This window comes from Acanthopagrus latus, chromosome 6 (assembly GCF_904848185.1).
Source record: "Acanthopagrus latus isolate v.2019 chromosome 6, fAcaLat1.1, whole genome shotgun sequence".
NCBI classification, from domain to species: Eukaryota; Metazoa; Chordata; class Actinopteri; order Spariformes; family Sparidae; genus Acanthopagrus; species Acanthopagrus latus.
Genome location: NC_051044.1, coordinates 16965591 through 17029221, shown reverse-complemented (window position 1 = coordinate 17029221; position 63631 = coordinate 16965591). Strand labels below are relative to the sequence as shown.

Below are 63631 nucleotides of genomic sequence, written 5' to 3'. Positions count from 1 at the left end.
TTGTCTCTATTTATGTCCAGTCTGTCTCCCAGGAGGAGCTGTAATGGATAATGTCCTGTATTACTGCTCAGCATAAAACCTGTAGGAACCATTATACAGAAAATATGAATGTGAAACATCCTGTGTGCTCTCAAGCCTTCCAAAACAAATTAAACTCAATCGGTCTCAGTTTGACGAATGAAACAGATTTTTATTATCACACGTTAAACTTTGACACATTTGTACTGATTTTCTGTGTATTTCTATTCTATCAAGCACAAACACTAAAATTCCACCACAAACAAATACGGAAACATGATCCAAATTTAGACAGAGCAACAAACACATCAGATGTGTACATTATTCATGCGGTACATATTGTTCCTGTACACAAATCCAGAAAGCGTCGCTTACCATCGCCGCACCAGCCCAAGCTGTGTTACACCCTGAGCCAGCATCCACATTACATCAATCTGTGAAGTCAGTGGGGTTCTTTAGGACGTGTGGAATTTTCTATTATCACTGATAATAGACAGGAATAAAAATGCTGAGGCATGTATGTAGGGCGCTCCCACGCGTAGGATTACACCTCCTTCTGCTGTGCGACAGCAGGAGGAGACGGTGGTCGTCCAGTTATTAAATTGTCATGAGTTATGGACAGAAAAGCTGACAGTTCATTAACTTCAAGCACCACTTTATTTCTCCTTTAAAAGGGGAACTTTGTAGTTTTGGAGGAGAAATTCGAACTCAGATTATTATTTCAGTATTTACATTATTAATGATGTAATAATACACACTCAGAAATATATTTTTTTTGACACAGCTGAATAAACAAGCTGTTCTCAGAAAAAAAATAAGGTCCCCAGAACACTGTTTGAAGTTAGAAAGGTGGCAGACTCCGCCACATATGAGCAAACTAAGAGAGTTTGTTAAGTTATTTTATTTTGGCATGAAAAAAATAAGTCAGTAAAGATCTTTCTCTTTGTGTACTTTTAATTACCATTTTTTCTTCTTAGTTTGTTTGAGATTCGCAAAACTACAAACTTCTTGCCGATGAAAGGCTGTTTTCTCTGCTAGGACTATCACAGAATTATAAATTAATTTCACCTGTTCAAAACAAAATGTATCCAAGACAAACATGATCATCTGCAACTTTTAATCTGTATCCCTCTTTTGTCTCACCAGGTCTGACCCTGTTTGTTGTTGCACCAACAATTCTTAGTCAAATAAATAAATAAATAAGCAGTGTGCTTTGCTGCAGGGGTATTTCAAAAGGATTATGTTGCCCAAAAAAATGGGGACAGGAGCTTTGCCCTCAACCCTGCGAGCTGGACTGGCCCCTCTTTGAGAGACCATCTGGTGAAGTTCCTCTATAGGCCATCACATGACCCCGCGCAGGCCCAGCAAGGCAATCTGCCACCCAGTATTAAAATGGGTTTAAAAGTGTGTACAAAGACAGTATGAGGGGGGATATTTGTTCCTGCCTTAAATCTCGTTCCAATATCCAGGTCAGTTGTTTGTGGATCAACCAAAGCAGTCATGCAGCGGTGAAGCACCTCAACAAAACTGTGCTTACATAAAAAAAAAAAAAAAAAAAAGGTGTCAGACTCATTCAAGGGAATTATGAGTGATAATACCAGTCAAAAACCAACTGGAAGCATCAATCAGTGGTGTTGTAGGCCGTCTCAAAGTCACCAAATCTCACATGAAACCTTGAATATGCTGCAACAGATAGGCGATTCATCTGTTAACAACCATCCGAAACAGAGTGACATGCAGGCTTTTTTTTTGTTGTTTTTTTTGTTAATGAGCTGTCAAAGGGGAAATCTGCAAAGGATTAGTGAGGGGAGAAAACAGCTTTTAATGAGTTTCTATTTTTACGTGTCACATTAAGGTGAACAGCGTGGCCTGACCCACTGCACCCGCTGCTTTCATGTGAGACAGATGCTCAGTAACAGATCGGTGTGTCCATTTCTGTCATCATGCAACCAATAGACAAACCAGATGTTCACCTGTCCAGCCTTTGGACGAAACGTGTGGATCACCCACTGTAGTGTATCACGGCGCCCAGCTGTTTTTTATCCACCTCTGTGTTTCTCATGATATCTTGATGCTAATGTAATGACAAGGTGCTTCGTTTTATCACAACCATCCTGGCGTGTCCCCGCAGTCGGAAGCGCTGCAGTGTGACCCACTTACTCCACCGTCTGAACACCTGCACAACACGAGCACATCCCCTCGCACCGATGCATTCTGGGAAAGCAGGAGGTGCTTACAATCCTGTGAGGATGCGTCTTTGGATAAAGCACGAACCAGAAATAGTTGGATTTCTTTTGTGAAATAACAAAAGCTCTAATGCGGGTGTTTGTGTGAGGCTGATGTGGCAGCAGCGTGAGAACAAGCCTGTCTGACAAACACACCTCGAACCAGCGTCGATGAACTTTAACCCCCTCAGCTAAAAGAGCAGTTGAATTAGTGCATTGAACACAGAGGGCCTGACAGACATTACTTGCTTTAACTCATCCCTTCACATCTGCCAAAAGTGCTGACATTCACTGGCTTACAGCAGGAATTATTTGGATATAATTATGTTTGCTGAAGTGCGTGTACTGAGAATAATGGACTAGATAAGCGATACCAGAGAGCCCATCGCAGGCTGAGGCTTTTTTTAGGTGCTGAGAGTGACCCAGACAGCGCAAAACACAAGGGGAGAAACAGGAGGGGAGGGAGGCGGAGGTGGGGGGAGTAAAAAGGATGGGGAGGGGAGAATATAAATGAGACTGGAGTGAAGGAAAAGTACTGGGCGGATGTGGCGGTGCAGATGCAGAATGCATGAGAGCACGTGAGTGGAGAGGGGCGTAAGGGGGGGAGCAGACAAAAGAAAGCGGGTGCTGCAAAGCGGCGGTGGGGGAAGATGAGAAGTTAGAGGCGACTGAAGGTGAACAGCAGGGAGGGCTGGAAACGTGCTGAGAGAGAGAGGGTGCTGACGTCAGACAGCGAGGACCACGGGATTGTGCCACAAGGAAAAGGGTTTTTAAAAAATGTGAAGATAAGAGATAAACTTCACAGAGAGAAAAACGAGTGAAGGAGCATCCACACTGCTGGAGAAATGCTGAAAGGCAGTACATTCAACCCTGATGGGAAACACTGTCGGGGAAGCTTCGCTGCTGTTTAGCTGAGATTTACGCTGAGTTAATTAGTCGTCAGGGTTGAGAAGTAATTGACTAACTGGAGATTACAAAAATAAGTAACTATGATCAGTCCAGATTACATTTAAAAAACATGTAATCAGATTAAAGTTAAGTTAATTTACAGCATCCTCATATTGTAGAATTCATGCAGTACATTCATAGCTTGCGCCAGACATTTTTTTTTTGTAAGGCAGATGATATATTTGTTCTTGACAACCCTCAGCCTGCATTCGCTCAGCGCATCTGTTGCCCGCCTCCTCAAAAAAATAACGTCGCGCGTCCATAAGCTGCAATACGAACATGAGCAGTAGGGGCAGTGCAGGGCCAGTATGGGGATGTGACAGGATCAGCAGCAGGGACAACAAGCTAAGTTGTGCCATCTAGTGGTGCCTTCCAGTAACATTCATAGCTTACAGGCGAGTATGTGAACAGCTACGTTCACGACGCAGCCGGTTGTCTATGCAAGCGTGTGGTTCAACATTGTATCTTCCGCCTGAGGGTTATTTTACTTGACAAAATGCTGAATGTGCAAAATACTTTTCATTTACATTGAAAGTGTTTTGAGGTGTTAATGGAGAAACTCAAACATTTTGGCCCCCTCCAAATTTTAAGCTCCAATTTCTTCAATATTCTACTTTGAAGAAATCCAAAATTGTCGATATTAAATGACGTTTTCGTAACTAATAACAAAAAACACCTTTTGATTTGTAGTCAATAACACCGTCTGCATTTGATCACAATGGGAGGGAAGTGGAAGTATGTGCAATAGCATGTTGGAAGAGGAAGGGGCCCGCTCCAAACTGTTCCCACAAGGTTGGGAGCATGGAATTGTCCAAAATGTTTTGGTATCCTGAAGCATTCAATGTTCCTTTCACTGGAACTAAGGGGCCAAGCCCAGCTCCTGAAAAACAACCCCATACCATAATTCCTCCTCCACCAAATTTCACAGTTGGCACAATGCAATCTGAAATGTACCGTTCTCCTGGCAACCTCCAAACCCAGACTCGTCCATCAGATTGCCAGATGGAAAAGCGTGATTCATCACTCCAGAGAACGCGTCTCCACTGCTCTAGAGGCCAGTGACGGCGTGCTTTACACCATTGCATCCGACGCCTTGCATTGCACTTGGTGATGTGTGGCTTGGCTGCAGCTGCTCGGCCATGGAAACCCATTCCATGAAGCTCTCTGCGTACTGTACTTGGGCTAATCTGAAGGTCACATGAAGTTTGTAGCTCTCTAGCAATTGACTGTGCAGAAAGTCGGCGACCTAATGGGAGGGAAGTGGAAGTATGTGCAATAGAGGCAGCTATGGGTGAGAGGACATGTGGTAAGTGAAGGCAGAACAAAGCTGCAGACCCTCCAGCCCAGATGGGACTGTTCGGTCATTTGCTAACCAGAGAGGGCAGCAGCGCCGCTGTGCCAGCAGTCCCACGGGCCTGCAAGGCTGCTGACGCAGGCTTAATAAATCCTCGAAACATTATGTGAGTGTTTCACTGAGCGACACACCGCTGTCCACTTAGCAGATGTCCTGAAGCATCTGCTACTAGTTTTTGTGGAAGTATTAGTTTACAGTCATCTGATTGTCATGCTCTGTGATTGCAATCCTCGTTTATAAACTGGTTTTATCAGATTTTATTGTTCGGTCGAGCTTGTTTCAGATATGCCTTCCGTTTTCCTCTCTGATATTTCTTGTCAGACAATTTCTCTCGAGAGACGAGGTGATAAAAGGTTGTGAAATCAAATGTGGGGTGAGAAAACACTACAGATCTTTAATCCACAAACAAGGACAAAAGTCTAAAGGGATGTGACACAGTGGATGAGGAGCTATCAGCATAGCACAACTCATGACTAAAAGATTGAAATAAATATTGATCTCCAACCTGTCACCTATAGGTTGCCACAGAAACTTCAGACCCAGCAGGTCACACACTCATTTCACATTGTTCACAAACAATTTATTGAGAGCGGGATGCAGAAAGGAGAGTGCAGAGACAAGGCAAAGTCTGTCATATGATCCTGAGGTTGCCACAGCAACTGCTCCCGGTAGTCAGCTCAAAGAAGGTGCGTCAAAAGCGTCACCGAGCGAGGACCAGATGTAGAAATAGGAAAGACAGATCGGACTCTGAGCTCATCTCGGATGCTACACTCAGGTGTGCGAATAATCTCAAAGAATATGAGATGTGAGCAGTGATTCAAACGCCCCGTAGAGGTCATATGTTATGTAGTCAGTTCAAAGTGTGTTAGTCAAACTGGATTTAGTTCTTAAGGAGAGTAAAAAGTCACGCAATTCCACATATTTGCCCCCCTTTCTTATGTATCATCACTTAGACCAAACTCCACAATGATGATAATGATGCAGATGACAAAGAAACATCAAGAAGCAAGTGAGGAAACGCGTCTGATTAAGACGACCGAGGAGGCAGACGTGGGGGACAAAATAAATCCATACAGTCAGGATGAAAAATGGGCCTCTTCCTCCTCTATCTCGGTGGCATGAAAAAAATATTCTGGCGGCTGGTGCATGATTTATGGTCCCTGGGGTGACTGTGTCTGCTGCAGCCATGTCGCGTGTCCAGCGTCTAATAGAGAAACGACCACCCGGTGAAAGTCCAAAGGTTTTCAGGTTGATGAGGGAGATAAAGCAGCTAGTCAGAGATTAATGAAGAGAAGTTATTGATGAAGAGAATAGACTTCTGTCACTTAGTGGCTAAATAGCATTGTGGGTAATGTAGGCACCAGGTTTTAAGAAGGAAGAAGAACGTTGTGGAATAAAAAAGCTGATATCACTGCTGTATAGATTATGATCAATTGTTTTTAAACTGTCCATAATGAGTCCAACAGTGCAATGCCAGTGGACTACATTACCCACAATGCAGCGAGAGAATTCTGTGACATCACACTATGTCACCATCTCACACATTTGCAAAAATCATGCACAGTGCCTAGTTTGTCTTGTAAGAACTGATGTAGCACAGCTGCTCTGTTGTTGTAAACGGTGCTGACTCAGGCATGTGCGAGCCGACCAATCAGAGCAGACTAGGTATTAAAGAGGCAGGAGCTAAAACAGAGCATTTCTGACAGAGGGGGGGTCACAGTGCTGCAGAACTGGTCAGTATGAGAAAATAAATGGCATTAAAGTATGTAAACATATTCTAGTAGTAACCAAAAACAATATGATGAACCTGAAAATGAGCAGAGTATGTTTCCTTTAAGTCAACGATCTGAGTAGGAGAATGATTAAACACAGAATAACAAGAATAATAACACATTTTCTCTTCTTCAAGTACAAAATGTCCTTCTTTTACCCCCTTCTCTGTATAATTCATTCATTGTCCATGCATTTATGATGAATTTAACTAATTTATTGATGCTCATTCATTGTCCTGCAGCGGGAAAAGGACACAGCTCATCTGTTTCTCCGTGTGGACCCTTAATACTGTGCTCTGACCTCACGTCACTATTACTTATGACCTTTACTGTGTTTTTTGTTTGTTTTGTTTTGTTTTTCTTCTCTTCTATCCTGACAGGGGAGGGTTGAATGGCTTCAATTTTTTATCAATCGGGATGGGGTGTGACGAAAGCTGCGTCACACACTCACTTCCTCAGGTAGGAGTGGATAACCTTGACAAACACGCGCACAGTTTTTGACCCCCTTTCAGCATCCCCACCTTCCCGCGCTGCGATGATGGCCGGAAGTGTCCGACAACAAGTGAGCGGCAGGTGATCGTTTGTCATTGCTGGTAACGAGCGGCTCTCTGTGCGTCACGGTGCGTCCCGGACTCTCCACCCTGCATGTCAATTGTAGGCAGAGCGGCATGTGATGCTCTCTCCGTCCTCCAGTGTCCTGCGAGCGCTCACTCTCAACCACAAGTGCTGGCCAGCGGATGTATTCATGCCTCTCTGCAGATTTCCTCTGACATCTGTGCTCAGAACACAGCCTGGATATTGTTGATCGCTGCACGAGGTTCACGGTAAGAAAGATCTTTTTTTTTTCATTATTATTATTCTAACATCCCTTTAAGAATAAAGGATGTTTATTCCTGCGGAAAGTTCACAGACAGCTGCTAAAGAGTTCCACTTGCTTTTCTTCACGCAGGGCGACGCTTGTTTCGAGTCCTGTCAAGTTGTTTACGATCGTGTAGAATGTGCATCGTGACCGAGGTGGGCTCGGGTAAACACCAGGGGTCAGGGAATAATCGTGTGTGACCTTGGTGGGGGGGGGGTTAAATAAAAGTCGTCGCATCACTCGCGACGAGCGGTGAAGATGAGAACTCTGCTCTCAGCATCAGCACCAGATGTGTCACATGAAGTGCTCCGTGTGGAGGTGCTGATGAGTGAGCGGCATCCAGGAGCGTCACAGCTGCCGTGTGCAGCTGGATGCTGGAGTTTAAAGAGTCTTCATCAAGAAACAACCTGATAATTGATTTGCTGATGCTTTACATCAACAGTGTTTAAAGTTTGGAGATCTGATGTTGCCAGTAGATTTGAAAATTGTGCCAATTCCAGTAAGACAGCTGATTAACCACTAACTGCAGCGTGTGATCAGACTTCGATCAGTAATCGATTAATGAACAAGCCTGGACGTTTAAACAAGACTGATCAGAGAAGATGATACCTGCAGGGTCGGCTCCGGTTCACCCTGCTACATGATGTGATGTGTGACTGGACGCGGGTTGAAACCTTGGCGCTTTCTACCCAAAAATGTAACTTTAGACATGGATAGACATAGACACAGATGATGGCGATTCTGTGGTGTGTTCTCAGTGAGAAGTGGTCAGGCTTTAATCTGCGTTGACCATGTTGTTGCTGGAAAGGCACCAGAGTGAAGAATTAGTTCCTCACAGGGATTCTGATTCAGAAGCATGCTCGGGATAATAAAGCGTGCTGTAGTGGTGTGAGAAAGATCCTCAGTGGTATTTACGGTCACTCAGGTGATCGTGATGTTGCTTTGAATGGTGTGTCTTTGCGAGGGCTGAGACAATAAGTCTACGTTCAGTGATTTTAAAGCCAAAACATTTGGAAAAACTAAACATGTCTTTATTCCAGGATGTCATTTGTGTCATATGTGAAAGGATGTCTTTTGGTATTTGGACTGTTGGTTCTAGAAAACGAGCAATCCAACATTGCGACTGACATTTTTAAACCTTTTTTTTTTTTTTTTTACATTTTAGTAATTGTCAATTTCAGCTGTACCACAGTCAGGCTATAAATCAATATGGTATAGTGATACAATCTCAGATTTTGGATATTTGGATCGAGGGTCAAAGGACAGAGGATGTCGATCACTGTACAGATTGTAAAGCCCACTCTTTCAATGTGATTTCGGGTTATATAAGTCATCCCTAATAAAATGGTGCTGTATTGACATTACCAGTGTGGTAATATCGCGATATTTATGATAATTGTGAATTTAAAAAAATAAATATTGATACTGTTGTTGATAACACTTCCATGGCAATATCAATGAAGATGTTCCTCATCTTTTGTTTATGAGTTCATTGCCAGTAATCGACTGTAATTGGTTTTTTGTGTGCTTTACAGTTACAGTTACAGATTCTCTCCATGCTTGTATTTTGTTGGTAATTCATTCGCCAAAAACAGACAAAAGACACAGTAAACAAAGTTAAAGATAGATTTGATTGCTAGCGCTTTCTGCCCAAATTTCCAGAGATAACACGATAATATCTTTGTCATGAATTCATTTGGCCAAGATAATCGTGGAGTGAAAATCTGATATTGTGAAAGTTCTTGATTGTTAACACCAGGGTACATCGTCAACAAATAGCATGATGTTTGATTTTGTTGCCCAATCCGAGCATTTTCTAAGTGGTGAGGAGGAGATTTCAAAATATTGTGATATATATTGTGTATCGCTATACAGCCTAAAAGTATCACGAGATACTACACGACATGTCCGAGAACATGGAGAACATGGAGTTGTTGTCCTTATACAGAAAATGAGTCTATAGAGCCCCTTCTGCTGTGGATGTGCCCAACTCATCGTGGTTTTAGCAGAAGTGACACACGCTATGTGGCTTGGAGATAGTGGTAGTAATGATGCAAGCAGAATGAGAAAAAATATACAAAGACGAGGCAGAAGGCACAGGTTAAACAGTCATGGGTAAAGCAGCTCTCCCAGTGCTGACAGAGTAGATCATCTTTCGAGGCCGTGCCCAGCGCAGGAGAAAGATCACATCGCAGGCTTCTTCCTGCCGTGTAAAACGTGCCTTCACTGTGGCATGAAATCCCTCCACGCTGTCAGACCGTTCGCCGGCCGGGGTCATGTCAGCTGTGTGTTTTTGGATTATTGGTTGGCTGAGTTGATGTGTTTACAGAGTGCCCCGTGTTTGGCTGGGTGAGGCGGCCCCTGATTGATATTACGTGTCTCGCATACTGTCGGATGGGATTGAATGACAAGACAGAAAAGCAGCGGCGGGGGGCTTTACTGTTAATGCACACAGGATTATGAAGACTTGTGAATGGCTGTGGATTATTACATCATAGGCTCATCTTGATATGCACAGAGGAGGAGATCTGTTGTGGCGGTGAAAAATATGTAAGTGAGGGAAGCAAATGCACAGTCTGAGCACCGGGTAAGGACTCTCCCAGTGTTTGCGGCTCTCTCGTGTCTGGAGTTTGAGTTTGAGTTTTCGTCTGATGTAAGCAGTGACGATGAAGGCTCGTGTGCATCACTGCTGTTGCATCATACGGGAGGTGCAGCATCATCCTCCTCCTTCATCCTGTAACAGGATGATGGGGACTTAATCTGTCACCACTGACACAGACAAACAAAAATCTTCATACACAGTCTTTTTTTTTTCTGTTCTGTCTTTTCCTCCCCGCATGTGAAACAGCGTTCAAACAACCCACCGGCTTCACAGCTTTTACATTTCGCCGCACGTCACACTTTTATAACAGAGAACGATTCACTCAATAAGTAATGAGTCTGCACGGGGGCTCGCGAAGTGGATCAGGAGGAACACATGACGGCACTTCATCCAGAGCATCATGTTCACTTCCTCCATTACGTTTTGGGTCGAACCAACCACTCCCTGAGAGAGAGGGGTGAGGATGGATGTTGCTGCGAAGCTTCCGAGGATTACGGGGGATTTACAGAGAGAGGGGGAAAAAAAAAAAGCTTTGCTAAAGTTAAGCTTTGCGGAACAGGGAAATTAAATAGAACAATTTGCAGGATTGGGAATTTTTTTGATGCAAAAAAAAATGTTGCGTGAGAGACAGAGAGAAGTGGTGGAGGGTTTTTGTTGTTGTTGTTTTTGTTGTGTTCAGTTACAGTGTAAAGATTTCCCTGTTGAGTTTTTTGTTGAAAGTGAAGCTTGAGTTAATACAGAGGTGTGATAAATGGTCTCCTGTCTGTATGTTGACACCTTTCAAGGCTCTGGGGAGACATAACCATGTGTTACAATCCTTATTACAGGCCTAACCAAGCACTAAATGGAGGAATAATTGTGTCAGCACCTGTGTGAAGTCTTATTTAAGGCTCACAGCCTGTAAAAGGAAGCTTAAAACGACTGTACATTATATGATCCCTGTGAAACCTTCTTTTATTTATGGAATGTTGTCTCCAATAATATTTAGACGATGTCCTTGAAACGCACATTCACTGTGTGACCTCTCTGTTCCTCTGATGCAGGACTGAGCCCCTGACCTGAAATCACTCTCCGGCACCTCCCTCACTGCCACATCCATCCATCTCTTCTCACACTCTCTGCCTGTATCACTCCTGTTCGCACCAGTCTCCGTCCCCCTATCTCTTTCTCTCTCCAACCCCCGCCCCCCCTTCCCCACCCCGATGCCTAAGAACAGCAAGGTGACGCAGCGCGAGCAGAGCCATGAGCACGTCACGGAGTCGGTGGCCGACCTGCTCGCACACGAGGAACCGCTCGACTACAAGAGCAGCTCCCTGAACGTCGGAGGGGCCGCCGCGAAGAAAGTCCCGCAGCTGGAGGTGCCCGAAAATGACGGGCGCCCCGCCTGGAACAGCAAACTGCAGTACATCCTGGCCCAGGTGGGCTTCTCTGTGGGCCTGGGGAACGTGTGGCGCTTCCCTTACCTGTGCCAGAAGAATGGAGGAGGTGAGTCAGTGGCACAAAGGGACGGATCACATTACCGTCACTGTGCTCCACAAACGACATCCAACACAGAGTTCCTTCAGATGTTTTGGAAATCACTGACTTCATCTTAATTTAAAGTCCACAGCATTAGAATATTACCCTGACCCCTGTGATGGTTGATAAAAAAAAAGACAATATGGCAGATTTAATGACACTGAGGGACACTGGTGGGGGCTGATAGCTCAAGTTTCCACCAATTTTCTTTACAGATAAACACAGATAACATCGGAATATTTTAAAGATTGTATGATCACATAAAAGATCTCCACATAGTAGGCTGAAGTTTGTGTAATGGATGTGATTTTCCACATATAAAATCACGTCAATACAGAAAACAACATTTTTCAGCTCTTCCTGATCGTCAGAAAACAGCAAAGAGTAGACTAACAAGAGGTTTAATTACTTCATCCTTTGACTGCCACATCTTGTCCAGACTGAAATGTGTCAACAAAGCTGGATTGTCATGAGATTCGGTGCAGGATTTCACATCCTCCTCAGAATGATTTTCAGAACTTTCATCCCTTGGCTTTTTATCTGGTGCTATAATCAGTTTGAGCTTCTAATTTATCTAAAACCTGCTAAACTAATGACATTCCCATCAGCCTCAGCTGTACTTGTATTTACCGCAAATTACCTCCACCAACAAGGTTTTCTTGTCACCCGTGTTTATTTGTTGGTTGGTTTGTCAGCAGGATTTCACAAAAACTACAGAACAGATTTCCATAAAACTTGGATGGAGGATGGGTCTCGGCCCAGAATGGACCCCATCAACTTTTGGTCTCATCTGGATAAATGAATTTTCTAGTAATTGTTTCTCACTTTCTTTAACATTGTGAGATTGGGTGTTTTTCCACACTTTTCACGAATTTCTAAGGGAGTAATGCATGAATCTTGTTCAGATTCATCTATATCCAGCGTATTTAAATAAGTTTTATTTGATATTGGAAAAACTGACACTGTGATACTTTAGTCATTCTAGAATAACAGGGATAAATATGAGGGCGAACATTTGATTAAAGAAACAAAGTAGGCCTGGCTTTGTTTGATCAAGTGATCAAGAGTGATTGGGTTTGGTGTCGGAGATCATTCAATCGGACTAAATGATGTTATGTCAGACAGATGTGTCTTTTACATTAGTCATGGCAGAGGAGACCTGTACGAGTTTTGCTTTTGTATCAAGAAGCACAAAAGTTACAGAGTGATGTGCTTGACTTCACTCAGTTTTGGCCTTTATCAACTTTCAAGTTACACGATATTGTTTCTGTTTTCCAAATTCATTATTCAAGTCAAGACAATTTATTTATATCTCCCAAAGTGACAAATCACATTGCTTCAGGGTCTAACAGTTGTCCAGTTCATGACATCCATTGTCCTTAGATCCATGGTTCGAGTGAAAAGAAAAAGAAAAGATTAAACTTTAAAGGGGGAAAATGGGAGAAGCCTCAGGAAGAGCCACAGAAGAGGGATGTGCAATAGATGTTGCATGTAAAATCCAAGAAAATACAGATTACAGTGACAAAATATCTGATATAGAAATAACATAAAACCTAAAATAAATGTACAGAATGCGCAGAATGTAGATGGATTTAAAAGATCTCATACTTGTCTCATGGAAAAGTTGTGTTTTTACATATGGTAAGAATGAAAAAAAAACAACACATCACATGAAGATGATTCTCGTCCTATTTCTCAGCCCTGTTGAACGCCAGTGATTTGCTGTTGAAATCTTTCCGTCACCAGATTGCTCATGTATGAAGTCAACATCTGTTCAGCTCCTTGTTTGGCTACCAGTCTTTCACTTTTAGCAGCTTAAGAACCTCCAACCATCACAAACTACATGTGATTGCCTTTCAGGGCAGGAGTGCCAAAAGAGCAGCTGTAATGTGCAGAAAACAGCCAAGTCTAAATATAGCTGCACTATTGATTACTACTGCCGGCAGCGCGGGCCGGGCTGAACTGATACCCTGGTACACAGGGAGCTCGATAAAAAATCCTGACTGTAACTGTATAGCGATGAGCTTTTATTTCGGTGCATGTAATCGGAGGCATACACAGTGTAAACCCGTGTCCACTGTAGGGGAGAGACACCTCGACATCACGGGCTGATTGACGTGCTTCTGCTAACGTCGAATCGACTCCTTAAACGTTTGTGTGTTTGCTGCTTTACCGCCCGTGTCTGATTTACGGCCTATAGGCAGGATTTACTGCCTTTACAGACAATTTACTGACACTAGACTCCCAGACCGGTCAGGCTATGTGACCTGGCGAGTGGCCATTTCTCACACCGTAATTTTCTGTCAGGCAGCCAATTACAGACACATTAAAGGCCCGTGTTGTTTGGGATTTATCGCTGTGTGGGCTCCTCTCACCTCCCCGTCACTTCGTCCCTCATTTCTCTCTCTCCATTATCTGTTGTATTTTCACTATATCAAGCTCCGGTTTAAATAACCTGTGATTTAGAGGTTGATCTGACGACCCTGGCAAAGCCCCAACACACCTCACTACATTTTAACCTCACTATCCTCTCTATTTCAGCGGTCTCGATTTAGCCTTTCGCCTCCATCTCTTCTCTCCACCTCATTACTCCTCCCTCTATCAAACGCGTGTGTGCCACTGTATGTAATTCCTGCTTTTGAAGTATTAATAGTAGGCTAGTGCATGTTTTCCTGCTATAAGTCCCGGATGATGACTCACCCTTTGCACATGAAACACAGTTGCGTCCTTATTACGCGTCCCTGGATTAAAGCGGCGCAGGGACAAATTTAGACTTCCATCAAAATTAGAATGAAATTTCCAATAATATTCCTGGTGGAGGCAAGGGCGATTTATAAGAGAGGAGCTGGTGCAGGAGGATAAATATCTCTTATCTTATATTGCAAGTTAAAGCAACATTATGTAACTTTTTGACCTTAAAATAACAGCTTCAAAACATGTTGATGGCACAGTGTCTTGTAACAGGGTGAACGGTGTCTCTGCCTCAGCTATCGCCCCTCCCACACACCGTGCTGATTCGCTAGCACACCGCCAATCAGAATGGTCATACAGCTAGTACACAACCAATCAGAGTATCCAGTGGCTCAGATAGCCAACAGCCAACGCTCTCAGACTTCGCAAGTTGAATCGGAGCAGACGCTTTCCACGCAGTCCCAAAAGCTTCCAGCGCAGCTGAACACACTGAACAGATTTGTTCCCAAACTCGTCCCAGTCTCCCCAAAGGCTTCAAATGGCCAACGGTTGGCCCGGAGTGTTTCAGGCTTTACAGACCTGGGTTTTTATTTATAACAGTGGTGATGTAGATACTGTGGGGGGAGCCAAATCACATAGAAAGCCAATTTCTACATAATGTTGCTTTAAACTTATGAGAAATTGCTGATTTGCTGATGCAGTACTAGTTCTGATTGGTTACACGTCACAAGTAATAATCTGAAAACACTGAACAATCAGAATCTGCAAAGTCACTAGTAGCTAAAGTTATCGGATAAATGTTGGCACTGAAAAAAGCTGAGCAGGTAATCCCTAGTTGGTTCAGACTCAGTGAAAATCCACAGTTTTGTTGAATGTAACTGTTTGTTCCATTTGTTCGCCTGTCACTGTAAGTTCAAGGAAAACACGAGATGATGGGTCAGAGAGTGAGGAAGGAAGTTGGTGAACTAAACAGAAGATGAATAAAGCTGTCAAACATTACCATCTGTTAACATTACTCTGATAGTCCCAATGGTGGTTGTCCCTCGATGCTGCGCTATTAATGTCTTTGTTTTTATTAAGAGACCACTTGCGGCAGAAATGACATACTGTGGCTTTAATTACATACCGTGCAATTCAACCAAGCATGGGGAGTAACGAAGTACATGCAGCAGGATTGTGCAATCAGGATACAAACAAAGGAACTGTATTCTGGTACAGAAAGATGTACTCCTACAACATAGGACTCAACTTTGAAAATAAAGAATGATACACTCGTCTGTAATCACACATGTGCGCACATGACAACAGTCTCACAACAACAACAACAAGTAAATCTGACTTCACAAGTTAAATAAGAGACTATTGTTGATATCTATTATTCTTCATCAGCACATGTCAAAAAGTACAGAAAAGTAATCAAGTGATATTAGTTCAATGTTGTGATACTTGGATTGCGTTACTGACTACATTTATTAACAGGTAAATAAAACCATGGATGTAACCTAATGCACCCATCATTTTAAAGCACAACATGCTGGATTTGAAGGAGGCCTGCAAAAACTGACAGCCTCCCTGTTTTCCAGGCGCCTATCTGGTTCCCTACTTCATCCTTCTCCTCATCATCGGCATCCCGCTTTTCTTCTTGGAGCTTGCAGTGGGTCAGAAGATCCGACGTGGGAGCATCGGGGTCTGGAACTACGTCTGTCCCAGCCTGGGCGGGATAGGAGTGTCCAGTCTGATGGTAAGGGGGGAAAGCACAGATTTTGATCTTATTCAAATGATTGACTGTGAATCAATCAATCTATCTATCTATCTATCTATCTATCTATCTATCTATCTATCTATCTATCTATCTATCTATCTATCTATCTGTCTATCTATCTATCTATCTATCTATCTTCCTTATGTATGTTTATGGAAACATGAAATCAACATGGCAGTGGGCAGGATAAAGTTACAGTAACATCTGGAGTCACCACAACAGCCTTCTCTCTGCCTTGGCGTCGCTTGGGTTTATGGGAGGTATCGACGTGTTTCAGAGTGAAAGGTAGCCTTTCTTTCCAGTTGCAGGGCTGGCGCAGAGGCAGCTATAAATATCTCGTGGAAGATCAGTGTTGAAAAGAGAGCGCTTTAATTATTCATGCTTTCCTCAACCTTATTTAGCTTGTGAGTGTCCTGGCTGGCACGACTGCTCAGAAGACTGACAGCAACGTGGGACATGCAGAAAGCACGCTGCCTCATTTGCATAGTTTCCTCACTCTGTGCAGATCTCATTATACAATGTAGAGGAGGTATATAGCGCATGACACCTTATAGTTAGGATGTCTTTACTGTTATGTATGCTGGTTGTTTACGTCACCTAGAAGAGGGAATTCTGTGAAATGTCTACAAACAAACAATAGTTAACCATCTGTCTGTCTGTCTGTCTGTCTGTCTGTCTGTCTGTCTGTCTATCTAGGTATGTGGCTTTGTGGGTCTCTACTATAATGTGATCATCGGCTGGAGCATTTTCTACTTCTTCCAGTCCTTTCAGTATCCTCTGCCATGGAGCGAATGCCCGATCAGGAGGAATGGGACACTTGCCAGTGAGTGACATTTAATGTTAACCAACAGACAAAGAAAGTTATTTATATACGTATGTAGCATCTTTCGAATACAGAGGCGATTTACAGACATTGCTTTACATGGAGCAGATAAATATTTCAGAACAACATTCAAAGACACAGCGAAGAGAAAAATTAATCAAAGTAAAATTAGACACACACAAAGTACACAAAGTAAAACTGAGGCTGGCAGGAATGGCATCCAATGTTTCCCATAAAATTAAAACTGTGAACCTCATGGTGGCACTCTAGAAACACCGAACACCAAAGTGAGCAGGATCCAGACCTCTGGAGCCATATCAAAATACTCAGATCCTCTGTGTTGTGCGGCCCACAAAGAGTTCACACTTGAGACTTCTGCCAGTTAATAATCTAATTGTGGGGCTCTTCAACTTTCCAAATTGGTCACATACCCTCTCAAACAGAGAATGAGGTTGTGGTTTGTTGTCATATTTAGTTATTACCATCGCAACAACCCTGACGTTCTGGAAAGATCAATATAACTAGCAGTGATTAGCAATAGCATCAATATTAGCAACTCATACAACTTAACCCTAACCGTGTTAAACTTTCCCCTCTGGTCCGACTGCCAACACCTGTCTGCAGTGATCGCACCCACCATCGCTCTCTCTCTCTCTTTCTCTATATAAACCAAATAAGCGATGACGCAAGATTCCACTATAGTCACACGTCATTGATCCAGTTTAGCAAAAGCTGAAATTTTGTATCTTTGAGCAAAAATCTTTAATTATTCTTAAAAAATATATATTTAGTGAACAGTGTGACTCATTTGTCATTGTAAGGAAAGGACAGAATAATATGAAACATAAAAATGTCAAATTAAGCTGTACTTAAATGGTTTCTATTACTGACCAGTTTGTGTATGTTTTTGTTTATTACCCACTTACTGAATCAAATGTTGTCACAGCAGATGATGCTATCATTTAATATCAAGAGTGCATACATCCATTCGTGTCCTTGTTATAGTCAGTCCCTGTCTATGGTCCCCAGAGTTATTCCTCATTGGGCCACCAGGCTACAAGCTCTAGGATTGAACTCGCCTCGCGTGAAGCCCTGCAGCTTCCTCCTTTATCGACACACCTGCAGTAAGCAGATCAAACAGACTGTGTTAACTCGCTTACAACTTTCTGTCACGACATAATCCAGATTAAAACCCTCTGGAGTTTGATTAGGAGCGATAATAACATAACCCCCAGGGGCAGCCAAGAAACACTCAGCATGTGTATGACTCAGCCCTGCCGAGGCTGCTGGCAAACAGACGGGGAGCAGAGATTCAGACTGAAGGACGCTGACGCTGAAGGACAGCAGTAACAGAAGCACTGTGAGTGTGTGTGTGTGTGTGTGTTTGTGTGTGTGTGTGTGTGTGTGTGTGTGTGTGTGTGTGTGTGTGTGCTTCTTATACATCGGCACCCAGAGTGACACATAATGCATCACAAAGGAACCTGACAGTAAATCATAAGTGATGAATTAAGATTGTCAAACATCTATGAAGAGCTGCACACAGTATATATGTCATCTCTCAAAGGTAACTAAGAGGATGTCCTGCGTGTGCACTGTAAAAATCTCAGCTGTTCGGAATTGGAGGTTCACGCTCGGCATACTAAGCACACAGATGACCTTGTTGAGCTCCCCGTACATCTGAGAGGTGTAAACCAGATGGGAATTGAGATGTAGACCCTGAGCAAACATCCTCAATCTCATTATATTCCTGGCCTCTCTGCGACACCTCAGCCTCACTGCTGCATCTTCACACCCATTTTCTCTGCCTCCCTCTCCCCCCCTTCAGTTGTGGAGCCAGAGTGCGACAAAAGCTCCGCCACGACATATTTCTGGTACCGCCAGACTCTGAACACGACCAGCACCATTGCAGAGAGCGGTGGGCTCAACATCAAGATGACTCTCTCTCTGCTGGTGGCCTGGATCATCGTCTGCCTCGCCGTCATCAGAGGAATCGCCTCCTCTGGGAAGGTAACGGAGAGGATGGACGGCGCGACGAGAGAAAAATATGACGTGTTTCCGTTTCCTGACTGTATGTTTTGTGTCACAGGTGATGTACTTCAGCTCTCTTTTCCCCTACGCGGTGCTGTTCTGTTTCCTGGTCAGGGGTTTAATGCTGAAGGGATCAGTGGACGGTATCGCTCACATGTTCACCCCCAAGGTGAGACTGGCAGAGCTGCTTCTTCCCCTTCGTTGACCATGTCTGGCAAAAAAAATACTGACTATCCCTCTCTGCCTGTCACAGCTGGAGAAGATGCTGGAGCCCCAGGTGTGGAGGGAGGCAGCCACCCAGGTCTTCTTCGCCCTGGGTCTGGGGTTCGGAGGGGTCATAGCGTTCTCCAGCTACAACAAGATCGACAACAACTGTCACTTTGACGCCGTGCTCGTCTCTATCATCAACTTCCTCACTTCTATTCTGGCCACGCTGGTGGTCTTCGCTGTGCTGGGCTTCAAGGCCAACCTCATGAATGAGAAGTGTGTCGTAGAGTAAGTTTGCGTCTGCAAAAACAAACCCTCTGCTGGCCACCATGGTTACAGTCCTCATGTCATAAACTTCATGATTTTGTCCTTTTACTCCGGAAGGAATGCAGAGAAGATCCTGGGATACCTCAACTCCAACGTCCTGAGTCACGACCTGATACCTCCACATGTGAACTTCACCCATCTCACCACCGCAGACTACGCTGAGATGTACGGCGTCATCAAGACAGTGAAGGAGGGCAGCTTCGCCCAGCTGGGTCTGGAGCCCTGCGTCCTGGAGGACGAGCTCAACAAGGTGAGTCTACGTCACAGTCCTCCTCCGACACAGATCCTTAGGATGCTCCCACCTGATGACGCACCTCCTCTGCCGTCTCTCTGCAGGCAGTCCAGGGCACAGGCTTGGCCTTCATCGCCTTCACGGAAGCCATGACCCATTTCCCGGCATCTCCGTTCTGGTCAGTCATGTTCTTCTTCATGCTCATCAACCTCGGGCTGGGCAGCATGATCGGCACCATGACAGGCATCACCACACCCGTCCTCGACACCTACAAGGTCCAGAAGGAGCTTTTCACAGGTGAACCTCCACAATGACACCCTATTATGCTAATAGTTGAAACTCCTTATTCAGCACAGCATCAAAGCACCACAGGGAGCGGGCTGCATTAGGAGCTGTATTATTGCTCAGAGTGTACTGAATGCAAAAACACTTGCAGGAAACTAAACAACTTACCAACAATAAAGTAATTTTATTTTCCAGTTTCTCATCTATCAGAGCAGAATCTTGTCCATTCCTCATCTTTAACTCTGAATGAGCACTAATTCCTCATCGTCTCTGGGTTTTGTTTCAGTGTGTTGCTGCATCGTGGCCTTCTTCTGCGGACTGTTGTTTGTTCAGCGCTCAGGGAACTACTTTGTCACCATGTTTGATGACTACTCTGCCGGACTGCCTCTCACCGTTGTGGTCATCCTGGAAAATCTGTCTGTCGCTTGGATTTACGGCACGAAAAGGTACGACCGTGAGTCAGAACGGGAGCATTAAAGTGTGAAATGATATAAAGATACGCGGTCCTAACTGTAATGTTGTTGCTCTGGCTTCCTCAGGTTCATGCAGGATCTGGAGGACATGTTGGGTTTCCGACCATTCAAGATTTATTTCTACCTGTGGAAGTATGTCTCCCCTCTGTTTCTCATTGTGCTCATCTCAGCCACTGTCGTAGAGATGGCCATCAGCCCGCCAGGATACAACGCCTGGGTGGAAGAGCTGGTCAGTCTGTGTGTGTGTGTGTGTGTGTGTGTGTGTGTGTGTGTGTGTGTGTGTGTGTGTGTTTTCAGCTGTCTTCATTTCAGGTTGAGGTTTTGCTTTTTTCTTTTTGCAATTTTTTAGATTTGGCTGTTGACAGCTCTTTTTTGTCACTTGATCGTTAAGACTCCCAGAGACAAATGTGTCAGGAGTTTTGTTTAGTTACATTGTCTTGCTCAATATACATCACAAACATCAAGAAAGACGTCACCTGATCCCAGAAAAAGTTAAGTTTTTAAACATCATATGCATTTTTAGCCTACTTGAGGCGAAAAAATGTTTTGAAACTCTCCAGTTAGAAAATCCTTTTTCTTTCGATTTTCTTTTTAAATGACACACGGTCACTAAACCCTGTGTGTGTCTGCAGGCTCAGGAACGCTTCCAGAGTTACCCTCCCTGGGCTCTGGCCATGTGCTTCGCTCTGATCATAGTGGCCATGCTTCCTCTGCCCCTCGTCTACATCGCCCGTCGCTTCAACCTGATATCAGACGGCTCAAACAAGCTGTCTGTCTCCTACCGTAAAACCATGATGAAGGATATGTCTAATCTGGAGGAGCAGGACGAGGCCAGATCCATCCTTGGCGCCAAGCCCGGCGAGGCGCCATCATCGGGGCCAGCGCGCAAAGCCTACCTAGCTCCGGGAACGAACAAACCTCTGGACCCCAACTCCCTGTCTCCAAACAGCTGCTACGGTACGGGCTACCAGAACGCTGCCATCAGCCCGACAACACCGACCACACCTACCACGCCGACCACACCTGTCACACCAGAGTCTGACTCTTGACTGCAGTCCAAACACCTCTCTGACACCCAGTCCTGTAGCACCGTTTACCTTTCTGCCATAAAGTCTCCACCGGGGGTCACTGCAGCGCAGAGTCTCCCTAACGCCACCCGACTTACACCACAAAACTGTACGTAGCCGCCCTCGCTTCACAAAATAACACCAAGGAACCATCTGCAGCAGGAATAACAAGCTCAACACTGAAATCAGGGTGAGATTGACAGACTGCACATCTGTAACCTGTTCTGTGTTTACCATCACAGGTTTTTAGATGCAGCTCTGCGTGCTTTTCTTCGCCTTAGCATAACGATCCTCAGCAGACACACATCCTTCCCACCGCACACACACACAGCTGAATGCACATCCCTGTCTGCTGCACAGTGCAGGGGAGCTGAAAGTATGAATGTAGAGGAGCCAGCAGGGTCCTGCTGATTGAACAGGTTTTCACTCAGTACAATGGCACAGTGAGCCGAGATGAATGTGAGTTTAATCAAGTTGTGATTTAAAGCCTGTCAGTGTTTGCGTCACTGCCTTCCATTACTGGTACTGTGCGTCAGAGCCACACAGTCTAACACAAAACACGATTTTTACGGGAGACATATTATGTTTTTCGGTTTTTTTCCTTTGCTTCAGTGATTTTCCAAAGTTCTTGTGCACGTTGAAAAACCTTGAAAGTAAAAAAGTCCACACTAACTGACTGAAGCTCCTCTATCCCACAGAAAACACTGCTCCTGGAACACCTTGTCAGTAATCCAGCCCTTTAATTCTGTGACTTTGTGACATCACATTACGTCACCATGTCACATGTTTGCATAATTTGGGCCTAGTGGCTAGTTTTCAGCTGCTTTGTTGTTGTTAGTGGAGGGTCAGCTGCGTGTCAGCTGACCAATCAGAGCAGACTCAGTCAGATCAGGAGGGGGGGCCTTAAAGAGACAGGAGCTAAAACAGAGCATTTCAGAAAGAAGGGGAATACAGAGCTGCAGTACGGTACCGTATGAGAAAATTGATGTGGTCTTTCAGCATTAAAGTATGTAAACCTTTTTCAGTAGTAAGCACAAATAAAAGTATGAACCTTAAAATAAGCATAATATGTCTCCTTTAACTATTAGATCTTGAGCAGTGATTTCAGTGAGTAGACAGAGTATGTCTGACACACACTTCTAACGCCCTGAACAAGAAAACACAAAGCTCTGTGTGTTGTAAGCTATGCTCAAGGCTGCTATAAACATGTCCATTCACTGTATGTTTCATCCTCTTCCGTCCCCCCCATTCACTGCAGTGTTTTGTGTGTAGTCAGTATTGTTCTCCCTCATTCTGTAAACAGCAGTGTACATGATAGTGATACACTGTAGGATACTATAAGTTTTGTTCTAAACGCAGTCAACCACTTCACATCGTGTTATAACTTGCGGGAATCGCTCATTTCAGTTTCTCCACCAAAGAGTAAAATCATAGACAACAAAAACACTTGAAATCCACATATTCATATGACAGAACAACAGAAAGGACACGTTGCATTATGCTGATGGTGATCCACAAAGAGCTTGTTTTAATTCTTGACTTTTGAGTGCAGCAAGAGCAGACGCGTACAACTCAGACTAGAGTATGGATTTTTTAAATGTCTCTATCTGATGCATTACAGGGCTGCACATTTGAGAAAGTGCAATGAGTGCAACATTTTACATGTAGCCGCCCAGGGAGGAAGATAAACAAAGGACAATTTTCAGCCCTCGCGAACAGCTAAGTCTTCAGTAACAGAAAGCACAGCTTGTTCACGTGAATTTGAAAGAAATGCCTGCTCCTTGCTCAACGCAATTCGGACCTTCCTCCTAGAAAAGCACAAAACCAATTTTAAGCAACTGCTGCGCACAAGTGAGTTACTAACTTTAGGTGTTCAGCTGGTGGAATGGATTGCTGCTGTTCAATAAGTCCCACGCGATGATTAAGCAATACTGGAGCACAAACAAAAATGCACAATGTTCACTATGGACCAAAAAAAAACAACTAATGAACATGAAATAGAAGAATCAGCTTTGGACCAAAAGATTAAAGGAATTTAAGAAACAAAAATGAAAATGGTGGAATGGTACAAACTTTTGTATGTCTTGAACTCTTTCATGCACAAACAAAAAACATAAATGCACACATGCGCTCAAACCCCACACATGCACACTGTTTCTGTTCACGTGTGGTATAATAAACCCCTGAGTGTTAATTACACAGACAGTAATGTCACACCACGTTTCCTTTGTGATGCAGATCTGTGACTCCTGGTTGAACTGCTGTTAAACCAGCAGACAGTCTGAACGGGTGAAGTTAAGACGGACATGTTTCATTTTTGCACACACCGATTCTGAGTAGTTGTGCAAAACTGTCTTCAAGTTCAAACTGAGCACATTCAAGTTCCTTTTACATGGAAGAGGATACGTTTATTTATTTTTTTATCACGATATTCAAAGCCATGGTGTTAAGGATCTAAATGGACTATATTTATATTCCTGTATATTTGCGGTGTGTGTAGGTGTGATGAACAACAAAGATTTATCTTTTAAAAGTGACCAGTATATATATATATACTGTATATTTTCATCTTGTGTGAAGCTTATTTAAATTGTATATTTAAAGACTTATCTATTTTGTAGTTTGTGTAGCTAATTCTTGTTGTGGGATGTGAAAATGCTGCTGGGAGCTGGAGGTGATGTGTCATGTGAAGTGTAGCGTTATGTGGGCCACAGCTGGTTCTGCGTTGTGTTCATGAGGGCTGTGTGTTCCTCTGGCTGCACCTGGTGTTAGGATACGTCCACTCCCCTGCCTCCACTTTAGCTTTACTGGTCTACTTGTTTTTAGCCGCACTAGCACCACCTGCTCTGACGCAGATCATTTACCATGAATCCCATGACTTCTCATGTGGCGCCACCTGCAGGTCAAAATGTCCTCCTGCCCAACGCTTAAATTCACAAAATAATTGAGTCAGCTTCAGTTAAGAACGCTAAGATAGTATGCTAATGTGCCGTTTGTATAAAAACATGCAAACTTCCTTAAAATTACATGCAAAATATTAGCATGTCAGAAAGACGATTAGCATGCCTAAATGTTACAGTGAGTATCAGCAAGCTAACAATCCAATTGGATGCTAACATGCTAGCATGTCTGTTGAACGCTGACAAGCTTTCAGCTGGAAATCTGCGTTGAGACCATCCCAGCATAATGTTACCGTTATTCCAACTTGAACATGTTGGTTGCCTGACCATAGTCTTGTGGTCATTCAACAACATAAATTATCTTCTTTTGCAGTAAAGTAGCTCCCTGCAAGACCTCTGCTTTGGCACAACCTGCAGGGCAAAAGTTCCTCTTGTTCAGCAGCTGCAGGTGCAGTTAAGGTGAATGCTAAGAGAGCCTGCTAACAAACGAATTGTATAAAAACATACCAACTTGAAAATGTTATATTTCTTATAATATATATTATAATATCAAATAATTCCAGACAGTCTCAGATATACTTGAGATGAATGCCAGGATAGCATGCTAACAAGCTTAATGTAGGAAAACAGACCAGCAGGAAATGACATGGTAAACATTAGCAGGTTGGCAAGATCATTAGCACTGGCGTACCCCCACAAACAACATATTAAAGTTATCAGCATGCTAGCACAGTCAATAGTTATGATAGCTTGTTAGCATATTAACATTCTAGCATACCAGTTAATATGGTAACAAGGTTTCAGCTGAGCTTCTGTAAACTAACTTTGACTACATTGAGTTGAGTCTGTACTCAAACACAAAAGATTCTTAAAACAAATGTGTCCCTTAAACTTTCATCAATCTGTCTGTGTGTGTGTGCAGAGCATCGCCGTCCTGCAGGGCTGCTAGTGTGGCTATAAACTTTAATTGAAACTTGTTTCATCTCTTGTCTTGTTTTTAGTCTGTGTGAATCAGGCACTTCCTGCTGAGAGTGCATCGTGTAGAAATCTCCCCGTTGTCCAAATCTGTAAATAACCTTGTGTAGTCAAACTATTCTGAAGATAGATTTTATCCGTGTGAAGTATATCAATGTCTTAAAGTGACTGTTTTAGCAGTAAATGTAACATAAAGTAATAATGAATGTGATTAATGCACTTTTTTTCACTAGGACCGCAAAAAAAAAGTTAGCATTTGTTCTGTCCTCATAGCAGTAAATTCGAGGTCTGTGTAAAAGCAATATCCAGTTAATAAACTGAAGAATAACTTAGGCTGAAAGACACATTAGTGTCAGTCATAGCAATGATTAGGAGCTGCCCCTTGTAGCCAAAGGGATGTTCGACTCTTCCTTACAAGTGCTGGAGTGTGTGCATATATATGAAAAAAAAATATGTGTGTGTGTGCGTGTGTGTGTGTGTGCGCGTGTGTGTGTAAACTACATATTCCTTCTTGTTACCTGTGGGTGCAGGGCCTTACTGAGCACACGTTTCAAGCACTGTCTGTACAGGAGACACGTTTAGAAAATGTCCTTTTACAGCTTCTCTCTCTCTCTCTTCTTTCCTCAGTCACGTTATGATTGTATGAGACTGATGAATTATTGTTAAAAAAAAATCGTGTACATCACCACAAATGTTAATAATAAAGAGTGGACAAGCTGCTGTCAGATTCCTGGCTGTTTGTGTGTGTGTGTGTGTGTGTGTGTGTGTGTGTTTTGTTGTTGTTTTCAGATTTAAAATTGAGTCTGTCTTTTCCAAAGTGAAAGACATTTTGATTAGCCGTTCTGGCAGCCGACTGTCTGGACGGACAGACATTGTGATTAAATTTGGTACAGATATGGATGGTGCCCAGAGGATTACTCCTAATGACTGTGGTGATCCCCTGACTTTTCCTCCAGTGCCCACAGGATGTTGATATTTGTTGTTTTTTTAGTCAAATATCGTCACAGCTCTTGGACGGATTGCCACCAAATGTGGTACAAACATTCAGACCCCGTGGATACTTTTAATCTCTTTGGTAATCCCTGTACTTCTCCTCTAGTGCCATCATCAGGTCAAAATTTAAATGTGTCTTATATTTTATGACCAAATACCAGTGACGGTTATAATTTATTTTTACTTTTGGTACTCAATTACATTTAATATCAGATATTTTAAGACTTTTACTCACTATTCATAGAATTGAGGTTTACTTTTACCAAAGTTTTTAACCCTAACCCTATCTTTACGTCCTCTCAGCTAGGTCTTTTGGGTGATTTTCACAACACTGCCAAACACCTAAAACAGTAACAAGATTCCAGTTGCAGTTGCCTCAGATGCAGCTTGTGTTTACTGTTAATTAGCACTAAACTAGTAAACTAATTAGTTGAACTCAGATGGTGAACATGGTAAACGTTATACATGGCAGACATGTTAGCGTTGTCGTTTTTGAGCGTGTGAACATACTGATGGTCGCATTTATTCACATTCACTAATGTTCTCTAACAAACCTCTGAGGCTTTCACAGAGCAGCTGTATTGACACTGAGATTAGATTACACACAGGTGGACTCCATTTACTCTAACTTTAATTTCCATTAGGTGACTTCTGAAGGCAACTGGTCGCACTGGATTTTATTCAAAGGTATTAGACTAAAGGTAATAATAATTTTGCAAGCTGCTGTATTTTCAGAATAAAAATTGCCGCCATGTGAGAGTGTGTGTGTAAGAACGACAATAACATGAAACTACCATAAAAGTGAAAACATTTTGAAAGTTGTACAACATGTAACAAAATGCTGCGTTGTGTTGAATTCATCTGTAAGCTTGTTCTTCGGTGGTCCATGTCCCTGCAGAGGTCCCTGAGGTCATATATTACAGTGATAAACTGAATTCATACAGTTATAAAGTACATTAGAATAAAACAGAGCACATTTAAAACACAGACAGAATGAAATAAAAAATTGAACACATTATAATAGACAAAGAGCCGTAACACAAAGGGGCCTGAGATATAATTTAAGTAAACGGTAAAAGCTCAGTGACATGTAGGGAGCTGGCAGTCAAGTATAAAACATATATAGAACAACCTGTTTAGATGGACTCCAGAGGGGTCCGAGGCACCCACTGCTTTATTTTGGGCAACCCCACATGTAAGATACAAATAACTTCAGTGGACAAGAAGCTAAATATAAGTCCATTTGCTCATGAAAAAGTTGAATCGTTCAAAACTCAAACTCAGACTTCCTCTGTGGTTCACAGTCGGTCGTGTCTCAGATCACAGATCCTGATGCAGCATTTCTCTCCGAGCCAGAAGCCGGGGTACAGCGCCTCCGTGAATTTAGCTTCCACCTTGTAAAGAAACTTCATGCTGCCTGACACCTCGTAGAAAGACAGTGCTCCCTTTTTGAATTCCAGATAGATGCCTATCCTGTGCTGACTGGGGGGTGTTGTGAGCTGGACGCTCTCACCTCTGTGGCTCACTGAGTAGTTTCTGGAGCGATCGAGACTCCAGGAATATGCATTGCCCCCAAAAGCAGACAGGCTGGAGCGGGATTTCCTGTCCATTCCTCTGTAGGCGAGGGCGATCTCAGCCTTGTCTCCCTTCACCTCCACCTCGTAGTAGCAGCGCTCGGCCTGCAGGCCCTCCCTGCACAGCACCTGCCGCCTGTGCAGAAACCTCTCAGGGTGAAACATAGTTGAGCTTTTATCGTTCCTCACCTCTTTGTCTCCGGCACGAATGGCCAGGTCCTGGTGAGCGGTGGTGGGGTCCAGGCTGAGGCCACATGCATCTGATGATGAAGACAAAGATGTGACACACACGCAGATCCGTCACTTCAGTAGAACAACATGAACAGTCCATTGCAAATAAACATCCTAGATAGACAGATAGATAGATAGATAGATCCCCTAAGGGGAAATTAGGTAAAAATTATATTATGTAAATATATATGCTAATTAGTAAAATGTAAGCAAATGTGCTGTTTCTGCAGAAGAGTGTTTCATGCGGTTTTAACTTAATATTCACCCTTCTATGAAACCTGAAAGGTCATGAGACAATCAACGGGACACGAAAGAATTAAAGATTTAATGTATAACATTGAATATTGTGTCGTGTGCCTTTGGTGGTACTGCGAACAACTAGGAGACATTTGAACTTTGACAGGAGATGATTCCTTTTTGTCGTCTTACAAGCCAAAAGGTTTGGGAACCACTGGTTTATACATCGGTCTCTAAGCTCAACATGTGGTTTGTTTTTTGTTTTTTTTTAGGTAAGATTTCGAACTGAAAAACTAACTACAAGTTTCAGATGAATGAAGACGGACACAAAGAACTTTATTTCCCTCTAAGATGTAAGCAGGGTTAGGGTTAGGGTTAGAGGTTCAAAACTTAACTACAAATACTCAAGTAAAGCTCAAGGATCTGAAAATTTCCCCCGAATGGAAAAATTGAGTAAATGTAGTTTGTTGCTCTATAATAGACGGTCTGCATGAGAGGTTAAAGCTGCGACAATAAACCTTAATTTGTTGACCTAAGACAACAAAAACTCACACTGCAGGAAGTCTGCTCTGGTTTTAGGCTCCACAGTCTGTTCAGTCACAGTGATGTTCACTCCTGAGAGACAATTTTACAGCATCAGTAAGAGCCACTGCTGAACAAACCTGTCGCATTTGATTAATGACATTAATGTTTGTACCTTAAAGGGTCAGTTCACCAAATTACGAAAATGCAGCAACATAAAAAGAGAAATTCAGCTCATGTATTAATAATTACGTGTTAGGTTTAAGTACACACCGTGGGACTGTGAGGTGCTGGCTTCACATCTTTGCTGCATGCCGTCCTCCTCTGTCTCTCTTCCTGTCTCTCCTCCTGACTCTCCACTGTCGGCTGTATTGAACAAATGGTGAATAAAGGCCATATCGTGCCATATTTGCGTTCTTTTATGAGAACATCGACGAGATTTCCACATATCCACAAGCACACGTACCGGTTCGAGAGATCGTTGCAAATTCTGTGTCACAAAATACCTCCAGCTGCCTCCCGAGCTTATCGACGGCTCTCTTTGTGAGCTCAAAGGGGCGAAGAGGATCCTCTGAGGCCCCACCGAGAGGATGAGGATGGTCCTCTTCATGGAGGCGCCGCACAGAGGGCCATCTCTGTGAGGGAGAGGGGAGACAGAGGAATAGAAGCATCATCCAGCAGACAGATACAGGTTAACTTTCGAGGGAGGTGATCACAGTACCTCCAAGAAATGGACGTCGTCGTCAGTCTGTGCCAGACGCTCCAGCTCAGCGCTCCTCTCCCTCATTTCATTCATCCTCACCTCCAGGGTCTGTAGAGAGGTCTGAACACGGGCTGCCGTCGCCTCCCCCTGAGCTCCGATCACCTTCTTCAGTGACAGGAAATGTCTCTGGATGGCGTCGATGACGCCGGCCAGGACGGCCTCGCAGTGGTCCTCTGTGTTCCTCGCCTCCTCCTGTTTTATACACACTATTGTTTCTCCATTTCCACAAGCACATAACACATGAAGACACATGTTCTCCTCACCTGAATCCGTTCAAGAGCCTTCTTCAAGTTCTTCTGTTTCTTCTCATGTTTCTGGAGAATCTGCTGGGATTTCATCTGTATGTTCTTCAGCTCTTCCTTTAGAAACACACATCATTTGTTTAGAGCTTTTTAAAAAATAGGGTCAATAAAATATCCTTGTGTCTGTTGGAGTGTGTGATCCAGTCATAGTTTGGTTGGATTTATCTGAACTTGTATTTTAGGAAGTAGTTACATCCTTTTTCTTTTGCCTTTTCTACTTCCACTATATGAAACATTTGATCTATTTGCCTGTTTTGGCTGCAAAGGTACAGTGAGTTAGAAGAAGAAGAAGTAGAAGAAGAAGAAGAAGAAGAAGAAGTAGAAGAAGAAGAAGAAGAAGAAGAAGAAGAAGAAGTAGAGCTCATTGTGGATGCATGAATGCAGCTGACAGATATTTTGTCAGGGGTGGAGTTGAAGGACAGGGTGAACAGCAGTGACTTGGCTCTTGTAAACCACACAGATGGGTTTCATTATTCATGGCACAAAAACTTGTTGCAGGTGCAACTAAACAAAAGTTGTTTATTCACTATCGTATGCTACCGTATTCAACAGGTTTACAGCTGGAGAGTCTCCTCAGTCGCTATGAAAACAAACAAAGGTAAGTCAGAAACTGTGCTTCTGTTTGTGTTTTACCTGATTCCTTCTTCTTTCCCTGCTCACAAACCCAAAAGTGTGCCCTGTGTGCTCAGATGAGGCGCACTCTTGGCATATGACCTTCTCATCTGTGCAGCAGTAAACATCCAGTGAGATGCTGTGCCTCCCACATAAAGGACTTCCTGTTTTCGACCCGGTCCGAGCTCTCTTCAGGGCCGGTGTGTCCCTCACCAAGTCAGCCAGAGTTGTGTTCTCGATCAGCAGAGGTCTTCTGGGAAACCTGTCGCCACATTCAGGACAGCTGCAGGGAGAGCGGCTCCTCTCCTCGCGATCCCAGCGGTCCTGAATACACCTCATGCAGAAGTTGTGCCCACAGGGAACCGTGACAGGATTCCCGAGAACCTGGCTGCAGATCGAACAGCACAGGCGGTTCATCCTCACAGGTATTCGAGCCTCTGCCATGTCTCTGTGGAGAGAGGCGGGCTGTGTACGGTTTGGTTTCGTTTCCAGCTCAAGTGAAGCAACAGTCTTGTGCTGTGAGTGTGTGTGTGGTTTCCTGATGTCAGACTGGAGATGGGTGTGACTACATGATTTGAATTGTATTCAGAAGGGAGGGAGAACTAAAGGGTAACAATGTTGTGGTTGTGCGTTAGAACTCAAATATAAGAAATGACTCAAGCGCATTTGCTTTGCTAATCAGGACCGAGGCTGAGACTAAAACAGAGCGAACTACACCAAGAAAAATGAAACTACACTGCAGCATTACAGCTGACTTTGTTTCCATCCAGTCAAAAACAAGAAGTGTTGTTCCTGCTTGTCCTGTAGCCTGAGATGTGACTGAAAACTAAAAATAAATGCAACATGAAGGACAGTAAAATTTTATTACAGTATTTGAGTCCATGTAAAACAAAGACAAAGCCATGATAAATAAGTTTCACAATTTACATGTATTCTTATCTCCTTAAGCTTTAAAATAAAACAAGAACAGAGAAGAGTAGAAAAAAGAGGAAAAATGTTTTTTTAACTGGCAAAAGAAATGGAGTTACCACGTTCAGTTCAAACCACAGCTCTCAAACCAGAAACTTATGTTTCTTTCACACAATCGAATCTTGTGAACGTGTGCAACCAAGTTTGTTTTTTCCACACAAAAAGCAAATCAAGAAACTGAAGAGTTTCTTTAGATTAAAAAATAAAATAAAAGGCTGTATCGTTGTTCAGCCTGGCTGTCAGGTGAGGTCCGAATAATTAACCTCTATGGTCCCAGAGCAAAGGTGTGTAGGCAGCAGTCGGGTGATAACATCAGAGTAAAGCAAATAAAACTCAAATCAGATGCAAATGTAGCAGACCAACAAAGGGTAAGTCACGTAAACATAAGTTTATCCCTTCCAGGTTATAACAATTAAAAGTGATACATGATTTTATTTGTTACATACAGAAACTATTCCTGTCACCTCTCTGATGAAGGAAAACTCGTGAGATGTACCAAGAAATACTATATTTATTAAACCAAGAGTCTTAACCATTAATGCAAAAAAAAAGTATAATCATTAATTTAATCCAAACAAATTTCTTTAAAACTAAGACTGAACATTATGTCACGTAGTGCTTCAAGGTCAAACTTACAGACCTTCAGTAGCAGGTAAGAGGGTGTGTGTGAAGGTCCACAAACGGAGCGAGATTTAGCACTCAAATCTTTTTCAGCTAAAAAAAAAAAAAAAAATTGTGCGTGGCATTAGTGTAGGAAAAGTCTCAACAGTTCAACACGAGAAGCTTTTGGTTGGCGTGAGTCTAAACCTGGGTGACTTTTGAGGTTGAAATCCATCCGTCAGCTTCAGTCTGTACACAACGTGTAACAACATAATGCTGCGATCTGTGAGTGATCAGTGCGAGCACCGTTGGTGGTTTCTCTGAGCTCCTGATTGAAACAGTTTTATTTCACGTATGAGGATATCGACAGCTGTTGACTCTCACTGTAGCAGTTCTTCCCAGGAAATAGGTTTGGAGAAGACCTCCCGCTCGAGCCAGAGGTCGTAGTTCATTTGGAAGTCCTCAGGCAGGTCCACCCGCTGTCCCAGAACGCTCTGCAGGCAGTTGTCCACAGGAAGGAAGTCCGGGTTAGTGTGGCTCTTCTCGTAGCGGCGGCTGTTGAAGCGTTCGATGTTGGCCCGCAGAGCACACTCCTCAGCCTGGAAGTCCCAGGGACGAGCATCCAGGTCTGCTCCAAGAAAATAAAAACAAGCTCAAGTTTAGGGTGGGAACACAACTTCATTCTGACTTTGATTTTAATCTGAGTGTTAAATACAGATTTATTTGATGGGGTTTGGTTTATAAAATGTTATAAAATGCCATCAAAATTTCCTTAATCCAAGCTAACTTCTGTCTGACCAACAGTACAACGCCTAAAAAATTCAGTTTACTGCTTTAGAGGATAGAAAAAAATACCAGAATAGTTGCCAATTCATTTTCTGTCAGGAAACGATTCATTTATTGACTGTGTCAGCTCGTATTTGTACAGACACGTTACTGCAAAGTCATGGGCATGCACCGCAAATCAATAATACACAAACTCTATACACTATATAGTTTTATTCTACTTCTTTGCCCAGCTGAAGCTTCAGTCGGCATTGAGTTTATCTGAGTGGATGTACTGTGTGTATGTTTCCTCTCACCGTTTCCGTACGCCCAATCGTCGTTGAGCCGATGTCGGACCTTCTGGTAGATGGCAGACATGGTCTTCATGTTGCTCTTCCTCCACTGGCGTCCCAGGTATTTGGTCTGCACCTTGAGCAGCTTGAGGACGTACAGCTGCATCATGGCCTGCTTGACCTTCAGCGCCCTCTTCAGGATGGGAGCAGATTTAAACACCACCAGCATCTGGGAGGTAAAAAGATCATGTTGAGGGCTCAAAAAAATATGTCTTTAATAAATGTCATGGTAATTTGCGTGTTACAGGGTCTCACCATTGTTCTGGAGTGTTTCCATTTGGTCAGTTTGTTGAGGATCCTCAGCAGGTTAATGCAGGAGAACAGATTCCTCCAGCAGAACTGATTGTTGTCTCCTGCTTCCTGTTAAAGACAAAAACAGCCATGTTTAAATTTACTTTAATCATGCACTTGACATCAGCGGCCAAAGTAACACTTAAACACAACAAAAAAATCATCAGAAAACGTACCAAACTCTCTGCAGTTAACTCCGGAAGTTCATGCACCACACAATAAGGGAAGTCAAGGACTGAAATGCTGTTAGGAAAAGAGAAGATATAATGGAAATTGACATTTCCCATAAATGGGGTCAGGATTTTTGTTATTCAAAGAGGCCGTGACCATACCTGTTTTTAGCGGTGATGTAAGACATGATGTTCTGGTTGAAGAACTTCAGAATGAGGGGGATGCAGTTGGCAAACACCAAGTGCTGAGCCATGTACTCAAACTGCGAAATAAGCACACAAATACAAAACACATTTTGCTATTTCCTTCCATCCACATAAAACAATACGAATGAGATCAAGAGTTGCTTTAAACCTCTCAAATAATTAGGGAAATGAATAATACAGCTGCACGAAATTCTGCACTTGGAGATAACTTGTGTGTGACGTCCTCACCTGATAGATGTGGTTGAGTTTGAAGTGTTTCAGAAGCAGCAGCAGGATGGCAGAGATGGCTTTCACGATGATCTCTTTGTGTCGATTCACATCGACGCCAAGTTTCATGCTTTGCAGCACTGTGGTCCTGTAGAGTCAGACATAACAAATCAAACACCTATTCGAGTTTACTGATGATCCTCAGAGAGAAACCTACAAAGCATTTTACCTTGATGTGGTTTATGCAGGTCAGAGAATATTTCGTTTCTGTTTGTATTCTATCAAGATAAGTTTAAGATCTTTTCAAGTCTGCTAATCAAACCTTTGGCTATACAATTTTGAATCCCTCCCTGGTTACATGTCCAATTCTAACCACAACCCAAAGCAGGTGTCAGTTATTCTTGCCCACAGCAAATACAAATATAAAAGCAGAATTGTTACTAGTTAGGACATTTTCCTCGGTAGGAACACGATGTTGCACTGGAGGAAGAACTGGCAAAGCTTTTAGAGGCACTTTATCACTTACGGCATCTCCTCCGGCAGCACGTCTGCCAGGATGTTGATGGAGTCCGTCTTGGCTTTAGAAGTCGGAGCAGCTGCAAGCAGGATCTTCAGCAGAGCGATCTAACAGTGAGACAGACACAGCATTAAGTCAGTTACAAAGCAGCCTGCTCCTGAAGTGCAACATTAGCAGTCGGATGAACAGTGATGGCCTGTGCTATAAGAAAACAGATGAAGTCATATGCATTGTGCAGTGGCTATAAATCTGATGCCCAAATTGTCTGTCATTGGTGCGGCTTGTATGGACATTTGACTTCTAAATTCAACATCAAAATGTACAATTACGTGGTTATCTGAACTTGAACCGCCTGCGTGACTCTCTGGCTTTTTTGACTTCATTTCTCTAAATACAAGAAACTGAAACAGTGAAATGCACCTTAACCCTTCTCTGTGCAGGGTGATTAGAGTGTGTGCCACAGTATGAAACTATGGGGTAAATCTTCAAGTTTTCTACAGTGACTTTCATGCTCAGATCTAATCAAGAAAAAGCCATTAAAAGCATGAAAATGTGAATAATAATTACTTTGTCTGTAGTACTGACCATGTATTGAGGCAAACTTGGCAGAATTCCCTGATAGAGCAGCTCAGTGGAGGACATATCCAACTCCTCTTCACCCTGATGAAAAGGAGGGAAAAAAACAAACATGCACAGAAAAACTTTGACAGAACACCACAAGACAGTATGATCCAGCAGACACGGGGTCTTCAACCATCTGCTATCCTTAACCAGAGGACAGAGTGAAGACATAGAAGAGTGTTTTTTTTTGTCTTACCCCAGACAGAGGTGTTTTCTGAAACTCTTCCTCCTTTATTATCTGTATCTCTGCGATGGAGATGTACTTGTGCTGAAACAGATGAAAACTTGATGTGTGAGTTCACAATACGCACTTGTTAAAAGTAGATTTACTGAAATATAGTGAATGCCAATGTGGTACCTGCTTTAACGTCTTTATACTCTCATGAATTGGTCTGGGTAAGCCAACAACTGTATCTGTATCACTGCATGACATGGACAAGGATTAACATGCATTAATGCATTATGCCAGCACAGACAATACAGTCAGAGTATGAAATACAAGTCTTTGCGTTTGAGGCCAACAAAGGAGGAAACTTACCTTCCGAGTGTGTAACCTATAAATTTACTTCTACTTGATTCCAGGAAATTTTCAATGTCCTTTTCTCTGTTGGAGCAAAAACAATAACATCAAATCAAAACTGATCTAAGTTTGATAATTATGGATTTCCCTTTAAATTTACACACAGGAAATCAATAAATCAACTTAAGTGTCATTAGAGGGAAATAACATAATAATACCATTAAAATGTCAACACATATGCAGTATTATCATCCCGTCAGACTGAGCAGTACCTGACTTTTGGAGCCCACGGAAGCCCTTTGGGGAAGGACACCCTCTCTGACGGAGGGTGAGGAATAGGCGGAGGCATCACCTCATCTCTCTCTAGAGGGAAAGTCTCTGCCTCGATAGAGTTGTCATTGTCATCGTTGTCATCCTCGTCCTCACGTGAGTCATCGGCCTTGTAAGGATCCTTTTCGTTGAAGGCGTCAAGGTTGTCCTGTTTGATTAATGCCTGCGTAAGAAACAAGGAAAGAGTAAAGATATTGAGACATGGCAACTGTAGCAGAGCTGTAAAGGGGTGACAGTTGGAAAATATAATACCGTGATATATGCAGGCCTGAATACAGCAATAAAACCTGTCTCTCCACTAAAAAAACAGAACCACCAACATCAGGTAAGATATGTATGATGTGCAGAATATTATACTTACTAAAATAATGTCAAAATGTAATCATTGTTTTATCTATTTAATTAGTCTGGGGACTCCAGTAATCTGATGAAATAATGATTGGAAATGGCTTGTAGAATATTACTGTTTCAATACTATGGAGTATAACCACATATCCACTGAGAAAGCCATCATCATGTCATGTTTGTACATCTTTTAGGTAAACTTCATGTAAATCTAGTAAAACAACACGTGCTTGGACGTTTCTACAGATACATTTGAAACTGTGACAGTCATGGTTCCAGTAAGTAAGGCATATACATGAGAAAATACCCTTTAATACTGTAGCTAAAATCGAAACGTCATAGTTTAGTTTGACTCTAGTTGTATTAAAGTCGTTGTATAACTACCATAGTCCTAACTGAGTTAATAATGTCATATTGATGATAGATGTTTCACCTATAGCTAACTTTAAACTGCAATATGTTGTTGTTTTGAGCAGATAGCAGCTATAATTTCTACCTTGTGTTCGCGGCGCGCCCGTTTCTGCTGCTGCTCTATGAGGTCGGATGCAGATGCAGGTGGAGAGGCGGCCCTCATACTGCGGATCACTCGGATGCTGTCCTCTGGCAGAGGGGGGAGACCCAGCTCCTCACGCTTATGGACCTTTATGCTTTGGAGCTGCTCAAACCCTCCGAGTGTGAACTGAAACACAGGAGGGGATTTTTATATTTCTAGGATTTGAGATTTGGGTGGGGATTAAGAGCTATCAGTCACTGATGTCAGATATTTCTGTCTCTCACCAGTATACTCTTCCACAACAGCAACAACACCTTCTTCATTGGGAAGTGAGGGGCGTGACCACTGCAGAACTTGGTAACCATACTGAAGAGCATGACAGAGATGGGCTCGTTGTTGAACAGAGGAGATCCTGTAATAAAGAAAGGGAATGGAAATAGTTTACTCAGCAAGTTTTTGCTTGTACCATGACATGGTACAGCATTTGACTCTAATGAAACTTACCCAGTTCTGCTCTGAAGGTTTCCCGGATGATTTTCCATTCAGGCTTGTCGGCTGGGTCATCCTTTTGTATCGTCTCCACCATCAGGTACATGATGTTAAGCAGCACCCTGAGATCTGTGCTGTCAGCGAGGGAGATGGCTGGTTTTCTGACAGCACTACTACAGGCAGCACTGTTACTGAAAGGGATAATGGAAATGTTTGCTATGCTTCTGCAGACAAAAAAATGTACTACAGCAAATGCCTTAACTTGTTGTGCTTAATGGATGGAGAACATACTCAATCTCCATGTTGAGCAGTTCCACCAGAGCAGAGAAGGTCCCAACATCCAGCAGCAGAAAGATGTTGTATCTCATCCAGTGCTGCACCTCGGCCTCAGAGCTGCACTCTGCAAAGGTTCCTGGAGAGAAAACAAGATTTACCACTTAGAAACATGAAGAGAAAATTAAAATTGCCTCCTTGATCAAAGATCATTCATTCTCTCATCTTTGTTCATTCTCTTCTAATCCAATTCATGCTAAAACCTTCTATGTGATGAGGACTGACCCTGAGCCATGTAGAGAATAGCTCTGGCAACCTTCAGCCTCTTCTCCCGAGCGATCACCTCCAGACTGTCCAACAGGCGCATGGCGTGAGCTCTGTGCTGAGCTGCATCGAGCTCGGTCCACTTCTTATCAGCAACTTAAGACACAGAGGAGGTGGGGATGATAAACTTAGGATAGATGCTTTCTGCATCTTAGATGTCATAAATTATTAGCGATTGTTTACATACCATGTGCTCTGAACTCCACTTCAAAGCACTTCCTGTTGAGAGCAAACTCTGGTCCTTCAGTATAACTGTACAGCTCTGAAACATACATAAAGAACATATAAGTAATGTGAACATGTGTTGCAAACAGAATTTTTTGGGAAAAAAGACGTTAGGTAATCTCTGTGATGATCACACACACCTGACAGCTCTGCAGCCCATTTGTCTGTATCAGCATATTCAAACTCGAGGTCTGGAGACTCACACAGCCCCTGAGCATAAAACAAGAGACATTAAATTAATTTATGATTCAATAAATGTTCATCAAACTCTCCAGCTACAAGCCCAAAAGGATCAGTTCACCCAAATATCCCAGAGAACTGATTCCAAATAGTCTGTTCCATTGGAACTGAATGCATCAAAGTCCGAGCAGATCAGCTTCTTTTACTGTTTGATACCAGCAAGTTTCTTTGACAGTTGTACAAAACAAGACATCAAACTTACACATCTACACTAGAAGTGCAATGACACAGTTGGCCCATGGTTTGATATGTACCTCAGCTTTTGGATCACAGTTTTAAGCTCTGTATGCATTTCTTTTGAGGAGAAGAAAAAGCTACAATAGAAAAAAATTACTTTTGGTACTAAATCTGTTTCTGAGTCAAGTCACTATACAGAATCTGATTTTGCATGCAAAACATAATAGTTAACATCTTATACAAGACAGACCAGCTGTATCATTGAAAATCTGTCAGTAATCAGTTAAATACATAACTGTAATATACATAAGAATAGGTACTTTTACATTATGGTGCTTCTGCTTAGACTTAGGAAATCAATTCTCAACACATTGCTCATCATGCATCATGTTATTTAATTGCATATCGATAACTTCCCCTCAATCTAATTTACCGTTCAACCGTTAGACTATGATATCGGTGTGTTTATTTTGATTCCTGATTATTCAAAAGATTACAAGAGGACAAAACTCCCCGTGCACTCATTAAAACACATGAATTCCGGAAGTGATTTAATCGAAGATTACTTCATCTGAGATCTTACACTGTCATGCAAAAGAAGGGCTGACTCTTTGTTCCATTGTAAACAGATATATCATGCAGTTACATCAACACACCAGGCGAGTTCATTATAAAGACGAAGCCTAACTTAATTAACAAACAAAACCTGGTAGATTTTGTTTTCAACAGGTCGCCCCTGGATTCCTGACAGACAGTTCAGTCTGGCCCTTCACCAGCTAGCATCGGCTAGCTAACCCCTGCTATCCTACTGCGCTACTCAGGAAAATGTAGATGAACGCTGGACTGTAAATATAACACTGCACGATTAGAGGTACTCTACTTCAGTAATGTCAAGAAGTAGATGACATCGCTGAGTCACGTTAGAAGTAATAATTAAGCGACACTAGCCTGACAGAGCTAGCTACAATTTAGTGTTATAGTAGCAGCAGCAGCAGCAGCAGGAAAGGCCTTCTGTTTATCATAACTCGGGACAAAAGGTATGGCAAGCTTCTGTACACGTACCTCTGAATCTTTTCTTGGGTTGCGGGTGAATTCGCCCCTGCTTTTGTTTGGTAGCATAGCTCTCTGTTTATTGTTTAGAGGAAGCCCACTACCGTTCCCACCGACGTCCATAATTTTTTGGGCGCAGCGTGATCTCGCGAGACGAGAGTTCATGTGCGAGACTGACTGTATTACTCCTCAGCTATCCAGTCATATTGTAGTTATAGCTATTATTCCCTATCACATAGTATTACATAGGCTAAACAACATACATTATATATATATATATATATATATATATATATATATATATATATATATATATATATATATATATATATATATATATATATATATCAACATTTTAGTATATACCTTTTTTGTTATTAGAATTATGTAACTATTTTATGTTATTCAATTCCCATGGTTTCATATACATATATATCAATCATACTTATTGCTTTTAGTTTCTGCTCCTTTCTCCTTATTCAGTTATCCTTTTTGCTTTCTGGTTTTATGTTTTCATTGGAAGTGCAGTGCCTATTTATTGCATTCATGGTGATAAAATCCTATCCAAAACCCTCAAACAAAATCACAGTATGCAGTTGTAAACATGTATATGCAATGAATTTGTAACCTTGTCTGTAAAGTTATGTATCTGAGACATTTTTTAAGTCAAACAGCAGTTTATTAAAGGGAACCATGCACAGCAAGTTAACAAGGTGTACACTGCTGAAATCGTGTTCTTCAAACTAAACTACAGTTAAGAGTGCTGAAAATATAGGCCTACTTTATATCTATGATGACATCGGCAGATCTTCATCTCCACATCTCAACTTCAAACCAGCAACAGTGAATAACTGTACAACAAAATCACAGTGGTATGCTTATTCAATTCAGTTTGACAACAGGCAAGCTGTTTGCTCCAGTGAAAAGACATTCATCTGTCTCTGTAGAGTTAATACGAGGTTACGATTATTGTGACTGGTTGTAAAACAAAAGGAATTGATTATAAAAGGGCATTTTTCTAGTGCTAGTGTGAAAATACCACTGTGTGTGATTGTTAAAAGAAATAAAACTAGGATGGGACATACAGATTAAAATCAAAGTGAAAAGTACGTACTGCATGTACAACAAAATGTACTTCTGATGTCTAAATCTATCAGTCATCTTACAGTAATGGATATTTCTTTAAATGATGTGTAATCACTAAAATACTTCTGACAGAGGAAAACTGCGGATGTGGCTGCATAGCTCTCACTCTATATTGCAGAAAAACAACCATGTTGGGCATTGCCATACTTGGAGAAACACACAGATGTACGTGTGAATATAAATTACTAAGTGAGTCACAAGGCACTGTCAACTGCCCAGTAACCATGGTTACAGCACTCATCTTGCTGACAATGATGTCCTCACTGAAAGTCCTTAAAGCTGCAAGTGCAAAGAAAAAAGCACTTCATAGTAGCATGAAGGCTACTATACAGTTAAACAGCAGTGACAAGAATCAATTGATTAAACATTGGAAAAAGTATATATATACAGGTATTAGCTGGATCTCTGCTGTTGAAGTTTAAATTTTGAACAGGATGATTTAAAATATGAGTTCAAAACAAATGTAACACCCTACAATGTGTCAAACACTTGGCAGGGACAGTAATACTGTCAGCTGTTTGGAGTAAAATCAGCCCACAGATTACCAGCATGAAATACAGCATGTTTTGATGTGCTGAGGAGCTTTAAATTCAGCAAAGAATGAAGACAACCTGCACACTAGTTTGAATTAAAAAAAGACTTGACTAAGTCATCCACTGTGGCCACTAATATTACAAGTAAATAAAGAAAAGCAAAAGTCATAATACGGTTGTGCACTTAGCAAACCTAATGAAACAGTGCGTAAGCCTTTTGAAGAATAGAAACCAGACCAAAGACTGTTATTCGAATATCTATAATGATGGTCAAATGCCACAAATGAACGCAGAAGATAAAGCTAACACAACTGTCTAGATAAATGTGCTGACAGAGAAAGCTTATTCATGTTTAGGCCCAGAGTATTTGGATTTCTAAGTTTACTTAGCAGTCGTTAACTTGTTAAATGTAAAAACAGACATTGTCAACACAACACACAAGAGTCTTGTGACAAATCTAACATCTTCTGGAAATACCACACTGAGACCAGCTGATCAGAGGCTGTTGCATATACAGTAAAAATACTGTGTGTAACACTGTTCTGTGACTTGAGTTCGCTTTACACAGACTAAACATAGCTGCAGATGACTTGCAATGATTTTGATCATAGTATCAAAATCTCTATAGCTATTTTACAGTTCTACTGTAAATAAATGAGTATAATGCTGAGTTTATAGATACTAACGTCAGAGTGTTGATCTGGTAAAAAATATATTTACACATAATTTGAGATATTTTAACAACCTGAGGTGCTATTTTTTTACAAACACCAGAACCCCCTAAATGAACACGTCTCCAGGAAAATGAAGGCAAAGCTCCCTTCTTATGTTTGCTATAGTCTAAAAAGTTCCTTTTTACCAAGATCTGCTGAAGGTTCGCAGTGATGTGGATGGTACTATAGAGAACATAACATCTTTATCTCATGGATGGAATGTATGAAGTTATGTGAGTGCTGCCACATCAAAGCAGAAAACAAACGTTAAAGCTGCGTCAAGCGATTTTTGTCAAGAAGGGGCAGAAAAACTCACAGAAACACAGCCCTGACTGATAATCTGATTATCGAGTTGTTATGGCTCATTGGGAAGCAAACAAGTGCCGATTTTTGGCCTGCAGATAAATGTACTGCCTTTTAGCTCTAATTTGGTCCACCCACTCCTGAGAAACACATCTGGAGCTTGACTTCCATCACCAGCCAGGAATATATATCAGCTCTCTGTCACTTTGTGTAAGGTGAGACTTGGGTAGAGCTAACAATGTTTACAAAGCTCAGTGAGCTTCAGAGCTCCATCGGACTGGAATTTCAAGTGACCCTTTAACATTATATGGAGGAATTTTATGTTTGTACATCAAAAGTATCGCTTTGTTCAGGTTTAACTGACTTAACAACTAACCATTAACATTTCACAACAACTATAACCTTTCCCCCGTCACACTCATTTGGCACAACAAATTGATACATTATTCAATATCTATAGGAACTCCAAAATAAACAAGGATGGAATAGATAAAACTGATATATTGTATCTGTGCTGTGGTTACAGTGACTTATTATAGCCAGCCGGGTGCCCTGTGCAGTTCTGTAGGAAGCAGCAAGAAAGGAGAAAACTTGCTGCAGCCAGAATACAACTAAATATAGGCTGTGCATCCTGTGAAGAGTATAAAATACAATATACATAAATGTTTGTCTTGTCCGAGGGGTGGATGATGCCGGGTACCGTCCACGTTTAGACGATTAGAGGTATGGTTCCCCCACAGTCTAATACCTGTGAATACCAACAACAAGTTTAGATAGGGAATGCTTACTGGGAAAATACAAATTGTAAATCAATTTTTATATTTCATAGTCAAAACAATTATATGATCAAAATAAATAACATGTCAATTACTCATGAATTACTAGCTTATAGTTTCACTACTATACTGCAATCAAACTTTGTACCTGTAGTAGTTGGGTTTAAAGGGACCATTCTTATTCAGGCCCAGATATTTTGCCTGCTCGTCAGTCAGCTCTGTCAGGTGGGCCTCAAAAGTGGCCAGATGCAGACTGGCGACATATTCATCTGAAATACACCAGTATGATTTAATATGACAGAGATCCAGACGAATGCACAAGACTCAACACAGGAAATCAACTTATATCTAATGGGTAGATTTTCACTAACACAGTCAGTTACAGCACACAATCGCCAGAGGGCATGAGTAATGTCACAGTGAACACGTAACTACCACAGGTCAAGGTTTAGTATCTAAATATCCTCACCCATCTTCTTGGGAAGCAAGTAAACATCCTGCTTGTATCGTCCCTCAGGAGCGTTGTACAACTCTATAAGGGCCAGGGCCTGAACAAAAACATGGGTCAATAATACTGGTGAAACAGGATGCACACAGAATGGATTTAATGAAGTCCAATAAATGTAAATAAGCACATGGTGAAACCAATAACTACTGTTTGTCTTTAGCTGCTGTAAAGTTTATTGCCGGCTGTTTGGAAAGAATCACCATCTTACCTGAGTGGTGGCTGTGATGGACAAGACGAAAGTAGGGACGGTGGAGCAGCTGAGGTTAAGGAGACGTCCCTATAGAAGTTGAAGTTGTTAGCGAGGCATTAATAAAGCAAGTAATAATGTTGCTGTTTCCACATTCTAAAACCTTATATTTAAATGTACGACTGTGTTCTTTTCCAATGACAAAAACTGAGACTGGTTATTGTCAGAAAATGCATCAGTTTGCAGTGGGTATTTATAGGTGGCTTTTTACACACCATCAAAATAATGTATTTTTGTTGCACACAATAATAGTTCTATTCATGACATATGTTATTTGTTCTACTTGTAGTTTACTTGCTTTAAACTGATAGCAAGTAAATTAATATCACTGGTTTTCCACAAATGAGACAAACAGATTAATAAGGAAGTTCATATCACATTACCTCAGCCAGAAGGATGACCCTCTTGCCATCAGGCCAAATGACGTGATCCACCTGAGAGCGCACTCTCTCCCAGGTCAGCTCGGGGGTCCGCAGACTTGCCTGCCAGAGACGACAATAATCAGTACACCTCGTGTTCTTGACGATAGTTCAGCACGATGCACTCATGCACACTGGTTAAAAATGTAGGCATCTTAAATACACATTAACTCAGTCTGTATGTTATTATACAGCCCTTTGTCCACTTCTTACCACATCAATCTCAGTGTTGGAGTGGCCCATGTTACAGACAATAGAGCCATTTTTCATCCGGTCCAGCTGGTCTCTGGTCACCACATTCTTGTTGCCTGCAGAAACACACAATCATTCACTTTCAATCACAGATTAAAAAATGTAATCTCACATTAGTGCATCCCAATCAGCTTGATTTCAAAGGGAGTTACCAGTGCATGTGATGATGACATCAACCTGGCGAATGACCTCATTCAACTTGACCACCCTGAATCCATCCATGCTGTTTGTTACACACATGAGAAACAGAAAAGAGGTTCAGCATTCAGCCTCAGTGAAGACAAACTGGAGAGTATCAATTATTTATTGACAAGCAGCTAAATTCAGCTGAAGGGCCAGACTCCCTGTTGGGTTTATGTAGTGAGTTTGAGTTTAGTCATCTCACAGTATGCTTGCTAAATAATTGACAAAACTTGCTATGCTGTCATCAATACTGCTGTCTATTCATATACTGAGAGATCGTCCTAGTTTGTTTTCCTCACCAGGCCTGCAGGCCACAGATGGGATCAATCTCTGTAACATAGACGATTGCTCCCAGAGCTTTCAGAGCAGCACAACATCCTTTACCAACCTGAAAAGACAAGATGATTATTTTGTGACCTTGATAAAGATATTAATGTCATCAATATCCAAACACAAGCTGGTCAAGGCTTGAGGTATTGACCATGACAACCCCACTAATCCCTATGCCATGCAAACCTTGATCCTTTAACATTATCCAGACTCAACAGCCAGATATATGATACTGATATATTCAACGTGATGAAAGCTATGTGTGTTGTGAGTCCTTGGCCTGTGTTGGCTTTTAACATTACATTATGTCATCATGTATGTGTCCCTAGATTAGTGATCAAGATTAGTGTGGCATGTTAACATTAAAAAAGTATCTCACCTCACCGTACCCACATACGACCACCTGTTTGCCTCCGAACATGACATCTGTGGTTCTCTTCAAGCTAGAGACGTTTGAGAAAAGAATTAGCACCTTCTGCGGCAGTGACACACTGCCAGTCTGTGTCTGTGTGACTCCAAAATCTTGTACTGTTTGTACTAAAACCTTTCCCACTACAAAAAAACACTGACTGAGCTGTCCTTATGGGCCAGTTTAAGTCAGGTGTTTTCTGTGACGGTACAACTTCCTATAGGTCGGGATAATATGACACGTCTGTAAAATAATAATAATATTGTGTTCTTTCAAAAACAGATAATCAGTTTCCTTAAATGTCCCAGAACAATACATCATTCGGGTCATTACTCATAATGGAACACCTGTTACAAGACATCAGTGTACTTTGCAGATATTTAATCAGAAGGAACAGCAGTAAATTAAGGTGAGTTAGCGTTGAGTTCAGAGAGCACTGACTCAACAGCTAGATGTTGTTAAAGAGTACAAGACTACTTGTACACTGCCATGGTGATAATTAACAGGAGGGTAATAAATACAACCATCATGTTCTCAGGCTGGTTTGTTCAATGTTAAGCAGATTTTTCAGTGTCACAGTAGGAGTATTACAAGGGCTACAGCTTTTAAAAAAGCTGCTGAGGTGATATGCGAATCTGATCTCTATGGAGCGATAGTCCTGTGACGATAGCAATGTTTCCTGACCTTTCCGTCACTCCAGCGTTACAATAGAGAACGCTCTGCTCTTAGGCATGTGTGACAGATTGTTATCACGGCACAAGGAAAGGGCAATTGTTGGATGTTACATTTCTCTCAAAGCTTAGCTGTCCAATAAACAATCTGAGGTGATTCATCATCCGTTTGACTTTGTTATTGTAAAGCCTTCCAACAACAAAATACCTCAGACCTAAGCTCACTCACCCGTCCAGGATTGACTCTCTGCAGCAGTACAGGTTGTCAAACTTCTGCTTTGTCACAGAGTCATTTACATTCATAGCAGGCACACACAGCTTTCCAGCTTTAGACAGCTGATACAACCTAGAAAGAGAAGAACAGGAGGGTAGAAACATTTCACTTCATGTTGGTGCGCGTTGCTCTGGTTGTGTAACTGAATGTTTTATAGCTAGCGTATATTATTAGGCAGTAAATTACCTGTGAACCCCAGTGACACTCTCCTCTACAATGCCCCTGATCTTCTTGAATACATTGGGGTATTTCTTGTACATCCAGTGTGTCAAGTCTCCTCCATCATCAAGGATCTAACAGGTAAAAAATATGATTTCATATATGATGAATGACGTTGGTTGGTGGTTTAAGCAGCCAGAGGAACTTTAACTTTTTGGTGATTCTAGTGACCCCAGTGGACAACGGCGCTTAGATCTTGATCTGCCTAGCAAATTCATTTATTTTGGAAGCAAGTGATAGAAAGAGGCAGCAGATTTTTATTACTATTTTCCTTTTAAAATCACAGCTGGCATTAAAAATGACAATAGTCTCATTGACTTATGTATGTCATATAGAGGAATTATGGTTTTATCACCAGTTCAGAGTTCCTTCAAGTACATTAAAGAGGCACACAGGCCAACGTTTTGAGTGTGAGAAAAAAGTTGACGTACAAATGTGTTCGTGTGTCTGTATCATTCACATATAACAGTACTGTTTGTGTACTGTGTATTGCTACATAAACTAAAAAAAAAAAAAAACAGTAAAAAAAACACCCTAAAAAACACAGTTCCTTCAAAAAACTAGAAAAAGCAATGTTTCCACGCACCATGTTAGGCTGCCAACCCTCAGTGTTGATACAGTGGTCAATACACCACCAGAAATCATCCTCAGACTCCCCTTTCCAGGCAAACACAGACACACCTGAAACAAAAAAAAATGGACACACCCTGAAGACTCTTCCAACAACAACCCCATGTTTGTCTATCATGCTGTGAACTATTCAGAAAAAAGCTGACCCATCAAGCTCAAAATTCTGTAATGATTCTAAATTACATATTTGTCAACCTGCCATTCAGTGCCAAAGAGACAATGTTTTTTTTTTTTAAGATATAACAGCTCAGCATGTAGTAGGCTATCCATAACAATAACTCACTCCCCGAAAACATGCTTAATCTCCACTGAGTGACTCCTAAATCTGTTGTGACGCCCCTAGCTTGTCACATCATGAAAGGTCTGCTGCTAAAGTTTAGTACATACTTAAAGCATCACATAGCAACCACAGATAAAAGGCTCAAGTAGAGCTGTTCCCTCAGTGAATGGCAAATCTCATATGTCCCCATTATCTCTGCAGGGCTGATTTTTCAAGAGTTTATTAAACATTTCCAAACAGTATCCCCGGTTCTAGAGGACATGAGGCGCCAACATGGCAAAGCACAACTCTTACAAATCATTTATGATTTATATTCCTCAGTGCTAGACAGGAGCAGAAACAATGTTTATTGTAAAACTAAATGTTCTTCGCACTCTCTTCTGCTTACCGTTCTCTGACAGAGCTGCAGCCACTTCGTTCTGTGTCGAGTATATGTTACATGCAGTCCAGCGGCACTGAGCCCCGAGAGCCACCAGAGTCTCGATCAGCACCTGTGCACACACAGGTACGGAAGGAGTGGATGAGCGAATAGTCATGATAGAACTATCCACTGCACATAAACAGACTGTCAATCTGTTTGATCAGCTGGTTGTTGATGGCTGATGAGCTGTCCTTGAAACACAGCCAGTGGTGTATTTTATGGGAATACAGACAAGTCCCCCTTCACACTTTAATCATTTAAGACTCTAATATGCGGGTTGGTGTTTTCTGGACAGTGTGTGGTTCAGAAACTGTCACTAAAATTGACCTAATCCTGAGTGACTGGCACTATCAAACTGTAGCATTTGCTTGGATCGTTGGAGCTCAATGTCAGAGAGAGATGTCTTACTGCAGTCTGGGCAGTGATGTGAGTGCAGCCCACAATTTTGGCACCTGCCAACGGTTTCTCACTCTGCGCTCTCTTCCTGAGTGAGATGAGTGCTGACATGTCTGAAAACAAGACAACATAAAAACAGGAGAGTGAGAAAGAGAGCGACACAAACAATCCTCGCATAACTCAAATTTTGCTCCTCTGAGCTGCAAATGAGTAAAATCAAACAACATTAACATTCATGAGACTACAAAATCTGAATAATGATGGATCTTGATGTGAAATAGACAGTAGTGAAGAGACTTTGTGTCTCACCTTGTTCTGCGATCTCAATCTCACGTCTGCCAAATTCAGCCTGTTTGATGTTCTTGACACAGAAGTCACTGCTGCCTTTGGTGTTGACCTGAGTTTTGTCCCGTGGTGAGGTTTCATCATCAGAGCTATCTGTGTAGGAGGCAGCTGTTCAGGAAACAAAGTCAAAGAACTCACCAAATTTAAGCCACTGAGGAGTAAACAGATGACGCAAAACTGGAAAGCATTTGAACAAGTGTCCCAACGGAGTTCAGTGTGCTTAAAGGCTTGCTCTCTGGAGTTTTAATAAGAACTGAGAGAGCACAAAAATTCAAATAAAACATACTGATCTATTTTGATGTCTACATAACATTAAAATCAACTTGCATAACATATATAGTGATGAATATGGCTGTCTTTCCCCCCTACCGGAGCTGTAGCTGTCTGTGGATGACTGAGAGATGGAGCGGGACAGGGAGCGACGGCCTGCCTTCGTGGGAAACCTGCTGAACTCCTGCTTGTCCTCAACAAACTGGATTTGCTGTTATAAAAAGAAAAGGCCATGTTACCACTGCGCAGTCAAGGCTTTCATCGCAATTGTAAAAGCTAATATTATAGCTCAGCAGTCGCTGGGCACGGAGTTGGGTTTTATATTATCCATCACATTCTTGTTTGAGGTCTTGTTTAAATTGCCTTGTCCATGACCAGATTTGGATGGAGCTAAATGAAGATCTTTGCTAAAAACACTTTGGCAACATGATAATCCTACTCAAACTTTAAAGCTTGTTTTCTCGTATTGACGAAAATAGATTTCTGGCAGCAGACTAAAACACATTGCACCATTAAAACAGATGTCCCAGAATTACGCTGCCAAAGCCAAAATTTTGGGGGGGGATTCAGTTTACCACCCTCCTGTTGTTATTCTAAAACTTCAAGACAGATTAAATCACAAACAAAAGCAAACAACTCTCCCAGCTCAAATCGGATCATTAGCAGCATTAAAAGACCACAGAACTTTCACTGTTGTATGTACATCTAGTTTTATTTAATTTGCTATTGAAAATGGTCATAACCTGTGAAATGCTTTATAATATTGTAATGTTAAACAATGTTGTGGGATGACAGTAATTTGCAGTTTAATCTCTTGCTCATTCCTAATTTTTCTAAATTTAAATGAGTAGTTTTTGCATACTCAGGTGGAGTCAGTGTGTTTAGGGTTTGTGTATGCAAGAGGAAGGAGCTGTCGTTGTTGTTGTGTGTACCTAGCTTTGTGCCTGGTCAGCTAACTTTTCTCTCTTTTTAACACAGCAGTAACCAGACGTTTTTGTTGACGAGGATTTCTGCATGCATCACAGCAACATGAGATGGTGAGAAAAAAAATCCTCCAGGTGCTGCGACATTATCCCATTAGGTACGCAGAAGCTGTCGGGCAGATCTCTACACCTCAGCATTTCCAGGAAGTTTTCTTTACAAGGCCAGGTGAGATATTTTCCTATTTTAACTCTGAGATATAAAGAACTGGAGCATTGGGGAATAAATCAATGAACAACATTTCTGTCTTGAACATTTCTCAGCCTCATTGTCTTCCTCTTAAATGAGAGTCAGATTCTTCATTCAGGTCCGTCTCTCGTTTCGAGGTTTATGCCTTGTACTGAAAAACTTCCACATACCAGTGAAAATAGCACAGCAACAAGGAACAATGTGAAGTGGTTTTCTTGAGATTAAGGTGACAAGACACCACATTCTTTTCCCCCTTGGACAGGAAAAGAACGAGGTGGACTGCAGGGTCCCAAAGCCAGACTCTTGTTAGCAACAACGTGTGTGCTCTGGTTAATAAAGGAGCAGGTTAAATTCACATTGGACTTCTTTATAATCATTACTGTACATGACAACCATCAATGCCTAAATATTAACAACAGGACATAAACATTAGACCAAACATCTGTAACATAACACGTTGACATAAGCTAATCATTTCTGTGTCAAAACAAATGTCCTCCACTGGGCTTTGACCCCAAATCACTGAGGGCATAAACCACACGGACACAGCAAACAGTCCTCTGGTCTGCCTCCAAAATGGGCTGGGGCTGACTGGACCTGACATGATGGACGTGGACTTTTTCTGGCTGTGTCGTAAAAACACGAACATAAATGAATTCATATTCAACTAATTAATAAATATTGCCATCTTGCTGGGATCACAGTAAGACGACTGCACACGTCTATCCAGTGAGTACGACTGATTTCAATCCAAATCTTCCCTCAGTTCTTTTCCAACAAACTGTTCTATTTAACATTGCAGGCAGATGACTGCTTTTATCTTCTGTCCCGCCCAAGGAGAGAATAAGGATGTGAAACAACTGGTCTATAATGAGGCTATGTATATAAATCACACACTGAGAGTGTTGAGACTTTGCATTTTGCAGTTTCCTGAACACAGCTGACTTTATTTATACACTCAGTTTCCATTTTATTTTTTCAATTAATGCAGGTTGATATAACAGTCCTGCAATAAATGATATGTTCCTGACACTTTCGATGTTCCGTTTTAGTTGAAACTATTATAGAGGTGTTGATTTGGCTGTATGATTATTTTGGAGGATGTAGTTTGTGGTGTTTGTTGTGTGTGTGCATTTTGTCTTTAACTGGTAGACATTTATCAGCACCAACTTAAATGTGGTGTGCAAATACTTTCCACTCTAACATGCAGAACTCTTCCTTGTTCCTTTTCAGTCAACACCCTCCTTTTGTAAAAGTTATTTGTCGTTTCCTTAAGTTGGATGTGGTTTGGATGTCAAGCAGCAGAAAGCTAATTCTTTGTGAAGGAAATGAAAATGGTGTTTTGGTTTAAGACACTGACATTTAAAACAAATACCCCATTCATTCTACACATGTAGACAATGGTAATACGATGCATGTGACTTTTTTCTCTTCTAATCTTCCATTACTTTATAACACTTTTGAGCATAAACAACCCGCATAAAGTGTCTCTTCTTACTATTTCACAATTTTGAAGAAAGAAAAGCAAACTTCATGTAATGCAAGTGCTTTATACTTATAATAAGTTTCAACCAATATGTTATTTTCAAGGCCGATTCCGATTATTAGTAATCAAGGAGCCTGATAACTGATAATTGGAACTGATATACTTTTGCAGCGAAAATAAAAATATTATCGTCACAGTTGAGAATAACCAGTGATGGAATGTAACTAACTACAATTTACTCAAGCGCTGTACTAGACCGATACTAATATCTTGATTTTCTGCTACTTTATACCTCCTCTTAGAGCCTAAGTAGTGCATCTCTAAATGAATGTCTTTTATCCGCAACTGGACGCCAAAGACACAGATGCCAATAATCTGTAAAACGCTGAATATCGCCCCGATTATCATCCAGACTGATAATCTGTCAGCATCTAATGTATAACATAGATGCATATGCATGATTAAATTGCCTGTTCCTGCAGTGGTGTGTAAGGCTTTATTTTGCATCACAGAGTGAGACAATCCAGATGAACACATACCCTATGTGGAGGTATCGTTTTGAAATATGTTTTTAACTGTAAATTCTTTCAGATGTGTTCAAATTGCAAGAAAATATATTCACCTTGCATATTGAGGGGTTAAGACATAGGCTGATGGTTTCATTTAGCAAAGCACTGGAGGATATATACGCTCACAGTAGTATAGTATTATAGTGCGTGTCCAGTAGTATAACATGTAGTAGACACCCAGATGTACAGGTACACCGTGCAGCCAGGAGAGCAGCTAACACGGATGAATAAAGTACAGTAGCTACCGGCAGACATAAAAGCAGAGTGCAGTTATTCAGAGTTGGTCTGGAGTCTCACCTTCTTCACCGGTTTGTGAGTGGGCACAGCGCTGAAGGCGGACGACAGTTCTCCCATGTTCATTTCGCTGTTCTTGCTTACGGTCATGGCTGAGTATTTTTCCGCTACGTTCTCGCTCTCTTTCACCTCTTTGCTCGCCTGTTTCACCTCCAGCTTCGCCTCTCCGGACGGCTCTGACATGTTGTCGGTTGGCTGTCTAACGTTACCTGCTCGGAAATGCAGCAGCCGTTGAGCCCTCTGTGGCGGTTGGGACGTCACACGCTAACGTTAGTGATATCCTCTCCTCGCGCTGCTAGCAGGCTGCTCCGCAACGACGAGTGGAAGGGAGGCTTTTCAAATCAAGGACATGTACACCGCGAAAGTAAATATAACTACTATCTGTGTGTGTTTCACTATGATAAAGCGCTGACGGATAGCGTTAAGTTGGTCTGTTATGGTGCGATCCGTGCAGCCGTGTTGGTCCCTGCTGGCTCAGCTGTCACCTGGCTGAGTAACTTAGTGGGCGGCAACTAACAGACAGAGGGGGCGGCGGTTTACACAGCTGCGTTCAGGGACAGTAGGTGGGTAATATCCGCCGTGGTGCCATGCCCTCCATCTCCCTGTTCTGAAAGCAGCTAAACTAATGAGGCTGTTTTAAGATTATTTATCCACTTCGCCGTCTAAGCAGGAAGTGTCTATGACGTATACGTTCTGCAGCAATTTGCATAACATGCTGTTATGCCGGTTAGTATTTCCTGCTTGTATACTGTTTTGTTCTAACAGGAAATAAGAGGGACAGACATCACTTAACCACATCTTCACACCTTTTTTTCAGTTTCTGGGGGACTTTTTATTATATTAAGTTCGAGAGATATAAGTCCCAATGAATTGATTAAAGTCATTTTGTATTTCTACAAACGCGAACACCCTTGCTTGTGGGACCAGGACGGGGCACTGAGTCGAAACGGGCATTTCCCAGTGTCATAAACGCAACATTAAGCTGAATCCTGAGCACGCATGCTCCCCTCGGCTGGCTTTTGATTGCGAAAGTGAGCGCTAGTCACTTGTGGGTTTCTTGTCACGACACGATGTGGCTGGGGAAGTAGATTTTCCCTTTCTGTATTTGCCAAGAATATTACAAATAACACGTATGAGACCTCTCTGGCACTTCCATGTCCAACTACACTTGCCCTGTGTCAGCTCTGTTTCAGTTCCAGTTGCAATCAGTTATATGGCACACTGTTCTAACATCGTTCCTGTTTAAATTATTCACTTTCATTATTCCAGTGGCATTCACACATGTTCGCTGCCCAGTGGGATTACAATCTTCTCCTTCCTCACTAAGCATCTTTGCAGACTTCAGAGGGAAGGGAGAATGTGTTGCGCAACCATCTGCATGAAACCTGACTGATGCATTATGGGGCAGGTTACAAAGCACCACAAACAGGGTAGGAGAGAAAAGACAATGGCTGAATAGAAGTGACCAAATTGAGAGAGAGCATGTGAGTTGTTTGCGAAAGAAAATATGCCGCAGTAATGTTGTGTGATTGAGCAAAATTATAAAACCCAAGAACTCAAAAGGGAAAGAGAGCCAGAGTTATTTAAACATCCTCAGATAAGCCGGAGAGTTAAATCCAGGTTGTGATGGGATGAGTAGAGATCACGCAGGTCATCCTGAGTTACAACCAGCACACCCACAACTCTCAGATGCACTCAGCCTTGCACATTGTGACCTCTTATTATTCATGGGAATGAGGTGGAGGAGAAAGGTGGAGCAGCATTAGATGAATGTGGACTTTCATACATTTGGTTGTCTTATAGATGTGACAATATTAAATGGCTGAAATATGCAGTTGAGCAAAGGTTAACAGATCAGTTTCCACATAAGTGACATTATGAATTCCAGCATATGTCATTCTGTGATCTATATTGTGAACTAATAGAGGAGCTTGAAAGGTTTCAGCTTTGTGAGAATAGGCGGTACACCAGGCTATTTGCAATCTCAGAGTTTCTAATAACAGAGTTCCTAAAATAACAGGAAGATATTAAGGTCTGGAACAAAATATTATGTAACCATAAGGGCCGGGGGGGAAGAACATTGTGTTTTGTTTGAGAGTAAAAAGACAACTATCTTTGATAATAGAAATACATATTTGCCAAAATACTTTGTCAGAAATCTTTCTGTGTTTAAATTGACACTGTTATTGCAGACCGATAAACCAAAGATTGTATCTAAACTATGAGTATTTTGGGGAAATGTTTTGCCCTAAATAACTTGGCTTGATCTTGGAATTTATTCTGGTGGTATACTATTGTATTATGGCTTTGTATCATATTTGTATTTCAAAGAACAATGGAGTGGATAAGTATAGTCTTGAATGTGCCTAAAACCCAAAGAGGTAATTGGCTTGATAATCAATAGCATCATCCTACACCACATGTTTCAGCCTTAATTCCAGATGCTCATGAGTCCGTGTTCCAGCATGGACAAATTTCAGGGAAAACATACAAGAAAAAAAGTATATCATATCAAACCCATCTTTTTAATTTGTCTTCTAATGTGTTGTGTGTTTTATGTCGTCATGTGTAAATTGTCGTTATTATTCTCATTCTTATGATTTAAGTGTATTTTTTAAATATATTTATTTGTCTGCTTGCTTTTCTCTGATTTAATGCAATTGCTGCTTGTTTAAACCTGTTATATTATGTAATATGTATTGAACCGCATTGACCGCACACTTTACATCATTTTACCGGAGGCGACAAAAAAATGACTGCTGAGAATCCTTAGCTAAAGAAATGTCGAAACAGCGCCAGAACCATATTGACTCCCATGTTGTGGCCAAAGATGGTACCGCACCTTTACCAGCCCATGTTAAAAGAGTCCGTTCGTTAATGTAATTAGTCCATAAACGCCTGGATCACTCTGAAATTAATCTGAGTGTTTCAAACAATACGCGGCCTTAGTAGTGCCATTCAAAAGACACTAAAATTGAAAAGATAGATGTGGTGAGAACTATAACTACGTGACTACGTAACCCCGCCCTCCGCGGAGCAGGAAGCTGGTCACCCTACCGAGGAACGTATTTTCCGTCACGCCATTTTCCTTCGACGATCGAGGAGAACAAACCAGCGGGAGGATCGCTGTTAGTCTAAGCTGTGAATTCAACAATCACGGTAGAGTTTGAACGCAATTCTTAATTGTGTCGTGCTGAGTTTTTTTTTTTTTTTTTTTTTTCGGAGCATCGTGTTGAGGTCGATCAGTCGGTATCGCAACGCAGGCAGAATCCATTGTTTGATTTCTGCGTCTGCTAGCTGAAAGCGGCTCCTCATCACAAGGCCTCGGAAAGGCGACAGCCATTTTAGCTATCGTTAACTAGCCATTAGCTACCTTTAGCTTCCGGGCGTCGAACAAATATCTGATGTCGAACGGTGAGAAAACACATTTTGAAGGCGGGATATGGGTAACAACGTATGGATAGCTGTGTATTTAATCATATAGTTACTATTCGCAATGCATTTAGGGCACTGTATAAACTTAGCTAACACGAATTGGCCTGTTTCTCGTTAAGCTAAAGTTAGCATCATGTTAGGCTTCGAGTCAAAGACAAAAAAAGTAGGCCAATCTTCATTACGTTTGTCTTTATGATCAGTATCAGGTTATGGATGTGGTTCTTGTGTAGTATTTTTGCATGCAACGCAAAGTTAACAACGCTAACAGAAAATATGCATTTTTTATATTATTTCGGGTGATGTGTTGTAGAAAGGCATTTGGCGCAATGCATAACGGAAATGAGAGCATTGACTTGAAATACAACCACAGGCCTGATAATTTGTCCTAACTTACTGATTTAAGAGTTTCCCACATGATTCTGCTGCACAAGTGACCTGTTCTCTTTTTCATTGTTTTTCAGATTCAGCCATGCATCGTGACTGTCCTCTGGACTGCAAAGTCTATGTCGGTAATCTTGGCAACAATGGAAACAAGACAGAGTTAGAGAGGTCTTTTGGATACTACGGTCCTCTCCGCAGTGTCTGGGTTGCCAGGAACCCTCCAGGTTTTGCCTTTGTAGAATTCGAAGATCCCAGAGATGCAACTGATGCAGTGCGTGAGCTTGATGGAAGGTGGGCAGCACAGTTCACTAATTGGATTTGACTAACATTGACTAAGCTCTCCACAGCCACAATGTGTAACAATGTATGCTTGTTTTACAGGACGTTGTGTGGTTGCCGGGTCCGAGTGGAGCTGTCCAACGGTGAGAAACGCAGTCGCACCCGCGGGGCTCCCCCTTCGTGGGGCAGGCGCCCCAGAGACCGTGATGACTACAGGCGTCGTAGCCCACCAGCCAGGCGAAGGTGACCCATGTTTTTGTTTGACAGTAATGAGCAGAGACAAAATTTGACATACCTTGCACATAAATCCATCAGTGTGACTTAAATATTCTAACTTTCCACAGTGTATTTCCTGATAATTGCTTATGTTTCTCCAGAGTTAGGCATTTCTAATGTTTTATCTTATCAACTGATTATACATTTGTGATTGTTGCAATGTCTAAGGCTTGCAATTTCATCTTCATTGATATTATTGACCATTTTATGTTGGGAACCAAGCAGATAAACATTCATAATTAACTATGAGAATTGATTGGATTGGAATAGGACATTTTCCTAGGTCAAGTAGTGAAGCCTTTTCTATTGCAAAATGCATCTTAAATTCTTGCCTGAAAGACTACGTCTTCGGGCACTAATCCTTCTTTTGAAGTGTAGATTTCCGTGAACTTTTACACATTATCTACATTTGACCTACTGTTAATGTCAAAATAGGTCTTTGAAATATTTGGTAAGTCCTGTGTCGCAAAAAGTATAACCTGTTTAAAATATTGGAGGGATGAAAGTGCCAAATGTGATGCATTTTTCTTTTGTTTGAGGATGCATTTTATTTTTCATCTATATTAATAAGAATGAAACCCGTTGCAGAGCCACCACCATGCCTCTTCTCACCACCCTCTGAGTCAATCAACTAGTCCTCTTTCAGCATCATGTGACTGCTGACCATCGTGCCCCAATCAGCTTGGCTGGTGCTGTCACATGACCCAGGCATGGCCAGTCGTCAGGTTGCACCAACCCATTGGTTCCTCAGCATGCCGTTCTCAACCTCCTCTTCCTTCAACCTTAACCCAAACGGCAGCAGCCCACGTCACATTCCCGACCAATCGGCGTATTACGTTCCCAAATGTCTACAACCTACCAACAGCAGCCTTCGGCTAACCAATTAAAGCAGGAAAAAAGCTACAGCCAGCCCCCATCTGCCTGCCACCTAATCACCTTGCAGCATCTGGCCAGTCCTATTCAGCCAATTCTACCTACCCGGCCGACTGTCTGCCTCCCTTTCGTCATATCTAGCTTGTTGAAAACCAAAAAGACTAGTAAGTTTTCCTGCTTCATTCAGTACACTGCTGATACAGTTTTGAAAGTGAAGAGACAGCTGGTTTGAAAAGGGTTGTTCTTAAAAAAAAAATAAATAAAAAAAACATTTCCAGAGATTTCCATTATAGACATTCATCTGGTATGTCTTGGGGCACTGAGCAGAATTATGAAGTCACACAAATCAAAACTCTTCTCAACCCCCCAATAAAAATCAAAAGGGTTTTTTGGTTTTGTTTTTTCCTTTTTTGTGCTGTATGGTTGGTTTTAGAATATCTTAGCCTGGTCACCCCACAAAACTTATTCCCAGTGACCAGTACATAGTTTTTTTGTTGCTAGCTTCCAATACCATATGTTCTCCCTTTTGTGTGGTGGACCAGTTTAATACAGATGGTGGCCTATGTGTGTCATTTCATTTTCCCACTATGGCCAGTCCACAGTGCTGCATTAAGTCCTCAGATAGGGGCAAATGCCACTTGATGGCTTTTTTGTTTTTTGTTTTAGCTATTTGGGGCTCAGGCCGCATGAAAATACTGCTATTTATTATATAGAACCATCTTACACTAAATCATAATCCAGTTTTTAATTTGTTAAAGACACCCATGGCACTGTGGAATAGGTGAGAGACTTGCCAATCACCTATTATCTTTATGCACTTGGTCCATTGCCAGTAAGTTATATTATGTGATTTGCATAATTCTTGTTTCAGGAAAAACACCCCAATTCTTTTATTCCATTTTATAGTTACTCTGATAAACAAAGGGCTGAGTTGAAGGAGGCCCATGTAAGAAAAGGATCAGAATAGTTTGAATCTCTACGGCAGATCGGCGCATCTGTGTTTGTTCTTAACACTTTTTTTATTTTCCCTGCACAGATCCCCACGCAGGAGGAGCTTCAGTCGCAGCCGAAGCAGGTATGTCAGCTTTCTGAATGTCATGTATGCAGTGATCCAAACAATTGAGTCTTTCTGAAAACAGGAATTGATTTTTTTGTGTGTGTTTCTGTTCATGCACTGCATTTAAAATATCAAACTATTCTCAAAAATAAAGTCAGCTTGTCTAATTAAATAAGAATAGATCTTGCAAAAAATGGTTTCATCAAACCATTCATCATGTAGTCTTTTACTTTTATCTCCCTAGTCCAACCTAATTAGGTTTAGCTTTCATTATTTGCGTCTAAACAAAGTCCCAAATAATAGAAAATCATTTGGTAGATCTCCAGCCACCTGTTGTCAGCAAAGAAGCCAGAGGTTCCAGTTTTAAGTGGTTTCCACTAGATTGAAATATTGATTAAGGTAGTCTAATTGATGCTCACAACAAAACATTAGATTAGAATGAGTGAGGTATGAAGTGTTGATTTGGTCCTGGAATTGGCTGTTAATGGTTGTCTAATACTGCTGTCTACACATGAATTACAACTATATTCAGATACTGATTCAAGATCTCAGATCAAATTCCACCTTAAGGCCAACCCTAGGAATCATTATCTTAACAAAACAGCCTTTTACTATTTGTTTACATAATGGGATTGTTTGGCTTTTGCAGGTCTTTCTCCAGAGACAGGAGGAGGGAGAGGTCCCTCTCTAGGGACAGGAACCATAAACCTTCGAGGTCCTTCTCACGATCAAGGAGGTACTGAGATATTCTGAGCAATCTTGTGTGTCCTAGCAGATATTGTTGTTGCATTGACAGCCTGGTCAATAATTCTGCGCGCTTTAACTTTCGGTTGTTTGTTTCCTTCCCCACAGCCGCTCTCGTTCCACTGACAGAAAGTAGACAGAGGTCTGTCAGGTGTAAAGCGAGCTGAAGATGAACGGTTGTAGGACCGTTTCATATGATGGACTTCAACATGGCCAACATGGTCATTTTTGTGTTGGAATTTTTAAACAATCATACATTTTAGTGTCCCTCCCCCTTGTTATGGTAATTTTCAAATCCATTGAGTGGGTGTGTACAGGTGTAATGCCTTGCCTCAGTCAAGTCCATCTTGTCAGTCCTGAGACAGTTGTGCCACCCAGCATTCCAGTTCACCGGTTAATCTCTTAAGAGCTTTGTTTTTTGTCAATGAATGTACTGTGTAGTTTGACTTAGTGTGAGTTGTTCCTTATTTTCATTGTGTAAACGCCAGCATTTTTTTTTTTTTTTTTTTTAAGGAAGGGTTGGGATGATTTGTAAGAAAGTTTCTCTTTTTGATTGTCTGTAAAGCCAACCTATTTTCAACGTGCTTCTTTCTTACTTCATACTGAAGGGTTCCATCTGTTAATGGTTGGATGTTTGTAATAAACGCACCCCTCACCTCTTTCAAAATGCAAAGCTATGGCATTTATTTAAAAGGTGTGATGAACACAAGTTAAATTTTTGTCTATGAAGTTTTCCATTATTTTTCATTTGTTTGATACGATGTGAAATGGTCTCAAATAAAATACAGTTGATAAAAAAAAAATGTTTTCTTGTTCTCTTGCTGCTTGTGAAGTAAAGCTTATGTGCCATTACTGAGTCACTCAGTTTCTCTTTCCACAAGAGGGCGCACTTACAGCATCAATGGGCATGATCCAGGTCACAGTCTGATCATGCACCTAAGTCACTCGTGGCTCATTATACTTTTCCTTATAGTTGCAGGTTTCTATTGTTGACATTTGTTTAATTTAACCTTAAATGAAGTTCCTGTATCATGTCTGGTCTACATCACTTGGTGCTGTTGAGGTTCTGTATATATGAATTACCATGACATAATTTACATCTTATAAGATGATATATTGTAACAGTCATTACTTATTTCCATTTTGTACTAAATACTTCCACTCTACAAACATTGTACTTTCTACTCCATGATATGTATTCAGTAACATTACCAGATTACCAGATACTTTACAGATTGATTGCTGCATCAGAGCCAAATAGCACTGATGAAATCTAAAAATAGTATAATATTTAGGCACTAGTATGTAGGAATTACCATAATCTGCCACTTTATAATTGCACTCCACTACTTTTTCTGGAGGCAAAACTACTTTTTACACACTACCCTTATGTCCTAACTTCAGAACCAAAGTGTGGCGCATGTCCAATTTGTGCCTGTCTTAGTCAGTCACCCCCTAGTTTATACATTATACATTATTTTCTGTATATGTAAATGTAATGATATAAACATGGTTTTGATTGAAACTTAAAAATCCACCTTTAATATATCACTGTCAAATGACGTTAGAGTTGAGAGCGGAAGTAATCAAAGTTTGTGTGTGTGTGTGTAATTTGATTTTGAGTGTGCATGTCCAATCAGTGGATTAAACACTGTAAGACATTCAAGGAGCTACAGAAAAGTAACAGGCAGAGTTCATTTCCCTGCCTGTCTCTGCTACTTTCCCTCCTTTTCTGTGTACACGGTGTGATAGCAGGTCGTTATGTAATCATGTCGATTTAAACTTTAACCAATTTACCAGCATAGACAGGCGATAAGAAATCCAAATAATGGGTGTCTTTATGCCGCTGATAAAATCACCCATACATAAAATCGTACATTCACATAGATCAGTGTATGTGTGTGGTGTGTAGCTCATTAAAACGTTCCTTGTGAAAGTCCTGGATTATTTTCAGTAGTAAGAGTGAGAAATCCACATGCAACATGTCATTAAGAGTAACTGATTGTAATGAAGGTCATCTGGTAAGGCTTAATAAAATGTTTTATAGTTCATTATGTCCTCTTACATGTACAGCTGTGGGTTAGTCCGTTTACCCACACACAGCTCCTCCACCACCGCGCTCCCACTGTCCAATTGTCTCCCTCGGTCACACCCCTGTCAGGCCCACGGTTCTGTTCACGCATCCAGTCCACGTGAACCGGCACAACACTGAGCCACAGTTTGCTCAAATCTCCGCGCGCTTTTCCACGTGTTGCTCAAAGCCCCGTGACATCACAGAGAGCGATGACTCATGGTATCCACGGAGACGGCTGGTTCTCGCTACCAGCCCTCAAGGAACTCGCGGCAATCCACTCAGAAAGCAGCGAGTTATTCTCCAGTCCACCCACTGTTATGTAACACAGCCGTGCCCGCGTCGCCCACGAAGTACAGTACGCGAGTAATGATAAGCCTGAGAAACAGGCAGGGACGGTGTGAGCTATTTTTAGACGTGCTGACAAAACTAGTTAATTTATCTATGTCAGTCGAACAGCTGTAAGAAATCAAATATGCTGAAAACTTGAAGTGAACTTAATAGCCTGTCTTTGAGTTGTGGCATAAGGACTGTAAATCACTGATGTGCATAGAAGAATTACACCAGATATCAGGTGATGAAAGATGGCGCCCATTCAAACCAATGAGATGTCCTCACCTTGCAAGTCCACCGAAAATATTTTCTGGCTTCGGCTTTTACTTCCTGGCAGCGGACCCATTGAATAGAATGGTGTAGCGTACATTTGTAGGCTAACCCAGAACTTAGCACGACCGTAGTTCCGTCGACAAAAACCTGCTGGGATTTTTGAACTGGACTTTGTATTGTCCCCAAAATTACAGTGGCAACCTCAAAAATGGCAGATGTCACCTGTATGAGGGCAGGTGGCAGCTTTACCAGGCCCCCATAGCAACACAACATGAAACAAAAAGCGAATGATATCTGTAACACTTAGCCTACTAATTACTTGATAAAAAATGATAGCTAAAAAAATTACTTTATAGACATACCTTTTCATCATCTAAAATTAACTTTTTCTGATCATTATGATGTGAACCACCTACTCTCTCTGGATGACCAACAACTGCTGGGTGTACACGTTGCTAACTGTACACCGCTTGTGATATTATCTGGGAAAGTTGCCACCGACACTCAATTTACATCTTTGATATAACAGCAAGTGCAAGGGCTTTCACCAGTGGCCATAGGCTCAGTCATCATTGTGTTATCTTGTTTGGTGACTTGGCAGTTATTAATTTAAATAAAGGTCTTCAAGGTTATAACTTTAAGCACTGTCGTTTTGTCAACAGGTTTTGTTCAGGAAGACGAACACCACTATTGAGATTTTCGAAGATTAAATGAAATCACTAGAAGTAAAAAGCTATTGTTAGGCTATAAACAGACTACATTCCAGTCGCATGCCCATTTGAACCTCACCAACACTAAGTGTCTTACCACACAGTGTTGTTGTAGCCATCTTTGACTTCTAGCCATATTCTACAAATCACACCAGTAGGTCTCCCTCTGTTCCCAGGTAGAGCCAAAAACACCACAATCCAAACAGTCCAGTTGTTTCTGGGATCATTAAAACCACATTTAAGATGCAAAATGTAAAGATTTTCTTTTGTGTGCATTGCAGAGATTTCTTCTGAGGTTAGCACGCTAACCATCTAGCCTCAGCTAGCTCCTGTCTGTTAATATTCTGATGTAATCTGTCAACCTGTTTACACTCATTGTAATGAACTTGCACAAATGTCAACTTGTATCCAAAATAATCAACACTTTTCCATGAAACCCAGCTGCTCTGTTAACGTGGATACTGTACAATACAAAATGTCTGTCAGTGTACCTACCCTGCGGTAAGCTAACTTGCTAACAGCAGTTACAGGCATGAGCAGTTACAGTCAACAGCAGTTAGTGGTTACTCTGGTGACCAGGTGTTACTACATGCACCTTTAATGTTTTATACTGACTTTGCTCATTAACACAGATTCATAGCGTGAACAGTTTGTGTAGGTTCCCTACCTGACCCTTGATTCTTATGAAACTATAATGACAGGTAATAAAGTTGGAACTTGGGTCATTCAGTAAATACCTATGGATGTGCATAGTCTCTTTGCGCCTAATTTGGCAGTGGATGTAAAACAAAGACCTGAACATGATGAGGCACATAATGAACAAGATAATATGATGTGAGTGTGCAGTCCCTCTGCACTGTGCAACTGCCTGAGAGCTGAGATAATAAAG

General features: G+C 41.7%; 5 protein-coding genes across 8 annotated transcripts; 2 read left to right on the top strand and 3 right to left on the bottom strand.

The window, feature by feature from the left end:
- Nucleotides 1-6833: 6833 nt before the first annotated feature.
- On the top strand, nt 6834-25773 carry LOC119020363 (sodium-dependent neutral amino acid transporter SLC6A17-like). Of its 2 annotated transcripts, XM_037099608.1 has the most exons (13): nt 6886-6937; nt 7011-7141; nt 10822-11263; nt 15571-15728; nt 16446-16572; nt 18398-18579; nt 18659-18769; nt 18854-19095; nt 19192-19384; nt 19471-19663; nt 19938-20097; nt 20191-20353; nt 20757-25773. In XM_037099608.1, the coding sequence occupies exons 3-13, from the start codon at nt 10981-10983 to the stop codon at nt 21171-21173; spliced, it is 2229 nt and encodes a 742-aa protein (XP_036955503.1). In that variant the 5' UTR covers nt 6886-6937; nt 7011-7141; nt 10822-10980; the 3' UTR covers nt 21174-25773. The 2 variants fall into 2 exon arrangements, with proteins under 2 accessions (XP_036955502.1, XP_036955503.1); XM_037099607.1 differs by having other exon boundaries at nt 6834-7141.
- Nucleotides 25774-26648: 875 nt separating this feature from the next.
- On the bottom strand, nt 26649-30770 carry LOC119021306 (tripartite motif-containing protein 16-like protein). Its single transcript, XM_037101519.1, has 7 exons — nt 30322-30770; nt 29650-29745; nt 29345-29578; nt 29090-29258; nt 28897-28989; nt 28654-28716; nt 26649-27893 (listed from the first exon to the last, which is right to left on the bottom strand). Exons 1-7 carry the CDS (start codon nt 30742-30744, stop codon nt 27358-27360), a joined length of 1614 nt encoding a protein of 537 aa, XP_036957414.1. The 5' UTR covers nt 30745-30770; the 3' UTR covers nt 26649-27357.
- A 374-nt stretch (nt 30771-31144) lies between these two features.
- Nucleotides 31145-39620, bottom strand: strip1 (striatin interacting protein 1). Its single transcript, XM_037102278.1, has 20 exons — nt 39479-39620; nt 38140-38209; nt 37962-38036; nt 37736-37870; nt 37469-37589; nt 37193-37368; nt 36973-37100; nt 36692-36874; nt 35793-36013; nt 35539-35604; nt 35359-35422; nt 35197-35268; nt 34965-35039; nt 34389-34486; nt 33884-34010; nt 33611-33711; nt 33455-33521; nt 33243-33347; nt 32952-33156; nt 31145-32497 (listed from the first exon to the last, which is right to left on the bottom strand). The coding sequence occupies exons 1-20, from the start codon at nt 39587-39589 to the stop codon at nt 32250-32252; spliced, it is 2448 nt and encodes an 815-aa protein (XP_036958173.1). The 5' UTR covers nt 39590-39620; the 3' UTR covers nt 31145-32249.
- Nucleotides 39621-41389: 1769 nt separating this feature from the next.
- LOC119021354 (S-adenosylhomocysteine hydrolase-like protein 1) lies at nt 41390-52832 on the bottom strand. 2 transcript variants are annotated; one of them, XM_037101600.1, is made up of 17 exons: nt 52314-52832; nt 48891-49002; nt 48486-48614; nt 48189-48289; nt 47748-47850; nt 47036-47130; nt 46417-46523; nt 46186-46302; nt 45256-45319; nt 44846-44934; nt 44516-44586; nt 44325-44419; nt 44076-44174; nt 43654-43722; nt 43407-43485; nt 43086-43206; nt 41390-42909 (listed from the first exon to the last, which is right to left on the bottom strand). In XM_037101600.1, the coding sequence occupies exons 1-17, from the start codon at nt 52491-52493 to the stop codon at nt 42903-42905; spliced, it is 1638 nt and encodes a 545-aa protein (XP_036957495.1). In that variant the 5' UTR covers nt 52494-52832; the 3' UTR covers nt 41390-42902. The 2 variants fall into 2 exon arrangements, with proteins under 2 accessions (XP_036957495.1, XP_036957494.1); XM_037101599.1 differs by having other exon boundaries at nt 48486-48629; nt 52314-52831.
- Nucleotides 52833-55311: 2479 nt separating this feature from the next.
- On the top strand, nt 55312-60158 carry srsf3b (serine and arginine rich splicing factor 3b). Of its 2 annotated transcripts, none has more exons than XM_037101869.1 (6): nt 55312-55469; nt 56207-56417; nt 56508-56648; nt 58591-58629; nt 59261-59347; nt 59464-60158. In XM_037101869.1, the coding sequence occupies exons 2-6, from the start codon at nt 56215-56217 to the stop codon at nt 59489-59491; spliced, it is 498 nt and encodes a 165-aa protein (XP_036957764.1). In that variant the 5' UTR covers nt 55312-55469; nt 56207-56214; the 3' UTR covers nt 59492-60158. The 2 variants fall into 2 exon arrangements, with proteins under 2 accessions (XP_036957764.1, XP_036957763.1); XM_037101868.1 differs by lacking the exon at nt 55312-55469 and adding an exon at nt 55483-55724.
- The last annotated feature ends 3473 nt before the right edge of the window (nt 60159-63631 follow it).

Bases quoted from the DNA above. Each gene is read 5' to 3' on its own strand.
- LOC119020363 (XM_037099607.1), top strand. From the start codon at position 10,981: ATGCCTAAGAACAGCAAGGTGACGCAGCGCGAGCAGAGCCATGAGCAC. The intron at 16,573-18,397 runs GTGAGTGACATT...CCCCCCCTTCAG, and splicing joins GAGGAATGGGACACTTGCCA to TTGTGGAGCCAGAGTGCGAC. The intron at 18,580-18,658 runs GTAACGGAGAGG...TTTGTGTCACAG, and splicing joins GAATCGCCTCCTCTGGGAAG to GTGATGTACTTCAGCTCTCT.
- LOC119021306 (XM_037101519.1), bottom strand. From the start codon at position 30,744: ATGGCAGAGGCTCGAATACCTGTGAGGATGAACCGCCTGTGCTGTTCG. The intron at 29,259-29,344 runs GTACTGTGATCA...TCTCCCTCACAG, and splicing joins ACGACGTCCATTTCTTGGAG to AGATGGCCCTCTGTGCGGCG. The intron at 28,990-29,089 runs GTACGTGTGCTT...TGTTCAATACAG, and splicing joins TGCAACGATCTCTCGAACCG to CCGACAGTGGAGAGTCAGGA.
- strip1 (XM_037102278.1), bottom strand. From the start codon at position 39,589: ATGGACGTCGGTGGGAACGGTAGTGGGCTTCCTCTAAACAATAAACAG. The intron at 37,101-37,192 runs GTAAGTTTCATT...TCTTTATTACAG, and splicing joins AACCTTCAGAGCAGAACTGG to GATCTCCTCTGTTCAACAAC. The intron at 32,498-32,951 runs GTGAGAGGAAAC...TTCTTGGAGCAG, and splicing joins CGATTGGGCGTACGGAAACG to ACCTGGATGCTCGTCCCTGG.
- LOC119021354 (XM_037101599.1), bottom strand. From the start codon at position 52,493: ATGTCAGAGCCGTCCGGAGAGGCGAAGCTGGAGGTGAAACAGGCGAGC. The intron at 47,851-48,188 runs GTAAGACATCTC...GTGTGTGCACAG, and splicing joins ACATCACTGCCCAGACTGCA to GTGCTGATCGAGACTCTGGT. The intron at 44,420-44,515 runs GTAACTCCCTTT...GTGTTTCTGCAG, and splicing joins TGTCATCATCACATGCACTG to GCAACAAGAATGTGGTGACC.
- srsf3b (XM_037101868.1), top strand. The intron at 56,418-56,507 runs GTGGGCAGCACA...CTTGTTTTACAG, and splicing joins GTGCGTGAGCTTGATGGAAG to GACGTTGTGTGGTTGCCGGG. The intron at 58,630-59,260 runs GTATGTCAGCTT...TGGCTTTTGCAG, and splicing joins TTCAGTCGCAGCCGAAGCAG to GTCTTTCTCCAGAGACAGGA.